This window comes from Pleuronectes platessa, chromosome 2 (assembly GCF_947347685.1).
Source record: "Pleuronectes platessa chromosome 2, fPlePla1.1, whole genome shotgun sequence".
In the NCBI taxonomy this organism is placed as follows: Eukaryota; Metazoa; Chordata; class Actinopteri; order Pleuronectiformes; family Pleuronectidae; genus Pleuronectes; species Pleuronectes platessa.
The window spans coordinates 3,249,502-3,307,248 of record NC_070627.1 but is presented as its reverse complement, the minus strand read 5'-3'; the positions used below and the strand labels follow the sequence as shown (position 1 = coordinate 3,307,248).

The following is a 57,747-nucleotide window of genomic DNA, read 5'->3' as shown; positions in this document are numbered from 1 at the left end:
CTTTGCTGGGCAGACTGGAGCAGATCACAGAAGACGCACACATCACCGCCACAGGTGACTCACACAACACAGTCAAACACTGTAAACCTATAAAGGGAAACATGCTGAGAAATATGAACTGTGAGAATCGTTTGAGCAATAACTGTCACTCTCATCCGACACGCCCCTTTAGTCTTGTGGGCCCTTTAGATTCACTGGGGGGGGGGGAATAAATCATTTTCACATCAAGAGAAACAAGCAGGAAATAACTTAAATGATTTCACTTCCTTTGGATTTGTCTGCAGCCTTAACTGGATTCTTTTTGTTGTTGTAATGAAATAGTTACTGAGGGATATCTTAATTTGAATAATAAATCAGGTCCCATGCATGATGAAATACCTGCTACCAATAATATCTACCTATAGAAGAATGCTAAAATCCTAAAGTATTCGTTTCATGCAGGATTAGTTATTAAGTGTTCTCCATCATCATTGTATAGCTAACTTGTTAAATCCCTGAATTAAGCAGTAGTGGGGACGTTTAAAAAACCTGCACATGGATAAGCATTTTGTGTTTTGAACATTTGAACATAAATCACTGGACTGAACAGAGATGTGATTCACAGATTATTTACCTGGAAGTGTATCATATAATACAATACCATAGAATCCAATTCAATTCCATAGAATTCGATTCAATTCAATTCAAACAGCAACAATCCAAAGTTTAAAAGTTTGCTCTGAAATCAATTAATGTCCACTTAATATCATCTTCTTTAATTGTCTGTGGTGCGTGTTAATACAAAATGTAAATATAAAAAGCCTGAAAGAAGTGAATTAATTAAAAATGACATCTTCTGGGGTTTTCACGTTGTCTCCTCGTCCTCCAGCTGTAAACTCTCTCTCCAGCCGGTGAGGTTCTGATCCCATCAGCCAGCGTCAGGTTCAGTGCCTTGACAAGCTGCTGCTGCTGCTGCTGCCTACAGATGTGCTACCAGTCCCCAGTTTGCTGCTTTAGTGGAAGTTAAACAGTTTTCGTAGGAATGTAAATACACAATATAAATTCATGGCACACCGGAGACCCAGTACTGCTCATGTGGGAGTCTCACAGCGAGCTGCCCAGTTGCCAGATGATATAATGAGGTTCTCATGGTTCTCTGCACATTAGATTCACCGACTGATCCCATAAGCCCTGGCATTGTTTTATGAGTGCAATGCACACACAGCGCGGTGAAGCGGTGCCGCATACAATCCGACAGTAAGGGAAGTCAGCAGCTTTAGCGACGGGTTATTAAACTTTATTCTGTGAGACGACTGCATTCGAACAGCATTTGTTTTAAAGTGCTGGAGGCAGATTTGGCTTCGTGAAGGTTTGAGGAAATAAAAGGATATGAATGAGGAATAAAGTTTATTTCAGAATTCCAGGAGTTTCACCGATGGACGTTGTGGTCCAGAGGTGAAAGGACGAGGCTGATCCAAAAATATAAGAACATCGAATCTCTGGCCGAGTTAATAAGCTGGTAGTTAGAGCTTAGACCAAAGTGACTGAGACAGTGATACAGATTCTGCAGGAGAACGTTCAGAATGAAGACAAGAGACAGAAGCTTCTGGTTTCTGTTTCTAGTTTTGGTCGCCAGCAGGTAAACAGTCCGTGTGAGGAGCCAAAGATCTGGAGCACAGTGTCTTAAACACATCAGATATCTGCTTTCATACATGGTCTTAGAAATCAGCTGCAATATTAAACTTGACAAAAACTACCACTAGTTGAATTGTGAAATGTATGATGTTTGGAAGATGGAGGTTTGGTCCAGATTTCCCAAAACATTTGCCCCTTGCACCCAGAAGCTAATTCGTTATCAGGTGATGAGTCTGTACGACAATAAATCACATTAAAACATATCACATCACCTTATTACACCACTGGGCAAAATCTTAATTATGGTTATATTTGTTCATTTATTTGTCAAACAATATTTATATCGTGAAAGGTTTATATTTAATACATATTCTGCATCTTTTATTTCATGTATTAAATTCATACTTATGTCTTTTGATATTGTCATACTCTCGTCTGTCTCACTCTGACTCTGCTGCTGTAACAAGTGAACGTCCCTGGTGTGTGGATCAAGTCTGATCTTTTGTGGTTTTGTGTTTCCGTCTGTTCATTCTGATCCAGAACTGAGGAAGGCAGACGAGTGTAAACATGAGGAGGCGTGGCAGGAAGGGGAGGAGTCGAGCTCAGAGCTGGATGACGAGGAGGAGGAGCAAAGACAGAACAGCGAAGCTGATGAGGAGGAGGAGGAGGAAGAAGATGAGGAAGAGGAGGAGGGAGAGCACACACAAGATGACGCCCAAGACCACATGGTGCGTATTACACCTGTACCGGTCTGAGTGCGAGTTCAGATCAGTGTCACTGAGTGTCCTCACATTGATCCAACAGAGGACTTAAGGCTTAATGCTCATTTATATTTCCCTTTTATTTCCACTTAATTAGTCAATTTTGAACTGAGGCCTTTCTATATTTGATTGTATGAACTGGGTTCATGAAGGAAGTAGTCATAGCATGTATGGCAGCACAAAATCCCTTTAATCCCTTTTTTTTATTAATGTTAGTTCAATTTTTTTCTCATATCAGCTTTGAGTAGATTTCTGTCGTGTAATTGCTGACTATGCAATTGATTATTAATTATTGAATGATGTGATTTCTTCCCTTTTGTTCTTCACAGCCTGTAACTGCTGCACATTGTAAAGATAAATCATGTGTGTACGTTATATTATTAAATGTTGTACTGACGGTGTGTGGTGAGTCCACCACTCGTTTCATAAAACGAGATCAGAATAGTTTATCAAATCATCATGGGGATTTCCGAGGGATGGCTCCCTTGTGTAATTTTCAGATCACCAAATTTCCCAGCGTAATCGGTTGGAAGATATTTTATTTACGTTTATGGAAAATCAAATATTGTTTTGTCTTCTGTCTTATTCTATCTGGGAGGTTAAGCAGGAGTGTGTTGTTCAGAACAGGTCAGAAAGTCACTGGCGATAATCGACTTGATGAATTCTCTCTGATGCTAAGAAATATAATGCTTTTTAAATTCAAGGCTTAATTTCTTATGCAACCTTCCCATCGTAATACCCAGTGATGCTCCCGTGTATTTAATTCTGAGTTCTTCAGTGTGTGTATGAAAAGGGTTTCAATGAGCTCAGCTGCTTTAATTCCACAGAGGTGGGGGGGGGGGGGGGGGGTGAATACTGATCCCCTCAAAAAGACGATGAGCAGAGGAGTCGTCCTCAAGTGAGAGAGAGAGAGAACAGACCCGGGTGTACACAGACTTTATCTTATTGGTGTTCACTGGATTGGTTAAACAGGGTTTCTTCATTATATAAAACCTTAAAATTCAAATAATTGAGATTCTTTATATCAAATCCTGAGTCGCATAACTAATACCTTTCGTAATATACAAACTATACAATTTTGATAAAGGTGAGTGTGGAAATATTTTAATTCAATGAGAATAAGATGTTATTTCAATGAATTATTCCTTTTTAACTGCTCTTTTTAAAATATTAACTGTAAAAACATTTTTAAAAAAGGTTCTTCTTCTAAACCTGTATGAAAACATTATGAATTCCAGCCTCCTGTTGAATGATGGTGTGTCGGAAGTGGACGTGATCCTGATCTGAGGACAGTTTCACTGACGCTGTGTTGTTTTGTTCAGGAAAACAGTCGCCTATCATCAGAGATGGAATCCCTTCACCCGTGAGACGTGAGTGTTTCTCTGTGGACTCAGTTCAGTCCGGGTCTATCACATGTATTTACATTCACAGGTTTCAAAGGACCAGTGGACTTAAATCAGCCTCCACTTCTTATTCTGACCCACTTTTTAGATGTTGTGTGTTTGAAAAGCAGCAAAGTAAAGACACATACTGTTGAACCAGGGATCTATTGCTGCTGCACCTTCACACTCACACATTCAAACCTTCACCTGTGACCAAGTGGCTGCGATGAGGAAGGGACACATGGTGCTGTCACTTTTAACACTAATAGTTATCCTGCTCATCAAGGAATTGAACCAACAACCTAACACCAGCCTGTGTGATTCTTCATTTCCAGTTAGTTGTTCTCTTGTTGTTTTACAGTAAATATTCTTGCAACAGGTTTGAATTCTCCCCGTGTCTCTGTTGGATTTCTGCAGCTTCCTGTAGATTCCCTCCAAAGTAAAAACAACAGGCAGGTTATGTGACTTGTAGAATCTAAACCTCCTGTAAGTGTGAGTGAAAATGGCTGTTTGCCTTTATACATCAGTTATCTGATTGTGATCCCGTCCAGGATGTTCTCCTCCTGTTCCCCAGTGTCAGCTGGGATTGACTGTAGCCTCCCAGTGACCCTCAGAGGATCAGCAGCAAAGCTAATGAATCAATGAATATCCTGAAACAAATTATCTTCATGTGATGTCTGAAAATAATCAAATAAAAAGCTAAATAACTGAACTATGTCACGGCCCAAGTGTGTAAACAACGTCAGAATCCATCGAAAATTGGTGGAACATTTGACCAGCGTGGAAGTGTTTTTTAAAAGACAGGAGGAAATTGGCAATTTGTGCAGGCCCGGGGCAGAAGGTTATAGAAATAACACACACACACACACAGAGACACACACTCACACATATATATATATATATAAATATCTACGTATATATCCAAACATGCCAGAATTACACACTGTCCCCTGCATGCCTCAGTGTGTTATAAGCCGATGGCTGGAAAAACAAACGCAGCTTCATCATAAAGTGATCCGTCTGGTTTTGATTGAATTCAGATCTTTATGATTTTAGGGCAGGAACTCGCCGTGTGCTCTCCACACTGTGCGAGTCTGTGCTCACAACCACGTCTTCTTAACTTTCCATTCACTCTCAGAACTTTGAGCGTCTTCATTTATACTTTAAACCGTTCTAATCACTGATATTGAGTTTGGCAGATGCGTGTTTCTTCTCTGGATTGAATGAATTCTGTGGCAACGACCACAGAGAAAGTTAAATTTAATTCCTGGTTCTGCACCAAAATGACATTAAGACTTTCTCGAACCCGTCCAGCAAGTTTTGTGGAAATCTGTTCATTTAGTTTTGCATTGATTCTGAAAACCAACAGACAGACAAAGGGAGAGTCTCCATGGGGGGGTAAATATCATTAGATCGGCTGTAGTACATATACTGTGAATGTGTTTGTCTGATGACACACAAAACACACTGTATGAACTATATTAATATTTCCCATGACATCAAATGTGCTGTTGCTACTCTGGAGAACATCCTTCTGTCTTTAAACATCTTTGACATTCTTACATCTGGATCTGACTCCGACTAATTCCATGAAATTGGCAGGAAACCTGTCGACCAAACAAACCCTGATAAATATTGAAACTCAGGCACAGATACAATTTTTTTTGTAATTGATGCCGCCCACTTGTGCTGATTGTGTACACAGATATCAGCAAGGGGAGGGGGGGGGGGGGGGACAGTGCAATATCCAAGACGTTATCGTAGAATCTCAGAGTCCGACCGTCTTAGGTTCGTCTTGGGTAAACAAAGAGGCAAATTGCTTTGGCAGGAGTTGAGGACGAGAGAGAAGAGAGAACATCTCGACCTTTGAGTGGCTGCACAACATCCCAACACCATTATGCTCGTGAGCTCGGTCGCTCCACAAAATTAGAACAGATTAGAATAAAATCGTTCTAATTACGTAGTCGTCCTGCTGCTTTCACTGACCCGGGCGTCCCAGCGTCCACAGAACATGACTAATGGCTTATTAACCTTATTCATGTGTAACACAGAGTCTGGGTGTTTGCCAGGTATTTACAACGATCGTCTTTTATGACACTTGTTAGCTCACTTCTTAGTAATCTTTAAACTGTGGTTCTGGTTTCAGTGACGTAATGTGGTCTAAATGAAGCTTGTACAGTACGTGACGGAGCAGAAGAATGAGATGTGACCAACAACAGATGAATCGGATCGTCGTTGTTTCATTTCCATTTTTTTTCAATTCACCACATTGTAATAGATTGTGTCAGATGGAGTCCTCCATGGAGGGATGGATGGAAATAACGAGGAACTGGATGTCCCATTATGTAGTATGTTATTATATTCTATATTTAATGTTGACATCATACCGACTTGAGGCTTTTGGAGGAGAACACAACCTCGTGTCACAGCTTCGTAGCATGTGCAGAGTCGTACTACGATATTATGTCTAATATTAAAAAGCTCTACTCTTAGATAATACTTGAATAACACAGAGATCAAGTCGGAGCCTCATGTCCGACACCTTTAGTCCCTCCCTCAGTCCTCACCTTCCTTCTCTTGGTGACTCGTCGGCCCTGAACACTGGACTCGATGATCAAATCCCCGCTGAGCCGACCGGCTGCTTTTGATTCGAGGTCTTTCCAGAAAAATAAAACGGGCCCTGCGGCAGTTTGTGAATTGAGAGATTATGTGCAGGGAACAAATATAACGTGAAGGCTCGATTCGATGTCACGGCTGGATTTTCAGATAATACCAAGAACTGCACAAAACAGTTTAACTTTTTTTTTTTGTCAAAGAATGTTTGAAAACTGAACCTTTATAGAAATATAACATGTTTTTGTTCAGGTCTCGATTTTTGGTTTATTTTATTTACATGAAATCAAACGTGTTTTTACAACTGAAGCCAGTTTGGTTTGTGTCCAAATAGACTTTAGTGTCTGGTTGCAACTGGATTAAATGGGTTGAAATAGTGATCAAGCAACTCTTGCCCTTCCTTCAACATCACCACTGTGGTGCCCTTGAGCAAGGCGTTAGATGCAAATGCTAGTTCAGACCAGGGCAGCCTTCAGTGATCAAGGCATTCCTGTAAAAGAGAAGCTGCCACACAAGGAATTTACACAAAATAGATCAAATATAAAATATATTTTTACTGTACTGCATAGGGTCGCCTTCAAAGACTTACACAACACATACATGTCTGTGGTTTGAATCCCGGTTCCTCCTGGAGCTTCCTGCTTGAAACATCACTAAGGCAAATAAATCCTTTAATAAGTTTACACCATGACTTTATCGAGTTATAATTGTAAGTGAAGATACTTTAAAAGGACCCCCACCAGTGGTTTATCTTTTTACAGAAGCACTAACGGGTGTTACAGAAATAATAAACCTTACTATAGCATTTATCTGTTGGCCGTAAAGTCTGCACTATGTGTTACAGATAGCACGAGTCAGGGTCAAAGGTTAAAGGCCCGTTTGAATGTCTGCTGAATTGAGAGAAACCGGAGCTTTACGAGGGTTAAACCAAAAGGGAAGAGACGGGGCACGCCTTAATGAAAAGCAGATGGCGATGGTTTAGTCCAAAGTGCTGTGTGTAATATCAACGTACAGCTTTAGCTTGAGTGCAGTTCAACCCGTCCCACTGGCGCTAAGCTCATCAGGCCGATGACAAATTGAAATCTGTGTGAAAACGCAGCTGGAGGGTGAAATTGATATGTTATGGTGGCCCTGAGGGTCAAATCACGTCAACGCAAACATTTCAGAAAAACATTTAAAACTCATTCATAGCTCTTATTGACACCACTGTGTGTAGAGGTGAAGTTACTGAACAACATTCCTATGATTTCTACATCTTTATTTCATTTTTGATGCTGAAATGTGTGAAAACTTAAAGGAATAGTTCACCCAATAAATTAAACTATCCCTTCAATGTCGTTTCTGTTTCAGGTAGTGAGGCCTGTGGGGGAAGAGTCAGACAGAAGGAGAGAGAGAGAGGGAGAGAGAGAGAGAGATGGATGACAACACAGGAACGCCATCAAACAGCAGGGAGCTCGACCGACACACTCACCCTCACTCACTTTGTCCTACACACATACTTGTCTTACGCCAGTTGTGAGGACTGTCACTGACAAATCACATTCCCAGCCCCTTTACCCTCAAACACGCCTTTGATGTTTGTGAGGACCTGCCAACATGTCCTCACAATGTCCACCATCGTGAACACACAAACAGCCACACACACGCACACACACACACACACACACACACACACACACACACACACACACGTTAAAACTCCAGCAGAGACAGACTTCACACTTTAACAGAGCAACAGGAAGATACTAAAACAGCAGGGTATTGACAGAACACGTCGTAAAGTGATGAGATACACGTACTAACACCCGCGTGCGCACACACAGACACACACAAGGAAAAACAGAAAGTGAAGGAGACACTCGGAGCCACGGGGAGACAGTAAAACAGCAGGCTGCTGCCAACACACATCTTAATCTGAGCAGGTTTAAGCCACAAACACGGGATCATCATCTGCTGCTTCAACGTAGAGCAACACAACTGAACACACAACGTGCTGAGGCAGAGCTGGTTCTCCATCACAAAACCTGGTTGTGGCAGATTAAAATCTAGAACAAATTTCCTCATCTGTGTAAAACAAAATATATATAAAACGTTCAGCTCCAAAGTTTAACCACAAACCCAATATGTGATAATATTGAATTAGTTTCAAGCTCTAACGCAGCTTATTAAACCTCAAATAGATGTAAATTATGAATTATCTGATATATTTATCAAACAATAATCACATTGTAAGATCTTCAACACTATTATAAATTATTTCTCAAAATTGGAGTCAGGGCCCCAAAATGGGTTCAGTTAGAACTATGGCTAATTGCTTTGACATGTGTGGTTTAGATCTGATAAATCAAAGTTTGATGTGATGATGTAATAACAACGTCACAAAGTGCCGAACAAGAAGAAGTTAAACCAACAGAATTAAAAACCAACAGGACACTGGCCCCATTAGAGATGAAGCAGTAAAACATGACACAACAAAAGACGAGATTGATGAGTTAAGTTTTTTGACCTGTGCCTTAGCCATGCACCAGGGGGCGACCAGGGTTATTGTGGCTTCACTTTAGAGAGATGAGATTTTTACTGATTCATAAACAGCCTGTTTAATAGTTGAATCAAGTTTGTGTCCTGATAGATTTTGCTATTTTAAAAACTCATTACGTCCCGGACCAAATTTGAGGAAATATGGATTTGGTCTTTTCCCCGTCATAATAATATCCAGTTTGCAGATGAGCAGCCACGTTCCCTCAACCCACAACATGCAAACACACATTATAATGTAAATATAGAATTATTAGCAGTGGAGGTAAATATGGATCACGGGATTCCTCAGTGTGTCGACACCTTGATTCAAAGAGGAGATGAAATCGTTCTGTTGCTGCTGATGAAGTGAATCTGTCTCTGAACCTTTTGTCCCCCCCCCCTCTCTCTCTTTCATCCTTCCTTTATTCACCTGCTTCCTTCTCTTTCTGACACCTTTTCTTTATTCCTAACATCTGTTCATCTTGTCCTCGTCTTTCCGCCTGTTTCCCTCTCACTTTATTTATCTCTCACTCCATTGTTCAACTTTCCTTTCTCACTTCACGTTAGACTTTTATTACATCTGTCACTTTCCTCTCTGGCTTTTCTTGGTCGTCTTTAGTTTCTTCTTTCGGCCAAACACTGTTATTTTCTCTTTCTGGGTTTGTTCTTCAACTCTCTACTCGTTTTCATACAGATCTTGATTCTGTTAGTTTTCTCTTTCTATTCTTTTCTTTGTGAGAGATTGGGAAGCACCTTGATTTAAAGGGATAATATGTAAGTTCTCTGAATTAAACCACTGGACGTATGATATAAATCGTGCTGAATTCTATTTTTACATTGTTCCCAACATTTTTACTTTCTAGTTTAGAGTCAAATGTTGCTGACACACTTTATTAGATCTTGGTCATATTCCAACAGGATTCAGGATTTCAGTCATCAACTATTTTAAGTTATGAGAATTACAATCGGAGTAAATGTTCAACTCCTTTAAGACGTCTTGTATCCACCAGACAATGTTGAAGAATCACTGATTGTTAACACAAATTGTCTTTGTCCAGTGATTTAATTAAAGAATTTAATCGATTTATTTGAAATCAGGAAAACCTCTGTGAATAATTCGACTCTCCATTAAAAACAGATAATGACTAATTTCGGATTTAGGTTTGATCTGAAAACATAAATGTTCTCACCTCAAGTCTTACGAACATTTTCTCAAAACAAATAAATTTAATAAATGCGACATTGAAAACAAACTTGAACCCAAAGTCTGAGCTGATTCTCCCACTGCCTTGTTTTGCCTCCTCTTTAGTTTAACTCGTCATTGTCAGCGGGTTTGTTTATGAAGTTCACCTTCACACAGGCTACACTGTCATTTCTACTCTTGCTTGTATATACTTGTTATGATCTCCTGAATCATCGGCCAGTACAGCATCATTTTATGTAAAAAGCGATTTACAGCCTGGAACTTTGGGTTTGAGCACGACATGATCAGATCTCCAGCTTTGACTTTTCAACCACTCTTTTGTTTTCAATCAGTGACTCTTGATATATAAAATAATGAATGTTCAGGGTGAAATGTTGTGTCTCTCTCTCTCTCTCTCTCTCTCTCCTCTCTTCCTCCTGTTTCTCGCCACCTTTTCCACTTCTTCTACCCATTTCCTCCTCTTGTTCCCGTCCACTTGCTACATGCTGATGTTCTGAAAAGGCTCTGCTGTTATTTCGTCGACCTCCTGTATGATGAAGGTGATGAAGGTGATGATGCCGACTCCTCTGTCTGCACCGAGGCCTTTACAACACATGTAAATAATCCAAATAAAAAGAGGTGGAAGCTGTGACCGTTGTCCGAGGACTTTTGTGATCACAGATCAAACTGAGAACGTTTATATTTACATCTTTCATGAATAAAAAATCTAGAGGTTTGTCTGAATACGTGAATTATTTCATTATTTTTCATTTACTACTTAAGACAAACCTCAGTCCTCGATGTGCTCACTGAAAAGCTATATCAGAGGCCGATCAATGTGGATTTATTGGGGCCAATGAAATGAAAGAAATTCACATACCAATATCTCAGGTTGTTCAAATAATCCAATAATCATATCTATTATTATTGTTGTTGTTAATAATAATATAATAAAGTGGTTCTAGTCCTTATAAAAGTCACATTTCCTTGGCTTTACCTTTTCCAAAAATAATTAAAAAGCAGATCATTGCTTACTAAGGAGCACTGCAGTCAGAAAACTGGATTCAGACCCAAGTGAACGTGACATATTGTTATTCTAAGCAAAGATCTTTCGACTGAACATCAAATCGTGGATAGAGCGTGAGTGATTCCAAGAGGGCCGGGCAGAGGCCTCTCAAACACTTTGCAGGAACTGGGTCCAAAGCACGATCAGTTCAGAACCAAGTGGCCATGATCAATATGAGTTCACATCCCTGAGAGACAGAAAAGCTCCATCCTCACATACACACTTCACTTAATTCTGCCCAGACATGGGAGTAAGTCACTCATGTGCAAGTCACAAGCAAGTCTCAAGTCATAACCTTCAAGTCTCAAGCAAGTCCAAGTCACTGTGGTTAGAATCAAGCAAGTCACAAGTCAAGTCATTGCTCAGGTCAAGCAAGTCACAAGTCAAGTCATACAAAAATCATATTATCTAACCCAGTTTCTACATTTAAAAATCAGTCAAGAGAGTGGTTCACAATCACAAGTTGTTTTATTTCAACATTAACAATCATAATGTCTACACATTAACAATAACTCAAACTATTGAGCAGCCTGCTTACAATTGCCCAACTTACTGAACTGCTTGCGTCCACCTTCAGGAGGGTCACGCAATTTCTCAATGGCCTGTTAAGGCATCTGTCTAAGGTGCTTCTCATTAACATTTCTGTGAACAAAAAAGTATTGTATCATCAACTAAATGGAACATAAAATTAAAATAAATATATCAAAATAAATAAATAAATATTGCCTGAAATGTAAACATTACTGAAATGAAAAAACATTACATCAAACCATGAAAACGTATTCACCATTCCTCCCAGGTGTCAGGCTCCAAATAACAGGGACAGCAGTGGTTGTGTAAGTGGCGTTGCATAAATAAGGTTATTTCATTTTTTTGCACACTTAATAATCAATATTTTAATAATAAATCTTAGGTTAAAATGTAGATAGTGTAAATATGAACAGGACGAAATAACAAGAATAGCATGTGGCATACCAAAGCCATTATGTGAATAGTTTGAAAATGTTTTTTTTGATCATTACCTCCAACCTATGAACAGAATCAATTAGAACCTCTAGGTGGCTCGCTGTATACGAGAACAGATCAAGTCATCAGTCAATCTCCCTACATGTTGTAGAATATTATTTGCAATACATCGACTTACAATGCATTGCATTTGCAAAAAATTAAATTTGAGAGTACTTTGTCACTCAGTTGTGAACGATGGGGTCGCATTATCACCCCACCATGGCTGAACACACGTTCAACAGGTGCACTTGATGCAGGGACTGCCATGACCCTTACCGCCACCTTGAACAAAGAGGGGAGGGTGCGCCTGTTCATGGCCCAAAACTGAAGGCAGCTCTGTCCATCACAAATGTCGAGGTAGTGGTTCAACTGAATTTGGGGAGTGGAATTTGAACTCATCTTCATATTTTTGCGGTATGCTGAGAACAGCCCAGTCTGACGCTCTGGCTCTGACGGTGTAATTGGCTCATCGGTGATTGGACTGGTCGTGGTCATGGTCATGCCAGCATCTCTGAGAATCAAGCCTGATAAACAAGCAAAAACAATAGTCACAAAATATTTCTATAACAATTTCAATTTTGTCCACTTCATTAACATAAATGTGGGAGGGAAAATATTAGGAACACTTTTCAATATATTATTCTCTCCAGTATACCACTATCACCCACTACAACCTCAATAATAACTATAAAGTAGAATTATCACCTTTCTGACAATGTAAACAAAAACTGAAGTGCTCAGTGTGTATATATCAACATACTAAACATTCCTTTTACAGACTATTTCTTCTTAGGTCTGACATTTAAATTGGATTAATACGGAAAAAATAACATACTTTTTATCATCACAGACACATCCTCCTTGACGTTTTCAGGGGCCAAAACATCATGGGCCAACCACATGGTGCCGAATGAAGGATCCAGCAAAGCAGCTTTTAGGTATAGAGGGTCAGAGAACGGCAAGGTTGCTCCATCACTCTGGTCATCTGCCATCCTCACATGTACAAAGATCCCTCTGAATCTTCTTTGGAGTGATTCTTGCAGGCTACGGATCAAACCACCCATGTAGTGCACTCTCTCTTTTTGATTTTCCAAGTGATGATTAAGAGAAAGGATGCAGGGTACCACAGCACTTATAGTGACAATTTTTTCTCCTTGTGTGAGATCCGTGGCTTCTCCAAAGGGTTGAAGAACATCCACCAGTTCCCTTATCTGACTCCACTCTCTAGCTGTGAATACTGTCTCTTTGTGTCCCGCATCTTCAAGAACTGCAGACAGTTTCAGTTGGTCACAGTTAAGCACTGATTTCAGTTGCCTAAGTGTGGAATTCCAGCGTGTGGTTACAGAGGCAGGGATTCCACGCTGTCCAAACTCCATCTCAAATTTGTCTTTGAAAGTGGTGCTCGTGTGGAGCAAAGAGCTCAACCTTGAAGCTTTGGAGAGAGCTGCACTGATTATTTTAGTGTCTTTAAGGCCATCACCTATAGTCAATTGAAGGGTATGTGCAAAACATTGAAGTCTTGTCTGGGACTTTGCACTCAATACATTCTCAAACCTCTCCTGCTCTTCCACTGTCAGGTTGTTCCAAATGTTGAAATCATCATGGTCGTCATCTTCATCTTCCTGTCCAGGAAAACATGTACTGAACGCCTTTTTCATGTTTGCAGCGTTGTCACAGATGATGTGGTCGACCTTTTTCTTCATTTGATATTCTTCACATATTTGCTCAAATTCTTCACAAATTCTTTCCCCTGTATGGGAACCTCTGAAGCGGTTGCATGCGAGCAACTGAGATTTTAACTGAAGACTGTCGTCTTCGATGTTGATCCAATGTCCTGTGACTCCAAGAAAGCCTCTCATCCTGCGGTCTGACCATATGTCTACAGTCACTGACACATTATCTGCCTTTGCTAGTTCATTTTTTAGCTTACTTTGTCTATCTCCCACCAGACTGTCAATCTTTGAAGTAATTGTTCTTCGACTGACTGGAGAGTACTTGTTGTCCACTATTGACAAAAACTGATGAAAGCTTTGATGTTCAACGATGGACAATGGCATGTTGCAATTTATTATGAGGTCCGACAGTATTGAGTGTGTAATGGCTTTCTGCTGGGGATGGTTGCAGTTGTATAGTGGCACACTCCTTGATTCGATGAATTGGTTGATTGAAGGCTGTTTAAGATCCAAAGTATCTTTGGTATGGATGTACTCTTCATATCTGTAGACAGTAAAAAGAAAAGAGGAATATATTTACACATTATGATTCATATATTATTCATTGCATAGTAAATCATTAGTTTAGTTCTATGAATGCAAGAATCGAATAAGATTACTTGTTATCCTGGAACTGCTGACCATATAGCTAGGACTCAATCAGTCTGTTCAATTTCTGTGAATTGGCTCTTTTAAAATGCACTGAAATGTTCATACATTTAAACAAAATCTGTTAATATGCAATGTGGGATGCAGTTTTTATAGGGCTTATGACAAGTCAAATTAAAATGTGAGTTAAATTTCCCGAGAGAAATATTGACTTTAGGATAAATGTATAATATTCATATATATATATATTCTCCACTCCTCTTTCTTTCTTTACACTGTAAGGTAATAATGTGTTAATAACTTCATCTGCTTGTATTACATATTAAAAAATAAATAAATGTAAGAGTGAAAAGGCTTTAAATAAGCCTCAAATCTATCAAACCAAATTCCCTTAAATTCCCTGGCATACAGGATTTTCAATATCAGTGTTACACAACCATCAATCAAACACATAGAAATACACTCTCTTCACTCATAGTTTTTCTCAAACTCTCGCTCTCACACACACACGCGCACACACACACACTCACTCACTCACTCACTCACTCACTCACTCACTCACTCACTCTCACACACACACACACACACACACACACACACACACACACACACACACTCGCTCTCTCTCTCTCTCTCAAAAACTTGAAGTGACACGTTAATCTGCAGTGGCAATCCGCGAGTCGCGGCCGTTAATCAGCGTGCATAAATATGCACTGACTTGCTCGTAATGTTAGCTTAATAAACTACTGTGTTGGAATTCATGTTAGCAACCGTTACCTTTCTAGTTAACGTCTGACCCATTTGACCAGCCAATAAGTTAGCTAGACACTTTTACTGCGCATTTTATTGAGAAGACATTAGGTTATAGATAGCCTTCTAGCCACGGTCAATTTAAGATATGTAGGCCTAAGTGTTAGCAAACGTTAGCTTTGTAACAGCCGTACAGCTAGCTAAAAGACACAGTCACGTAGCTTACCTTTTTTTGTGGGTTTTGTAGTGACGGATGAAGTTGGATGTGGTGGCGATCGTGTCACTGATTTTTGAGCTGCAGACCTTGCATACCGCTGTCCTCTTTTTCTTATTCTCATCGACAATGTAATCTTTGAACCCAAATTTAATTATTTTTGGTCTTGCCGCCTCCATGACTGCTGCTCCTGTGTTGACCTGCTCACGCAGCTGCAGTTTGTCCGTGCAGCGCGCGATCACCCGAGATGCGTACATTCATTGCACTGTAAAATCACCCGATCATTTTTCAAAATAAAATAATAAATATATAGGCTAAATATATAAATAAAACATAATTTCTAACTTAATCTAACTTTCAAAAAGTCGAGTCATTTCGAGTCATCTGTCTCAAGTCTAAGTCAAGTCTCAAGTCATGAAGACCAAGTCTAAGTCAAGTCGAGTCTTTTATCAGTGTAATTCAAGCAAGTCTCAAGTCCTCAAATTTGCGACTCGAGTCTGACTCGAGTCAAGTCATGTGACTCGAGTCCCCCATGTCTGATTCTGCCAAATTCAGATGTATTCCATGTATTGGTCCGAGAGGACGAGTAGCAGTTCTCCTTCTCCGGAGTGGGAAGCGTTGCCTGCTCCTTGCTGATGAATCCAAGTTGTGAGATTTATGAGAGCGACGGGTGAATGTAACGGGAAAGATTGATCCTGCAGTGTATCAAGCAGACGGTGAAACACGGTGGTGGGAAGATTCAAGTCTGAGGCTGTTTTTCCTTCTCTGGAGTCGGACACCTGCACCACATTGACCGCACCTCCACCCTGAGGAGTACAACATTTTTCATATACATGCTGTACGCTCTGGTTTGCATCTTCGAGGAGAATGATTCATACGGCAGCGAGATAATGATCCTAAACTCACCTCAAAGCTTTGCGATAACTGTTTGAAGACCAAAGAGGACTGAGGAGGTCTGACCACGGACTCTCCTCCACGCTGACCTGACCTCAGCCCCATTAAACATCAATGAGGCACTTGGAGACCGAGGACGCAAAATACTTGGAACACTGTCAGAAAATGCTGATATAACTCAGGTCGTTTGGTTTTCAGCAAACTTCTGGAGACCACCCTGTGTTCAAGGGCCAATTATTCAGAAACTCGTCTTTTATACCAGATCAAATAATGTCGGATTGTATTTGTGCAGCTCACATTCACAAATCAAAGTTTAGCAAGGACCAACCAGATAAAATTTGTTTACTGAAAACATCTTCTCCCTTTTAACGACTGTCCTGTAAACGCTGACCTGAATGGTCACAGTGGCAAACAGCTAATCACGACCTACAGTTAGATTGTATTACCTAGTGACCTCTAGAGGCCGTGTGAGACAGCGTCAGGCTTTAGCACCAACAGCGTGTTTACTTTTATGGTGCAAAGCTCCAAAGAGTCATAATAATAATGAGCAGAGCAGAAGTTTCATATAAGAACCAAATCCAAGCAAACAATGAACCTTAAAATGTGTCTAAATGATATATATATATATATATGAGCCTAAAAAGTAATCGATTTAATTCAATAATAATATATAGATAAATGTTGCAAAATGGCAAGAAAGTTTGTGAGCAAATTGAACAAAATAATTTTGAGTGAAATTTTCCCCAAAATAACGAAGCGTCAGTCTGTCCAACACAAAAGTAGAAGTATACATAATATGTGTATAAATGTATGTGTGTGTGTGTGTATATATATTTGGCACAGTAATTCTTTTGAACTTGCGAACATCTGTGGTACGCTCAGCCGCTAACTGTTTGCACCTGCCGCTCCTCGCTGCGAACGTGTGACTCATTCCAACTTCCACCAGCGCTCACATCAGATAAACCTGAAATACAACAAAGATGTCAAGGTCGTGGTCGGATCGAGTGCAAGCGATGTTGTACATTTAGTTCAGAATGTTGGTACAAATTCAGGCACCACACAGATCAAAGGGGGACAAATCATGGGCTGGAGACATGATGGGACAATGGGAAAGACAGGCAGAACAGGAAAATGAAAAGATAAATAAAATTCCAGGTGTTGACGAGAATTTATGTCTATGTCCTAGACATAGATGTTGTTCCCTCAGATTTGATATCTTCTCCTATTTGTTGCTGATTGTGCAGAGCATGAAATTAAGGCTTTATGCAGAAACGTTAACACTTAACACCTTCACTAAGTTATTTTTATTATTTCACCCACTTCAGGCTATCAAGATATCTCTGCATCTCCTGGGACAGAGGAACCATCTCAGTGTGTTTTCTCCTCCACAGGTTTCAAGCGCTCTCATACCTTGGATATTCAACGTCTGTTTTCACGTTCATGAAACTGCTAATACTTTATTGGCTACTATTTGTATATTTAAAATGTAATTCAACACAAATTCCCAGCTTTTCAAAATAAAAGCTCTGTACTTCAGCTCCAGACGAAGCATTGCATCAAGAAAACAAATGTTGTGCTTTTACTTGAAGACAAATTGCCAAACCGAAAGTGATTCTGTGAATGTTGCTGTACCCTTCATACCGTGATTAAGTCAAATAAAAAAACGTAATATTTTCAAAATGTTTAATGTTCAATGTCACAGACAGTTGTCCATTGTAAATAGTAGATTTTGATCTTATTGGGTGACGATAGTTTATCAACTTATCTGCTTTCAGACGCCATTTAAAATCGAGGCCGAGTCCGAACTCGTAACCTCGACACATGTGCACAGTTAACAATCGATCTGCTGAGTGTTAGTCCTCCTGACACTATTCTCCAAGAGATTTCTTTTATCTCTCATCTGCATGTGATCTTTGCAAATGTACTTGAAACTGGCAAACACATGGATTTCATATCTTGAACACATTTCGGGGATTCATTTTTCATTTCTCTTTACCTCTGGCTGCTGGATCCCTTGTCAAGCTGAAAGTCAAAACTCAGCTTCAAAGTCGTGCGCTGTAACATTTTGGGAGTGTGATGCTTCATCCGGCATAAATCTACCGTTTGGATGAGCGGGCGTTGATCATACGTCGCTGTGTTCAGAGCAGGTTCAGTGATCGACATGTTTTCCCACTTATCTCTACAGGTTTCTACCCACATGTGACTCCGGAGTGGAGTGGTGTTTTGGAATCTATGTATGTGTCTGTAGAAGTTCAGAACTGGACAAAAAACAGCTTCAAAACGTCTCCTCGTTGGAATCCTGACCCATAAGTGCTCTGTCCTTACTACAGTGTATTTAATACTAATGGCTTCAGACCACATTCGACTTTAAACTGAGCTTTAGTTTGGCTTTAACACAGATTTCATTCTCAAAGTGCTCCACAGAAAAACAAGCACCTGACACACTGATAACATTGTGTATGAAATACGTTATAAAGTCTTTGCAGCATCACTACAATTAGTTCTGTGATCTTTTTTATCAAATTTTTCATCTGACTTGAGATAAAAAACTCACAAAATGATCCTGAAGGACAGTTGGACAACCTGAGTATATCAGAACAACGTCTGTAATCATGACCATGGTTCGGTTTGTCTTCAGCCGCAAAACACTTTTTGTTCGTAGATCCAACTTTTGGACCAATCACAGGAAGTTATTAAACAATAAAAGAAAAAGCAGATGAAGTGGCTCGTGGATTGCTGCAGCCCTCGTACGATATAATGTTTGAACTACGAGGAAGTTCATATGGTCCTCGTCAAACCAGTATGGGGAACTGCGGCTGAAGTTTAGCGATGCTGGTGGCTGTGCTGACACTATAAAGATATTAGAGTGGCAACGGAATTAACCAAATGAAGCGGTTCAGTCATTTTCTCCATTCAAACAGGAAGACGACAAGAAACCCAACTGACAACACAAACAACACAGACTGAGTCAGTATCAAGTACAGACACTGCCCATGTTAATGACGACAGGACGTACACATGTTCTGAAAGTGGAAACAATGGAACAAAGACTTCGTTCAGACTTTCAGGTGCAACGAGAAAAGTGAAAATTAAGATTTCCTAATTTAAAAGCTCATTCGGTAACTTCCATAAAAATGTGTTAGTTTCATATTTGCTAGTACAAGAGACAGAAAATCTCATGATTGCATAATAACAGCATCATTTACATTTGTAAAGGCTGCATTAAATAATATGAATAACAGTGTTCATGGTATATTGTGCAGAAATCTTACTATTTATATCATATATATATATATATAACACCGCTTCCAATCAAACCCCTGTGATTTCCATGAAGAGGTGGAGATCAGGCTCACCTGCAGCCGACACGGTGCTTTGGTACGACGGCTCTGACGTGGACCAGGGGTCCCCTGTGGACCAGGGGTCCCAGGTTCTCCTGTAACAAACTGTCCGTCTGCTGCATGACGAAACCGTCCATTGTCTTCTTCCTCTGCATCTGGACATTCAACATCCCATAAGTCAGTGCAGATCCCTCTTTCCAGACACAGGACTCCCGCTCCGTGCTGAGTGTATGTTCCCACCCGAGTACTAACATGACACATTTGATGAAGTGATTTTTTCTTTTTTGCCTTTTCATGCTGAGGGTCACAACACCAGCAGTCAGAAATAAACGGGCAGCAATTACTTTAATGACAAGGGGGACGGATTGTTATCGAAACAATTCTTTTCCTTACGATGTCGTCCTAAGTTGTCGGGCTGAAACGTCCTTTGATCTGTCTTCAGCAGCATCAGCCCCTTGCAGCTCTTCTGTGGCTACTGTCGTCTGACGGGGCCCCGGCTGCTCGTAGAAACAGCTGTTGGGGGTAAATTCCTCTACTTGTCCGTCTGGAAACTTTAACCACATGACAAGTATAAATTAAAGTGTCAATCATCTACAGCAAGACTACAAAAGCAGACTAAATTAGCTCCTGTCCGGGCTGACCATCCATCTGACTGTAGCAGCTAACGTGCTTGACAAAGACACCATAGTAAACAGGCAATACGATGCTAACCTCACGGTAACAATGCGGAAAGAAACTAAATCTTAATCAGGGAGTTGAGCTGTGGTATCGAGGAAGAACCCATCTGACCAATCCCAACGTCTGTCTCAGCCGTCAATCATGACGTCTCACTTACTAGCTAACCTGAACAAACATTGTTAAGATAAGATCTGAACCTAAAATGTTAGAAATAACTTTTGAGGGAATAATAACTTGATGTGCACTTTGATTGTATTTTAATTTGGTCCGTGTCCTATTTGTTAACATGGAAGAGGCAGGGGATTATGAGCTATACTGCACCTAGCCACCAGGGGCTGATCAGGATGTTATGGCTTTGTTTTAGTACCCTTTTATATATAGTCGCTGTTCTGTATGTTCAGCAAATCAAGCTTCACCGGGTGTTTTCCCACCGGTTTGGGTATTTTATATACCTGTCCCTTTGGCTGCCATGGTTGCTAGCGTGCACGTGCATAACTTCTAAGTGTTTAAGAAGTTCGGAATCCACAACCGAAGAACCCGTCAAGGGGAAGGAATCTGGAAGTTGTGGTCTTTCAAAAGAATCCACTTACCAGCGATACCTTTCCTCAAACTGAATCGATCATATTCAGCCTTCGTCAGTGGAGTCAGCTGCACCTGAATCACACTCCTTCCATCAGGCCGACACCATTAGCATCAACACTCTGTCTACACCCGGGCTGAGAGGATGGACGCTCAGTATCCTCCTCATTCATCACAGCCAACGTTCCTCAACGAACGTGTTGTAACTGTGAGAGGGTGGAAAATGGAGGTTATACTTATTCTAACCCCCCCCCCCCCCCCCCCCCCTCACAGACAGGTACTAAGCCATCACGTCTTTATGGTAACTTATCTCTCAAGATGTTAAATTATACATTCCCAACATTTATGGCGCTTTAACATATACCTTGGTGGGTGTGGAACTTCAGCCTTTTCAGTTTAGTCCAAACCAACGCACCAGAACTTAGTCCCAGGAGGTCTCAGATCAAACTGAACCCAGGTTTGGTTTCATTGCAGAGTGACAACACTTTATTAGATAGTTTGCACTTCAAGGCCAATCACAGGAGGATGAGTCAGCATTAAACAACAGAAGAAGAACAAGAAGTGGAAGAAGGATTGCTTTTGTAGTAGTAAAACAATAACAAAGGAAGTGAAGTGGTTGATTCATTTTATCCGATCACAAAGAAGCACAACTTTTTTCTTATATATGCATTCGATTAAAAAAAATTGCTAATAAAGTAAGTAGTCTACAAACCAATCAGTGTCGAGTATCAGTGGATGCAGCCCACGTAGGTGATGACGACAGGAAGCACGTAAGTCGAACCAGAAAGAACCAGATCAAATGGAAACAGTGGAACAAACACATAAAGTCTGGTTCAGACTCTGCTGATGATCATGTTATTCAGTTTTCAGGGAAACAACTTACTCTGTGATGCTCTCAGATCCTTCACTGCTCCAAACAGCCTCTCGGCCTGAGTTCAGAATATCCATTAAAACCCCCTGATGCTTTCCTCACCCGGACATGTCTGGTCCTGCTGGTGTCCTGCTGCCAGGACTCATCACCGCCAGCTCCTGTTTTCTCTCAGAGAGAACAAGAATTGAAAACATCAGTATTTTCTCACACATCCATTACAGAGAAATGTATTCAGACCTCAGACGGGATGAAGAGCTCAGCCTCTCATGAAACCAACTTATATTAAGGTTCAAAACAATCAGATCTAGTATGATGGGATGGCATCTCACTGGGCATCGTGTCACTGGGCTTCTTTTATTGAGCGGAGCAGGTGTTGAACACCCAGAGGGGGTTAGTGTCCACTCTCGGATTTCTGTTGATTCTCTCACTGAGAACTCCAGAATGCAGATGTGTGAAGGCTGTCACACAGTTTATTGTTGGCGACAATAAACATGTCAAACATCTTTCAAATCTGAAATCACCGACCCATTTTCTTAATCTCTTACTTTCTAGGGTTTTTCCGTCAGACTTGAAAAGCCACGACTGTGAAAGAACATCCTGTGAGTCTCCTGCATCAGCTCTGTGGATTATGCATCAGGGCCGAGTATCAGTGGATGCAGCACACGTAGGTGATGACGACAGGAAGCACGTAAGTCGAACCAGAACGAACCAGATCAAATGGAAACAGTGGAACAAACACATAAAGTTTAGTTCAGACTCTGCTGATAATCATGTTATTCAGTTTTCAGGGAAACAACTTGCATCAGGGCAACCCACTGTGACTTGTCATGACACTCCCATTATTATGAAGGCTTACAGAGAACAACAGCAGCAGGGGGTTGACACATGTCAAACGCAACAACTGCTTTAGTCTGCACGATAGTGGCACGTCTTTCATCGTGACCCATGTGGTTTGATTCCCACAACAAAGCTGAGTCTGGAGAGCTGCTCTTTTTCAGAGGAGGATAAATTAACCAAATGTGCGGCAAAAAAACAAACAGTTACTTCATCCTTGACGTCGTTTTTGCAATGAAATTAAAAGTTTTAGGGAAAAGTACAACTGAGCACTTTGCCAGACTTCCTGTCCCTTGGCCAAAGAAGTTTTCTACTTCTGCTTCTTCTTTCTTTTTCAGCGGCGTGCCGAAGATTGCTACTCATTACTGCCCCCTAAAGCTGCAGGGATGAAAGGTCCTGGTATTGGCCCAGAGACAGCAGTTCATCAAACTGGCCACTAGTTGGCCCCAGGGAGCAGTCGGTAGTCTCTCTCCTTGAACATGGTGTAGAATTAATTTTGCTTTTCGCATGAAACAGCTTTCCATCTTATCAGGACGCAGTTATGTAATTTCATCAGGCGGCCTCTAGTGGCTAGAGTTGTTTATGACAGGAGCAAATAAGGAAGTTGAGGAAGTAGGTAGCATTGGATGGACGTTCAGATGGTTTCGTTCTCTGTCTATAAACCATCATCTGTGTCTTTTATCAATGAATTTTCTGTAACCTGCTCTTAACAGGATGATTGTGGGTTGAGTAGAGGTTTTATTGGCTGGAGGTCTCTGCTGTGTGTCAAATTGAAAAGGAAACAGTTGCCGAGCGTACACCATCTTATTTTTATTGAAGAGTAAGAGTAACAGATATGAATAAAAGTATCTACAAAATGGCAGACCCAGAGGTGACGTGGTGAGATCTGCTTACTGTCAGTGCTTCAGCATCTCATCCTCACATCTGTCTGTCGTCCAGCTGTCGGTAGTAATCCTTCTTCCTCCGTCCCACCTCCGACCATAGCAGGGGCCTCATTCAGAAAACAACGTGCATCCATACCCAAATGTATTCGTGCACGAAAAGCCAAACCATGCCATGCACTGAGAAAGAGTCAATTTTTCCAACTGTGCATGTTGCCACCTGCAGGCAATGTTCCCCTTATAAATCCTTCTACCTGGGAATGTGTGCATGTGGGTCAGCCTCGTATCCTGCACCCGCATAAGACCACAAGAGGTCAATGCAAAGAAGTTTATTAATGTCGATGCAAAGAAATGAGCCTGTTGATCAACAGGTGCTGTTTATGGTAGATAGTGACCAATAACGAAAGGGTGACCAACAAAAGTAAGATGTGATTTCTGATTGTGCGAGAGTTGTCATTGGTTTTATCACCATGAATTGTCCATTTAAACAATCCATATATGTATATGTGTGTGTGTGTGTGTGTGTGTGTGTGTGTGTGTGTGTGTGTGTGTGTGTGTGTGTGTGTGTGTGTGTGTGTGTGTGTGTGTGTACACATGTCTCCAGCTTTCTGTCTTTTGAAAAATGTCAAATTTACCGAAAATAAAGTTCGACTTTCGATCAAAGACGGACGGGAAAAATTCCTCTGACAAATTTATGTGTACAAATGTGAAACCTCTGCCCAAGGGTGAACGGAACCAAGGAGCAGAAACTCCAGGACAGACCTGAACCAAGCAAGATGATGTTGAGCAGGAGCCGTCATAAATAATGACCTGGCTCCCTGTAGTTGTTCTTTGGAACTCAGCTCATGGGAATTGGATTTTATCATCGTTATTTATGGCAAACAGCACTTGTTTTCATTTGATGTGACAGATGTTGGACAAATATGTTCTGGCCCACCCTGCTTTCACTTGTACGCGCTCTTAATGTGCTGTAACATCATTTTAAGCTTTTAAAATGTTGAATTTAAAACATTAAAATCAAACACGAAGTTGACACCGGGGTAAAATTACTGTTAATGAAGAACAAAAATTAACTTTTCCCTCCGGTTTGGCCCCCACCACCTAAACACTGTTATCTACTGTGTTCCTCTTTCTAAACCAGCTCATCTCTGATGGTGCAGATAATATCTGCCATGAAAATCACCTACACAGTCGATATATAGTAAAATCAACAATGAGCTTAACAGTTTTAAATTTGTGTTAATTGTTGATGGATCATTTTACATCAACGACAAGTTCAGTAAGGTCCAGAAGACATTTAATGTTATTCCACAATAATGTAACTAGATTTTACCAATGAAAGATGAATTTACCCTGATTGATAAAAGAATATAATTTCTAACCCAAAAATATTGAATAGCAGCATCTTACCTTTAACTTATATATATATCAAAAGTTTAATCAAAATCCGATGCAACAGTTTCCACCACAAAACATTTGACTTTGTGAAATCACCTTTTTGCACTTTGACAGACTTCACAAAGTTTTACCGGCTCCTACAAGCAGAAAAATGACTTGATCATTTTACTTTTAAGACATAAATGATGGAGACGTTGAACACAATGTTTTTTTTTCGATATCAATATCCTTGTTATTCTCAGTCAATCGGATTTGTCTTATCCCCCATTACGGGCACCAGTTAAAAACCTAAACCAGGCCTGAGTCAATGGGCGTCCTGACTGCTGATATAAACTGTCTGTTTTCAGAGATGCATCTGGTGATGAAGGTCTACAGAGTATCACTGGGGAAAGGTACAAGGACAGTACAGGATGAAGATTCCCTTCTCCCAGATCATTTGAGTAAATTCTGTTCCAGATAAGATTGGAGGTCGGATGAAGCACTGAGAGAAGCAGGCTGCTCTCTGGCCTCCGGGCTAAAGCTCTGCAGACAAAACAACAGGAAGGCTGCAGGACCATGTGTCTGAGTTCTCTTCCTGGTGCTGAGCCAACCAGCTCTGCTCTGTGTTCAGATGTGGTTCTCTTAGGCGATGCGAGGGTCCTGCATGTTTTAAATCTGCTGCTCTTTTTCCTGAGTTGATCTGACTTCTGTTGTGAAAGATATTTGAGCGACTTCTCCGTGACCGTTAATCCAACGTTGAGATGGACATGTTCAGTTTGCCTGTTGTTGTGCCTGCTCAGTCTCCGGCAGCACCGACAGACCCACACGACTTCATCAGCTCCAAACTTCAGGCTCAGGGCTTTAATCACTCTCTACCCTAACCCCCACCAGGATTTAACACTCGCTGGAATCAATTAAGAGAAGAGACATTCTTTGTGGCCATTGGATCGTCAACACCGAGTTAGGGTTCGGGTTGACCCTAACACTCAGGGCTGTGCAGTATTCACTACAAACCGAGGACTTAACCTCCGTAGATAATTGATATCTTCATCAGTGAAAGAGGTGAAGGCTGTGATCTTCCCTCCGTGCTTCAGACACAAGCTGCAGATGAGGATTGCTCTCCGAGGCCCACTCTTCTAACTCTAATGCACAAGCACTCAAACAGCAGGCACATTGTGTAGCTGCATGTAGAAAGTAACACTTTAATTCAAACAATATCAGCGCTAACAAGTGTATTAGCTCTTTAGACGTATTAGAGTACATATCTCTATATAATGAAAACAAGCTATTTTCTAGGTATATTCAACTATTTATATGATTAGTTTTGTCCGTGACAAAAATGTGGTCTTTACTATGTGCCTCCACTCTTTCCCCAAAACGGAGCATTTAATACATTTACACTGGATCAAATGTTCTGTTTTTACACAGTGCAATTTATTTTGATTGATAACCACATACACTGTGCAGCCACTTGAAATACTAAGGCAACACTTGTGTGTTAATCCACCTCTGAAAATAATCCCCAACAAATACACAATTTTCCTCTTGCTTGAGAAGCAAATAATTACAGTGCCCAACAAGTTTGGGAATTCAACTATAAAGGAAACTTTATATGTTCGATTTGTTTTCAAAGAGTTCTGTCTGAAGTCACGACCCACAGCCGATTCGAGGGAAGTCAGACACATGAGTCGAGCTCTGTTGAAATAAATATCCATTATTATTTTTGCCACGTGGGCTAAAAAAGACAAAAAACACTGTCATTGAAAACATAGCAGAGGACTTTATTCTTACAAAGGTTTATAAAATGTCTGATACTCACAAAAGAAAAAAGTTATCATACGTTCATGTATTTCTGTGTAAAAAATAAAGCAATATACAAAATGGTTTGAGCATAAACTCTATCTATGCATGCTGAAAGCTGAAAGCAACATAAAGACTTGTTTAAAAACATTTTATTGAGGAGTTTCATTGCAGTGCTACAGAAGTCACACCCTGTCGGAGTCTTCGGGAACGTTCACTGTGCTGCAGTCCTCTGTGATAAAGTGCTCTCATGCAGTGGACTTCAGGCAGAGTTACACATCCTGGACCAAACCCAGAAGTGACTCCCCTCACTTCACGTAGCCTGCTGCAGCATGAAGCTCTGCTCTGTGAGCCCGGAGCCGGTCGGCTGCATGTGGCCCCTCAGCAGCGAGGGTTCCCCATTCGACAGACACACACAGTTCTGAAGAGCCGACACTGGCAGAAGGCACAGAAATCACAGCACACGTTGCCGGAGGATTTGCAGCTTCCCCACAAGGGAACGCAGTCCGCCGGGGGACGCGGCCGCCGCGCCATTTTTTTCTGACGGAAAGGAGGAGAAACAATACATGTGGTGAAACTTTGGAAGCGGCTGGTGTTCGTGCTACATCATCAAACTACAGATGTAGATATTTCAAATGAGGTTCAATGTTGTCAGATTCTACCAAGTTTAACTCGGTCCTCATTAAACTTTCTTAGGAAGTGAAATGACCTGAAAGTATCTTGTACCTCTTCTACACCTAAATATATGTGTAAACCTGGGTTTCACAAAATTAAAAACACTAACTTGACTTAACAAATGTATTTAAATCCAGAATGGCCCAACAATCCCCTTAAATCCAATCAAGATGCACCAAGAAAAAAAGGTAAAGAGCCGAAATTGCTCAGGCCAGGAAACTCTAGGTTCACCATTTTAATTTCTTTTTGGTTTTATACAATATCTACTTCACTTTTCCTCCGGCTGAGTAGCTGATGGTTAACTGTGGCCTGTGTGTAACTGAAAACATGTTTTCGAGGGATCTTTGATTCTTTTCGGACGGGACAGGAAGCCTCACATGAATTGTAGATCCACACACCGTTGAGTTTGTCATTGTACTTCATCCTCCACGTGTCGTAAATTAAAAATAGTTTTTTACCATCAAGGTCACAGAGGAGAGGACTTAAGTATTTTCGGTTCTTTTAACTTTTCGACCCAGCTCCTTCTTATTCTCCTCATTTCTCTCCAGACCTTCCTCCCGAATCTAAGCTGGATTTTTCACACCCGTTCCCACTTCATCAGTCACATTAACCTCCTCTCCCCTCGCCTGCACATCGTTCAATGATCAACTTTGGACTTTACGCTTCCTCTTCAGTTTGTGTTTCGTTTCCTGAACTTATTCCTAAGTTCTTCCATGTGTTTTGTTGCCTGACGCTTAATTTCCTGCTTGAATTTCAGTTCTTTTTTTTTTACATCCCTCTGCACGGAAGCCAGTTTTTGTTCTTTGCATCAATCTGCTTTTCTCTCTCTGCCCCTTCTCCCTGTGTCCCTGTCTTCATCACACGTACAAAACAAAATTCACATTATGAAAACAGAAGATTGTGAAAGAACAAGAAATAAGTTTTGACCATGCTATTTATTTTTTCCTCGACTTTGGAAACAGTATGTGTGGTAAAATCATCTCAACTCAACAGGTGGACTTTCATCTGGATCTCTGTTGAACAGACCTTTTGAATTGTGGTCATTTTGTTACACATGTGGATTTACTTTATAAATGATAAAATATTGTTTACATCATTTTTACAACAAACACAATCACATGCTGTCAAGGTTTATTGTGTGCTCACCTTCTTTTGCTTCTGTTTCTTTGCTCTCTTGCTCTTGACGGATTTGGGTAACTCTGAAAGAGAACATTAGAAAATGTTTATACTGAGCACTATATATATATATATATAAAGTTATAAAGATGGACGACTCCTCTACACCTCCCCCCACTGTCGAGAAATAAAGCCAAAGTATTTCTGTCACGAAAGCTACCGTCTTTGACATTTGGTGCCAGATTCTGTGCAGTAGCATTTAGTGGGGGGGGGGGGGTGTCAGTAAGTCAGTAATTAAAACTAATCTTTCTGGAAAGGTGATCAAACATCTGTGTGATAAGAACGATCCAGAAACTATCCTAGACAAAAATCAGTTTGATGTGTAAAGTGACTTTGAGTTGTGTCCATGTCCCACCGGCTAACATGGAGGAGGCGGGGTTTCTGACTTGTTCTGCAATTCAAAATGATTCGGCTTCATTTCTGCGGATTTGTCTTCAGGTTTTTCCATCTTTATTTACAGTTAAATTAAAAGACTTTTGCAGAAAATAAAATGAAACTTACCAATGATTACGACAGGGGGTGAGGCGATGTCGAGGCTTTGAGACACGATGTTCGACACATCCACCTTATTGGTGGAGAGCCTCTCGTCAGGGATCATGTGGGCAGAGCCCAGGAAGGACTCTGTTGTGGCGAGAACAAAACAGCCGAGCAGCAGGAAGGAGTGCATCTTTCCCTGGAGCAGAAAAAGGGACAATACAAACTTTCATTTTAGCAAATAGGAGGCTCAATTGATTCTGGTACAGAGATGTGTCGTGAACGTCTTGTGTCAGGACCGTGTGAGACGAGTCTCTGCTCGCTCGCCCTCACCATCGCCTCAACTGTTTGTGTGCTCTGACTTTTGGAAGCCGGCTTACAGAAACAGTTTAGAGTAACAGACTTCTGTTGCTTTTTCAATCGTTCCAATATGTGTTGCCATCCGCGAAATCCCACATAATAAATACCAGGCGGTCCTTTGTTAAGAGAAATAACCGGTCCCCGATGTTTCTTTGCGAATGTAACACAACGCTTCTCGATTGTCATTGCAAATAACCACGTTCTCCTGTTCCCTGACAGTTGTGCGATGCTGCTGCCTCGCCTCAGGCTTCATCAGAGGTTCTTCCTCCTCAGCTCGTGCTGGTGTCGGCCGGTCTCAGCGAGAATTGAAATAAACTCAGATGTTGGACGCAGCTGCTGAGAATTGGCAGCGAAAAGGTAGAACAAAATATTTTCTGCTTTGGCTTTCTCCTACTGGCAATAAATGATACGTTCAATCCACTCATCATGTCACAGGTTTATTCCATTACAACTGTAACATCCAATCTGATTTCACACTTTTCCGGCACCACACAGCAGCAGGAACCTTTCATTGCCTTTGTTGTATTTTTAGAAACCAAAGCGGGAGGTGGGCAGACGTTGAGCTCACAGATCAGCTGATGGTATGATCATGTGTTCAATAACAAAAGAAAAACAAGTTACGATAACTACCTCTTTAAAAGTGCTTCAGTAAATTACTTTTAATTGCTCCCAGATGGTCCTTTGATCCACCACAGTGGATTCTCTTAAACAAGAGATTTAAGGCCTAAATACTTTATTTATCAAACAGCCCTTTTCATCCCCTGATGGAGCTCTGCTGGTTCCAGTGATGAAGCTTCTGCTGTTGGACCCACACACACGATGGAAGTCTTAAGCTTCTGTTAAAGGTCCAGTGTGTACGATTTAAGGGGACATATGGTGTTTTCATCTGTCTGTAATTACCTGAAACTAGGAACTACTGTTTTCATTTTCTCATAATAAGTCCTCATCTACTGTACATAGGGAGCAGGTCCTCTCCAACTAAAGCAGCCATGTGTACCACCGGACCAACAATGGACCAATCACACATTGGTAAATAAAGATGGACGACGAAAGCACCTGCCGAAAAGTAAAGCCACATATCTTGATTGTCCCCTGGTGGCTAGTATAGGTCATTAAGCCATCCTCCATAAAATCCATATGATGAATGGTTTGCCTGGATTAGCTCCGTCCCCTGATCGCTACGAGCAGATTGTCTCCAAATGACGTCTTTGAAGAAAGACGGCTGTTTTTCTATCGGTTATATTTTGGCTTCTCTTCTGGACAGTGGGAGGATGTGGAGGAGCGTCGTCCATCTTTACAGACAGTCTGGTTCTCCTAAATACCTAAAAGGGGAAGGTTGAGGTGATGGGTATTCATGTTAGTTGCAGGTTCACCACTAGATATCACTAAACCCTCACACTGAACCTTAGAACTTCATAAAAGTTCTGTGGAAATATCTGACATATCCTGTTTTAATCCTGAAAATGTGTTCTTGTTGAATTGTTACTCTTGTTTGTATTTGCATCGACTGGTTGTGTTTCTTTGTGTGAGGCAGTTTTCAGGATAATATCGGTCAGAAAAATGCTATAAAATACCAACATAATCCCTTCAATGCACTTTGGCCTTGATTCCACACGTCTGTGGAACTCGACTGGAGAGATGAACACAGTTCCTCCCAGAGATAATCCATCATCTTGTGTTTTGATGCTTGTGATGGAGAGAGCTGTCTAAAATCTCCTGCAGGTGTTGGGTCGAGTTGTGGTGACTGCAAAGGGCAAAGCACATGATACACATCAAATACTCAAACCAGCTTTCTTCCTGAATATATATATATATTCATATATATATATTTTTTCAATCCAAATTACTATTGAGTTATACACATTTATTTTTCAAATCGAGAGAAATGTGTTTAATTTTCAGCATCTCTATAAAAAAGTTATTTTCATGTGATCTTTATTTTTATTATTATCTGTATAATTATTGTTGTTTGTGACTTTTATATTGTTCATTGTGAAGCACTTTGTTAGTTGTATAGAAAAGGTCTCGACAAATAAAGTTAGACCTACGCACACCAGCACAATTACACAATAAGATAAAGGTTTGACAAAACGTTAGCTTGGAAAACATCGAACTAAACAAACAGAAAAACTAAATACCAGATAAATGTTCGTAAACCAAACTTAATCCAAAACCAGGCTGAGGAGGTTTACGTATAAAGTTTGACAAACTGCTCTCAGCTCCTCAGGGAGACTCTTCAATAAAAGCTGCCTCATCACATCTGAAATCTAACACAATAAAGCAACTTGTCCTGGTTCAAACTCTGAGAAAGTCGACTTTAAGTACAAGTCATTATAGAAACTGGCGGCCGATGGTGAGGGCTTTAAACTCGGTGCAGTGTGTTCTCTCTTTCTGCCGCCGCAGACTTCTGGATCGTCTGCAGCTCACTTTTGGATCGACTGGGAGTTTTTCATTAGCAGAGTCTGCTCAATGTAAAAGCATGACTCCTTTTTTCCTTTACTCAAATGTCAGTGTGTTTTTTAAAGTGACAAAAAGCAGATTTGGAAACAACCGTGTGACCAATTTTCTCCCTGGGCTTTAGACCCTATGTAAAAACCTCTGAGATCTGAGATAAAGTTGTGTGTCATCAGCATAACGTCATTTTGGTTTGATGTGTACAGGAGTTCAGAACGATGAGGAAGCTCACAGGTTATTCTGGAGGCGACATTATCACCAATTTTAACTCAACTCTCTGCCAGACAGAAAAGAAAGAAAAACCAGATTCCCGACAGCCCAATGCAATTCCTCTTATGCCGTTTAAAAAAACATTTTAAAAGCTGTTTTGGCATCTGCATGGATCAGTGAGCACTTTGACAATATCTGCCTTGGTGCTATGATTAGCATGAGACCCAAGATGAAACGTGTCCAACTTATTGTTTGAGTTGTGGTTTCACAAGTGAAGTCTTAAACGTTGTGGGGAAACATGCCTCGCTGCATCCAATGATTAACTCCCAACTCCCGGCTGGCCGGGTCATTTACTGCATGTCAACCGCCAACCCCCCCCCCCCCCCCCCCCCGTCTCCCGTCTCCTTCAGCGAGCTCCATTGAATAAAGGCTTCTGATATATAGTCAAAGCTGCATCTAGATGGTTTCAGTTTTTTGCTACTTGAGCGTTTCAGCGTCAACATGCAGGAGAAGTGAGACGGCTGCTCTGGTGTGGGACGGAGTTAATGAGGTGATGGATGCTGGTAAAAGGCCCCCTGGGGTTTTTATGTTAGACTTCATGATGAATTTTATTTACAAGGAAGAATCATTGGAACGTGAGCAGATCAGCACATCCGTGTCCAAAGGGACGCAGGTGTTTCGAGCCATCCGTCAAATGTGTGAAGAAAATGAGACACTGTGGAAAATTTAACATCCATGAATCCGGGCGAATCGGGTGTAGTCCATCTTTTCTACAAACAGGAGGAACACTCCCAACAGGGATCAGAACCGCCCGTGTGCGGGGGGGGGGGGGGGGGGGGGGGGGGGGTGAGTGGAGCCATGTGTGCGAGCTGAGAAAGTCCAAGAGACGCTGCTCATCTCATGACCCAGTGTGCTCACAGATGGGCGAGCAGCAGAGGTCAAATTTCCAGAGTGTGTAAACATACTTCGACAATAAAGGATTCTGCCTCTTCCCTCCCCACCCCACCGCCCCGCCTCCTCCTGAACAACCCAGCATGTCTGAATCAATGTCTCTAAAAACCATGACGAGACATCAGTGCCCAATTTAAAACCTGGACGGAGTTGCAGGTTTCAGGAAAATTTAGAAAAGGCAACCTCTCGATCTGATTGAGATCTGAGGAATTTGGCAGTTTCTTGAACCCGTTGTCGTGTTGCTCAAACCATTCCTGAATAAATTTAGAAGTAGCCCAGAGCTTTTGATCCGTCTCCGAGAGGCTACTGCCACGGGGGGATATTGTTGCCTTACTCGGTCTGTGTAGGTTGGAGGTTTATCTGTCCAAGTAGCATCCACATGGACGCCCAAGGTTTCTGGATCGCCCAGAACATCCCACACCACTGCTGCCAACCCCGCTGGAACCCCTCCCAGTAGACATTGGGCCAGACGCCCTGGACAGGTGCTGATATCTAGACAAACAACCATTCTGCCAACCAGCAGATCGACTCTTTCATTCGAGGTTCGGACCAAATTTCTGCTTTTGTCGGTCAAATGAATTTCTGACTTATCTGAATTTTTGGTCAAACAAATCAAACACATCTTCAAAGCCACTTGGAATGACCTCAGGATGCGGTGACCTGCCGTTATGGTGAAGATCTGACCCAACATTCTCACCATCACAATTCGGCCTTCGTCAAAGATGCTTGGACACATTTTTTGATAAAGATCCGTAAATTATTTCCTGGGAAATTGGTGAAAACTTTGTAAAAATGCCAAATCTTGCAATTTTACAAATCCAGCATCTTCCCCATGATCCAAATCGACACAAACATTTAATCGTTTCTTCCTTGTCATTACACCACATCCATCAAGTTTCATTGTTTGTTGTATTGTTTGTTTGAAAAAACACACAAACCAAACGACAAAGGAATGGACGGAGGTGAAATCTAAACTTTCTGGGCGGAGGTTGTTTTTCTCACAGTTTCAGCCCAAAGACAGACGGTCATATCCCGCCTCTAGGTCCAGCCCCCCCACCCAACCCCAACCCCCCCACCCAACCCCAACCCCCCCGTCGACCCTCAAAGGATAAATGTTATCGCTAACGGGTGAATGTTTAAATATATCAGACGCAGTTTGAGAGCTAAGCCAGTGTGTGCATGTCTTCTCTAATGAACACTTGTTGTTGCTGACTCTATTGGAAATTGGTGAAATTCCACAGCGATGCATCAACGTTTCCACTAATAAAATCATCGTCGTTATTTGAAAATTGAGGATCATTAGCCCCAATTACTCGCAGCAGGTTTAAAGGCGGTAAGGGATCGCAGCTGCGTCGGAGCACATCGTACTTCTATCGGATTAGAGGAACTGTTATTAGATTAAAGTGAAGAAAGTAGGTGAACACAGATCCTGGAAGCAGAACATGGACGAACACATGGTTCCGCTTTTCAACTCGAGCGGTAGTTCTGAGGATCCAACTGCTGGTTTTCCTCATCGTCCCACTAACAACAAGAATCAAAGGAAAAAAAACGTTTATATGCTCGTGAGTCGCTAAACCTCAGATAATTCAAACTTAATTCACGATATATATATTGTAACGTCGTAAATTCCACGTGTGACGGCTGCAGTTAAAACACCCGAGGCTCGTCTGTTGGCCGATCTGACCGAACAACGTTTCATGTTCACGTCCTTTCCCACAACATCGTTTCCCTACTGACTCGCCCCCCCGACTCTCTGCGCACCTGAACGCTAACATCGACCAGAACGCCCGGTGTGTGGTAACGCCGATAGAACGCAAAACCCAGGTTTAACGCTCAGCTGTGCTTCGTCTGTTTGAAACTCTGGACCCACGCGAAGAGGAGGACCGACATCCCAGCGCCCCCCCGGTGGCCCGCTTCTCATTTGGAAACAGTTTTGAGTCGCTGCCATCACCGCGGATAAATCGGCAAGGGAACCCATGAGGTTTTGTTTTTACTGAATCTGGCTCCACGCTCACATACAGGCCTGTGTTAGTACCCAGCGTGACGGGTCTGGTTTTCACCTTGTGTGTCCTTTGTGAGGACCAGTTTGGCTGCTGGACCTTTCGAAGTGAGGACATTTAGCTCGGTCCTTAATTCAGGACACACCAAGGTCACTCAAGGTCACTCAAGGTCACTCAAGGGCTGTTTTAAGGGTTTGTTTTTTGGGTCGGGGGCTCGGAGACGTCCTGGACCGACCTGCAGTAGTGGGAGCTATCACAAAGGAGGGGGGGGGGGACTGTGGACAGATTTCCGTATTTTTACCCTGTTAAAAGGGTTTTTAGTAGTTTTTCCTTACTCTTGCTGAGGGTTAAGGACAGAGGATGTCACACCCTGTTAAAGCCCTATGAGATGAATTGTAATTTGTGAATACGGGCTATACAGATAAAATTTGATTGATTGATTGATTGATTGATTGATTACCGTGTCACGATGGCGCAAAATCACAAAGTTTCACAGGTTTATATTTGAGATAAGAATGAAGGTTAATTTATGAAAACTTGTCAAATGTGCTTTTACTACTTTTAACTGATGCAAAAGGGTTTTTAATTTCTTTTTTTGTATTTTCAAACTGTTAATAACTTTATTGAAATAACGTTTTCTTTAAAAACAGACCCTACAGCTATTTCCTTAACCATTAATATTAGCATCATCATATTTTACATCTTATTTTATTGTAGAATACTGACCTCAAAATACACTGGGACTTAACCAGGCTGTTTTCAGGTTCACATATATTTGAGTGAACTCTGAGAACCTGAGGTCGAGCTGTTGGAAAACAATCAGCACAAAGGAACAACTGCTCAAAACCAAATGGCTGAACAATGACATCATGAGACATCGCAGTCTCTTCCCGGAGAGATAAGAAGACACAAACGTCACGTTCCCTTTTCAAAACCTTTCTTTTATTCGTCACACTTCTTTATTTAGTCTGATTCAATCGATTCAATCTTCCTCCTCAGTGACTACACGACTGTACAGCTTCCAGAATCCAGAGATTAGATTAGCTTCACTCAAAATGGTGATAAATTCATCTGAGTTGAATTATCACAGCTCTTTGTTTTTCCTGCCCTGCTTTTTGTCTCTCAGGCTACACAGAGATTAAGGTTGTTGGCGCTGAGGCAGCCTGAGACTCGACTTCAACAAAAAACTCTAACTCCTCTGCATGTTTCTAGGTTCATAATAAATCCTTAAATGTTAACTAATTAACAGGGTCCAAAAATTACACTTTGGATCTTACTTTTATCGACATATTCATAGATGTATATTTAATAGTAAACTACAGTTTATGGAACATTTAAACACCACTTGTATCCTACAGTTTTTCACTTAGAGAACAAAGATGTTTATGTCTGACACCTGTTTTCTTGAAGGTTAAATTAAGTCTGTGTATTTCTACCTCATGTCAGATGAACCGACCGTGTTTTATGAGCGGAAAAACCATTAGAGGTACTTTAGAAATGAGACCTGGAGCAAAGTAGATATTTTCCGGCGACTGTTGTTATTTTCAGCTCGTTCAAAAGCACGTTCACCGAAAACATGGCTGAGGACGAGTCCTCCATTTGTCCCCGGGACAGAGGATATTTAGTGTTTGGTGAAAACAGCTGCCTCCTCCCGCTGCTGCCGGAAAAATGTTAATGTGAGAACAATTCAGTCTCAAGAGAAACAGTGAATGTGTCCCGGGGCAAAAGCTGGTTTAAAAATGGAGTTGGTTGTAATTCTGCGTGTTTAAAAATATATATATAATCTGTTTAATAATAATAATGTTTAATATTAGTGTATTAAATAATATTTGACAGTGTGACTGCATCAGAAACGAAGCTGTGGGACACGTCCCCCTGTCCCTGTCCAAGCTCAGGACGAGTCTGGCTCAGTTATTCAGGGCAGCTCTCAGGAGGACGGCTCAGAGACTCATTCACATATTCAGCTGCTTTCTGGCTCTGAAGCTCCTCTGCTCACTTTACATGAAGTCAGACAAAAGCTGAAAGTTGGCTCATTTCTTATTGTTGTTACAGTTCCAGCTTTTTGGATTTATTGTGAAACTAAGGTGCAGTTTAAAGTGCGTTGTGGAATGTGTGTTTACTTTCCCTCTCACAGTTTAGTTTGATATCCAGACTACGATAAAACAAGCGTATCTTTGCAAAGATGCAGTTAAGACAGTTTGTGTCTGTAAGATATTAATATAGGTTTTTCATGAATGGCATAATAATTGTAATACACATTTTCTAGAAGTAGATAATTGGTGGAAATGTGTAAAAACTTAGTTAACACAAAACGTGATGAAAGGAGGTTTGTATGAATCAGGGGAAACTAAACTAAATGTTTATGTAGATCTGGATTTGAGGGCAGATCCAGGATAAAAAAAAATATTTATGTTTTTGTCATTTTCATTGATGTTTCACAGAAAAATTCATTGTTAATTGTGGATTCATAAGGATCCTGATACTCGGTGGAGGTCTGCGTGTCAAAATTCATATTTATATATTTTATAAAGCGGTCATTTATTCGTAGCCATATACAACTGTGCACAGCTTATTTGTCCAGAGCAGATAAAGTTAAAAGACGTTTTTATAGCCAATTATTCTTTAAGTATTTCAGATTTGATCTTGTTTATTTCTATTCTCTATTATTTAATTACATATTTAATATTTTTCAGACTGTTTCTGCGTATGATTGTTTGGCCTCGGTAAATTAGTTTAACTTGTAGTTTAATTAGTTAATTAGTTCACTTAAATATTGTAATTACTCTTCATGTAAAATGTTCTATATAAAAACAATCTAGGCCCTAACATGAACAATTAGGTCAAAATAACACGAGTGTTTATAAAGAAACAGAGGTCAGAGGTCAAAGCCTGAATAACACGTCTGTGGGACTCCTGCTCTTAAGATCAACTCTGGACAAATAGCAGATCAATCAACCTGTCAGTGGTTTTCACGTCAGTGTCACGTCTGTCGTCAGCTCCACGTCGCTCCACTTTTATCTCTTAAATTATCACATTCCACGCTTGAGTTTTAAATAGTAGTTTAACAGGCAGGAAACTCAGTAAAATATTTAACACCACAGGTCGGTTTCCTGTCGTCCATCATCTGCGTTTGTCAGGTCCGGATTCCAAGCAGCCTCGTCGGGCGGTCTTTAAAAAATATAACAAATAAAAGAGTTAAATTTCACCGTGTGTTGTGATAGAATCCATGTCCCCTTCCTCTCAAGCCATGACCCCCCCCCCCCCCCCCCCCCCCCCACACACACACACAGGACTATCACCATCCGCTCATTAAACTGTGACACAGACAACTTTACAATAATAAAGTTGTGATTTAACAAGACAAAATTTCAGGGTAAATAAGGAACAATGAGAATCCGAGTTTAGTTTCTCTCCTTGGATCCAGATCTTGAACCAAACCGATCGATTTCTGGAGAAACTATGAAACCTGAACATGATCCAGATGTGACTCACGACAAACTCACAATCCAACGCACAAACATTTTCTCCTCCTCACGTCTCTTTGGTTCTTTCTTCTCAACAAGCTTAGTTTCTTACACAATCTTTTAACGTGGAGCTGATTTACACAAGATGAAATATATTATATTATTTGTGAATTATATCAAAACATAGGCTAGGCTACAAACTGATGTTCCCATATTTTCCTTCTAAAATGACACACAACTTCATTTTTCTGTCATGATATCATTATTTAAATTTCGTAGTATTATGACTATATTTAAATATTATTATAACTTTGTTTTTGTAAATTTGCAACTTTATCTTCATATTACCAAGACCATGACAAGTGATATAAGTAAACGTACCCGATCACAACACCTGTAAATGCTTTATGCTGATAAAGTCTTAAAATGAAGTGAATGCAGGAAATAGTTCATTTGAACTTGTTTCAGTTTTCAGTTCTGATTAATCCACGTTGGTGAGTTTGTCCAGCTGCACAGTTATCAAGCTTTGTTCATTTCTTGTGTAACTTTAGTAAATATAGTTATTCATTTATCATGTTTACAATTAATTTTAGCGTTAGCTCGACTGATCAAACCAGCTGCTCCGACAGAAAACCGCCCCGGAGCTGGAAGTCCGAGGTTTCTCTGTGAAAACAAGTTTACAGATGCTCATCATCAACGACTGAGACATAATTAAAACTTAATTAAAACACTGAAAATCTCTGGAAATCACCAGTAAGGTCGTCAGAGTCGTGACCTTACAGAGCGACTCGTCCAAGTGAGCGACTCTCATCTGGACGTGATCAGTGGAAGGTCAGGGAAACTTCTTAATGAGCTGCGACCTCCTGGAGCCTCGTCATCAGGACGCCAACGTGGAACAAGCTTCAGACGCACAAACGTTTGTGCGTCGGAATCCACGAGGACCACGAGCACCTGGATGATGCTGCTCCCCGGCAGGAAGTGAGCCCGGGGGGGGGGGGGATTAACTCAAGTGATCAACAAGATGGCAGCCGCTGTGTGTGAAGTGCGCTCATTAACACATCAGACCCTGAACCTTCTCACCACCGTGATAATCCAGAGCAGCTTCAATAAAATTTCACTGGTTCGGCAGCACATCATCTTTTATTGACTCTTTAATTGACTTTCTGTTAAAAGATTTATCCGACTGCAGTTTTATAGTTTATAGTTGAAAAAAATAACTATTTTGTTCGTTAATTGTTTTAAAAGATTAATACGGGATTATTTATACAGTTAAAAGACTTATATAGAAGTAGACGTAGATATACAAAAGTTTTTAAAATAACTACTTTTGTTCAATTGTTAAAGTAGAGCGCGCACAAACATCAAAGTTTAGTAAAACACTGCTGATGGAATATTAAGCTCATCCCAAAACCAGCTTCATGGGGAGCAAGCCTCACACACACACAAACACACACACACACACACACACACACACACACACACACACACACAAACACACCCTATCTCTTCTCAGAAACCTGATACACTATAACAACCTGTTATAACTCACTTATTACCACTTGTCTCTCTGAATCCAGAACAACACACAGGCGTCTCCTCACTGCCCATGTTGCTGTGAACCTGTGTTAAGACGTGAGGACGTGTATTCACAGCAGATCTGAACAATAAGCCGTCTCGGTGATGCAGACTTTTTACTACCTGCTGGCCTGGGGTCTGTTTTCTCTGGGACTAAACACAGAGACGTCTCAACGATCCAAACAGATCAGACTCACGCAGATTCTTTTTTATCACGGGGCCCAGATTTTTTATGTATCTGTGTATTAGCACTTTACAGGCCACAGCTGGGGGATGGGGGGGGGGGGGGGTCCTTTAAAAAGCAGCTGGCAGGATGGAAAGTATTTTTTTAACAAAACTCAGTAAGGATGTTTTTCTCTGTCTGTGACGTCCAGGATCAAAGCTCGAGGATCTCAGTCAGTGGAATGTTTATAATTTCTTTAAGCGTCTCTCTCACGTCTCCTGGATTGTTTGAAGAAGACGAAGTCAGAAAGTGTCTTACCTGAGCTCCGTCTGCAGCTCGTCTCCGTCCTCTGTCTTTTCTGTCTCTCTTTGCTGCAACGTCTTTCTGTCTCTGCCTCTTTGATCCACAAGTCCCCACGTTCCTCTCCTCCCTTCACCTCTGATCTTGTCTTTTATTTTCCTCCTCTTCTCTTCCCCCCCCCTCTCTCTCTGTCCTGCCTCAGTTTCCCTCCCTCTGCTTCCGTCTTTCCTTCTTTCTGCGAACCCCCTTTGTACCCCCCCCCCCGTCCTGCATTGCCTGAGTAGAGGTACCTTGCCCTGCTGCTGATAATGAAGACACACTGCGAGCTGTGCTCCGGAGGCGGGACCAGTGCTGCAGAGGGTCGGCGGGGTTGGGGGGGGGGGGGGGGTCAGATTGTGCAGAGGATGGACAGATGAATGATGAATGTGAACCAGACCCTCTGTGTGTGAAGTGTTGTTTCCTGTTGGTGTTTCTCACCTCGCCTGCTGATGTGCGACCTCCACTTCTTCTGTGAACTGTTGTGTGTTTGAAAGTTCAGTTTGTGACTTTGTGCGTTTTGCAGAACTTCCTACTGGACACACAACGTCACAAGTCTGCTCTATAAACAATATGTCTATACTCACATATTAGATTAGATTATTTCACAATGTACTGTCGGAATCTCCTCTGAAATGTGTCTTTGTCCCCAGACGTCCACTGTCTCACATAAAGACAAACATATAACTACACAACAGAAGAAAACATTCTACACAAACAGATCAAATTGCGTAGAACTTTTAAAAACAAGGTTTTGTGTAATTCCTTTAACTTTCAGTGTCTCCACCTCAAACTATGATTTAATGATTTGACAAAAATAATTGTTGCTGCTCCTTTCATCTCTGCCATTTTATTTTATGTTTTAATACTTTAAACATTAACACACCTTTCCATCTGATCATCAGACTCCTACAACAACACCAGAGGCTTTAACTCATGTTTCTTATTTTATTTTTGTGCTTTTCTTTTAGCCATAACTTTTAATGAAATAAAATTATATAATTTGCTGTCTTTGATTTTAAATGACATTGTTTTGATTCGCTTCTTCTCTCTGATGTTTTGTGTGTTCGTGTTTTTGTTTGTCCTCATTGTGAGGCGCTTAGTAACGGCTGTTTTAAAAATACTTGATATCTGTTCTACGATTGTAGCACATATTTTTATATTTGTGGATTATTACTTATATTATTATTATTATACTGTATATTTGTTTGGTAATAGGACGTCCTTGAGAAAGAGAGATTGCTCTCGGTGGCTTTTCCTGGTACAAATAAAGGTTTGAACGATTGAATGAAGACACTCATTTCAATTCATTACATCCAGAGGTTTTTTTACATCTGAACTTAATTGCCCCCGATCATAAATATCAGTCTCTTAAAATATGCTTCATTTTGATCAAAATCAATGAATCAACGAAAATGCTGAAAAAACTTCTGATTTTTAAATTATAAAGACATTACTGAATCCACACTAAAATGTAAGAGTTGAAAACATAACTCTGAATGCTTATTGGCATTAAACACACAAAATCTGACACATTTATCTGCACGTGTGTAATTTGCTGCAGATTGATTGAATTTAGACAAACATCAAAAACTCTGCAACGTGCAATTTTTACTTCAGGTCCATTGTTTTCTCACTGAAACTAAATAAGAGTCTAATTTCTGCTGTTTCTGTCTTTAAAGGAAAAAGACACTTGGCTCCTTCAAAACAGGAACCTTCCCTCCTCCGTCGTGCTAAGAGAAGAAAGAAAGTCTCACGACAGATGAAATGGAACCAGACCTTCCTGCTCTGTCTCCACTTACTTCACCTCACACGTTTAACACTTCAACAAATTGAGGAAGCTCAGGATCAGCGGCGCGGCTCAGGACAACGTGTCCCAGCTGCAGCCAGCAGGAGGACGCCCTGGACACGTTCTGCAGAAAGGCTCCATCAGATTCTACCTGCAGAGAGAGAGACACCAGGCCGCAGCTCTTTCTGCTGTTTAGACGTTATCTTTATATGTAAATAACAGAGTATAGAGGACAGAGGGGGGGGCACGGGGGGGCACTGGCTCTGGCTCCCGACTCATGGTGAGAGACGCTTCTCAAATAACATAGTGGACTCGAGGAGACGTAAATGAAATTCTGAAAATACACTAAGACTGGAGTTGATAAGAAAACGTCTGGTTTCTAAAGCTCGGTGCCACGGAGGAAGTCCCTGCCAAGATTTTAGACTTTAACAGAATTTTAATTTACCGAAACTAAAAAGCAGCACAAATGAACAATGAGGAGTGGAGGTCAGCAGTGTTAATGAAATCAGGGCATGCATGACGGAGACGTCAAGTCAGATTCATTGACTGTCTATGAGAGTTGAGCCAAAGTCACAGCAGAGTAAAAAAAAACGTGCGAGAGATAAAACGCAGTAAACGACACAGATAAGATAAAAGTTAACAAGATAAAGGATTTCACTCGTCAAGGCCAAACAGCCTCCTCATTAAGTTACACTTGAATTCTCCAGATGTGGATTGCACGCACGCTAACACTCGAAATGGGCCTCATCAAGATCGTGAATTCTTCTCAAATCATAAAAATGTTGAGCAACGCCTTATATCAAACATTTTTAAGAAAATTAGGAAAACAAAATTCTGGATCTGCAGCAAATTTCACTGAGTCCCTCCCTGATCCAAACCACAGCCTCCCACCAGGGTCCAGGGAATCGGTCCAGTAGTTTTTACACAATCCTGCAAACTAACAAACAAACTAACAAACTAACTAACAAACAAACTAACAAACAAACTAACAAACTAACTAACAAACAAATGTAGATAATAACAGAACTTCCTCAGATGTAATAATGTAATAATAACAGAATCAGGCTGAGTTAAAAAAAAAGAGGAAAAATGTGACATTAAAAACCACTTGAATTAAATCAAGCTGCTCCAGATTTCTTAAATATCATACCTCTAAATAAGCCTTTTTTTTATCGAGACTCGTTAATTATTCTCTGGGAAATTGGTGAACATTTTAAACAAGGTTAGAACAAATTCCCGGAGCTGCACCGAGATCAAAGAGTTCGTTCTTTTCCCGTGTCTCACTTGTTTTTGCACGATCGTGCTGACAAACACACATAAACATAAACTCCAGCCTGGAGGTAATTATGGATAATGTGGCTGGTCCGGGTCGTAGAGGCAGTGACAGAGACAGCCCACTCCTGTGTGGTGTGAAGACGAGACCGAGCGATGAAGGACCTGGAGGCTGAATACAGGAGCTCAGTGAGAGGCTGCCACATTTAGAGCTTTGTAAACAAAAAGTCCAATTTGGAAATCGATTCTGTACTTAACTGGAAGCCATTGCAGAGTTAGAAGTCGAGCAGCCACATTTTGGATCCTTAGCGACAGGGTGAGGGTGCGTTAGATTGTCTCATGTGCAGAGAGTTGAAGGTGATCAAGCCGGGAGGAGATAAAAACACAGATGACCAACATGACTTGAATTAAGTTCGTTGTATTTGTGCCGAGGCAGCGATTGCATGCGGGGAATAACAGCAGCCAGGAGAGAGAGAGAGAGAGAGAGAGAGAGAGAGAGAGAGAGAGAGAGAGGATTCACGGTCCAGCATTTTTCATCTGGGAAGTGAAGCTCATCAGCAGACGGTTCCCTGCAGCGAGAGGCGGTGAACAAATACACACACACACACACACACACACACACACACACACACACACACACACACACACACACACACACACAGATCAGTCCGGTCTGGCTGAGCTGTTCTCCAAACATCCAAATGATAGGTTAACAGGTCTGGAGTCAGCCACATCAAACCTGTTCGACCTGTTATTGTTTCCAGTGCTTCGGGGCCTCAGAGGCTTTTAATGAATCATTTACTGAAGGCTCTTAACAAACAAAAAAGGCTCTTATAAATGTTCTTAAACACTGAAGGTACTTCTACCTTTAATACTTGAGGTAGAAAAGATAACATGAGTGCAAGTTCAGGCAGAGAACGTGGTACCTTTATTCTTAGTTGAGAAGTTTTTCCTCGGACGGACGAACGGATGTGTTGCGGGTGGAAATCAAAGGAGAGGAGTCGTCGTTCTCAAGTTGAAGTTAAGCAAGTTTATTCAGAGTTCACAGGTCAGGAAAACGCGGTGTCCAGCAATTGAACATGCATGGGTCTCTAGTTCTACGCAGGAGGCTGCACAGGAAGAAAGACGCTTAAACAGAGTGCGCACATAGATTATATCCTCTTGGAATATCGGGTGATGACGATGTCGTACGTGCACTCCGTTGTCGTGGTTACCAGAGGTGATAATGTTGCTGTATCAGTGCAGCTGCGTTAGTGTGCTGTCTGGGGGAGAGATTGTGGGCCAAGGTCTACTCACTGTCTCTGTGTGAACTGAATCAGGGAGCTGGGATGTGTGATATAAAGTGTTGACTATGAGTATGGTTTAAGGAATATATGTGGTGTATCAATGTGAGTATGTATTATGTGTTTGGTGTATGTCAATATGTGTATGTGTTATGTGTTTGGAGTTTGGTGTATGTCAATAAATCCCCCTTTCCACACCTGATAGGTGTGGACATCACAGGGAAGGCAAAGGGCAGGAAAAGGGGAATTATACAAAAATGAAACGTCAACTTATAGCTGTGATATAAGAATCACAGCTACTAAAACCAAAAACGAGTAAACTAACAATTGCATTTATAAAATTGTCAAAACCTAGCTGTGATTAAAAGAATCACAACAATCAATCAAAAATTCAAAACTGACAATTATAGATAAAGAATTGTCTAAACATAGCTGTGATTAAAAGAATCACAGCAATCATATCTTTATTTAATTAAAACACATGCATGATACTGTGGGTTTAGAGAGAAAATGTAACACAAAAAGCAAAATCAACCTCTGACACTGTGGACTCTGTTAAATGCTCAAAAATGAATAGGAAAATATATAACATAAGGAAAAAGTTAAAACTCCGGCGTCGGTTCACAGGTCCCGCCGAGAGGATCTTTATCAGTGTGTGAGAGGGGGTGTGGTGTAGCTCTGAGAGGTTGCTAGCACTTCAGGCTGTATCAGTTATAGTGTGCCCCAAGTTCTGTGTGCTTGCTTGGGGAACTGGAGCGCTTAATGCCAAAACATAGCTGTGATTAAAAGAATCACAGCCAGCAAAACAAAATTAATAAAAGTCAATAAAACAGCTTTTCAACAACCAAAGAGAAGAGCTGGATTTCCCTTCTCATCAAACCTGAGCATTGCAGTACAGATCAGCTGTTATTGAACTTTCACTGGGCTCATTTCATCGGAGCAGCAACTTCACCAGACTAAAAACAAAAAACATTGTTATCTCATTCTCACAAGGCCACAGTCGCGGATGAAACTTTTGTATGGGTGTAAGTGGCTTAAATATAATACAAACAGAGAAAGAGAAGGAAAAACTTTGCACATAAACTATACTTAGAGATGGGCTTTAAAAGGACACCTTAATTTAATGTAGTGAATCACTCATCCTTGAATTTATATTACGAATCCAATTAGTAACTTGTGGAGTATTAAAATGGTCTTTACTATTAGCCCTGTTGTGTCAGGTTAAAATAAAATAAGATATTAAATGATCTGATTTTATGTAGAAATTTGGAGGCCTAAACCGTTTCTCCTTTCCTCTAATGGATTGGATATATTTGAAAAATCTGAAACAACAAATTGCTACCAAACAGTGTAATTTTAACAATTTCTTTGGGAATTCTTTACTTCTGAATGAAGCAAATAAAAACAAACAGACATACAATCATACAACCACGTCTCTTTGTGATGTTTAACGCCAGTGGTAAGCTGTAAGGCTTCTGGCCCTCCCCCTTTTCATCCTGTGCTGTGCACGTCTTAATATTGGGAGTAATTTTACGACCAGAAGACGCACAGGACTCCATGGCAGTCCAGGAGTAACACAGGCACAACTTATACCCTCTCCATTTTTCAAATTAGTTCTTATTTCAGCCAATGGGCGGGAAGTTGAAGGTGCTGGGGTACAATGTGTCAGGTGGTGCCAAGGAGCGCCTGATTTACCTTTGACCTGGGCCGAGTGTGAAGTAATTTCCTTCACCTCGTACGGTCCAGTCCACCTGGGTTCTGGCCACTTACTTTTGTGAACCTTAACTCTTACCCAGTCACCAACTTTTACCTTTGGTCCTGCAGCTTCCTCCGGATCAGTCGCCAGGGCCCTGGAGACCTGATTGGAGAGAGCTACAGTAACAGCAGTTAAAACCTTCATATAACTTGACATTTCAATGTACATCCAGGGGTGGCACGTGACCTCCATCCCTGGGTGGACCAGGCATAACTCTGCCTGTCAACAGTTCATGTGGCGACAGGTGTGTCTTACCGCCTGGGGACGACCTCATTGTCATCAACACCAATGGCAGGGCTTCAACCCATGTCATTTTAGTGTCTGCACAAACCTTCGCAATTTTGGCTTTCAACGTTTGATTGGCTCTTTCTACAAGGCCTTGTGACTGTGGATGATACACTGAGCCAAACTTGTGGTGAATGCCCAAGGCAGCCTCTACCTCTCTTAGGTGTGTGTTGTTAAAGTGTGTGCCATTGTCTGAGCGGATGAACCGTGGAACCCCCGTAACGGGGGATCAAGTCCTTCTGCTGCCACTTGATCACTGACTTTGCATCCTCCCGTCTGGGGGGGATGGCTTCAACCCATCTAGAAAACCTACATACCATTACCAACATGTATCTCATTCCCTGCACTCTCCCGTCTGCACCCATGTCTGTATAGTCTATACTGATGTCTTGGAAACAGGCGGCAGGAACGGGATATGAACCTATGGGTGTTTGGAAAGGTCTTCTAGGATTGGGGTTCCCACAAATGGAACATTCGTCACAATATAACTTGGAGATGCTCTCGAGATGTGGATGCCGCCATAGGGCTGAAATTCTCTGGAAGGTTCTGAGTTTTCCTTCATGGGTGAGGCCATGTGCTTCCTTGAGCAACATGGCACAAAGTTCTGCCGAGGCAACGATGCGTCCATTATGGGACCTCCAGAGGCCTTCTTTAGACTTCAAGGCCCCCTTTTGTCTCCATGTGGACCATTCATACGGTCCAGCTTTTTCCTGAATTTGGATGAGCGTGTCTTCAGTGAGTTCCGTGAACTGAGCTGGGCTGGGGGATGCCATGACCATCTGAGGCGGCGTGTAACCTCCTGCCTCCTTGGCAGCTTGGTCAGCTGCATTATTTCCAGCACTGATTCTGGTTTGGTTGGTGTCGTGTCCTTTGCACTTCATGACAGCCAGGCATCTGGGCAACAGAACTGCACTCAGGAGGCGTCTCATTGGAACTTGATGTCTGATCGGTTGATCACCGGTAGTCAGGAAGCCTCGTCTCATCCAGGACGGGCCATCAAGCTGAACGGCACCATGTGCGTATGCAGAGTCAGTGTAGACATTTACAATTTGCCCTTGCCCCAACTCTAGGGCTCTTGTGAGGGCTGTGACTTCAGCTAACTGAGCTGAAGCTGGCTGGGGAATGATTCCAGCTTCCAAGGTGGTGTGACTTCCATCTGGGTGTTGCTGCACTACAGCATAGGCAGCCACATTGCCATCTTCTCCTTTGTAGCAGCAACCGTCCGTGTACAGCCAGGCATCAGCATTCAGAATGGGATCTGCACTCAGTTCTGGTCTGAGCTTGTTTTCCTTGATCGCAAGTTCTCCACACACATGGGGTGTTCCACTTGTAATGTTGGTCGCCATGTTGTTGATGCTTGGAACAAAGGTTATGTGTGACTGAGTGCACTGGACCTGAAGTTTGGTCTTCCGGGCTGCACTGAAGTAGAACTCTTTGCTCTGGAGGAAAGCGGCAACTCCATGCTGGGTGTGAATCTGAGTTGGATGTCCCATGACGACATGGCTGGTTTTGTCAATGGCTTTCGCTACAGCTGCAACGTATCGGGCACACGAACTTTGTCCTGTCTCGACCGTGTCGAGTTTGGAGGAATGGTAGATGAGGACACATCGGTCTGTTGAACGCCTTTGGAATAATACTGCATTCACAACACCACCCATCTCTGCAACATCAAGATGAAATGGCTTGGTGTAGTCTGGTGTGGCCAGTGCAGGACAAACCGTGATGCCTTGGTATGGGCAAGTGTTCTGGGAGTGTGGTTTCCGTGGTGGCAGGGATGTTGAACTTCCACATGTCTTCAGTGGCGGCCTTGAGAACTTCTGGGTCTGTAGTGGCAATCCAGGTCAAACCTTGTGCTCTCCTCATCATGGGGCCTAGACTGCGAGCTTCATGGCCAAATCCCACAGTTAGTGTTACATGTGGAGCAGACTCTGTGAGCTGGCACCATTCTTCAGCAAAGTCATCCAGTTTAACCTCTGCAGCCACTCCTTCTTTGCCACACACTATACTTGAACATGTGATCTTGGGTTGTAGATGAGCCATGTTCTCGTCCCAGTCTTCCTCATATTGTTCATCAGGGTTCGAGGTGACATTAAGAGTGCAGTGTATGTGTGAGAGGGGAGTTTTGTATGGGTGTAAGGCATAGATTTTAGGTTTGTATGTATTGAACAGGAACTGGATGCGTGGTGTTGAGGGGCCAGTGGGCATCAATCTGAGCCAAAACACTTCGTGATCCGGTGGTTGGGGTATTTCTCCAGTGAATAGGATACGAATTGGATGCTGTCTTGTGGTTTCTGGGACTTCAGAGGAGATTTGGACCCCCTTTTCATCGAGATAAATCTTCAACTTGAGTTTGCACATCAAGTCACGTCCTAATAAGTTGGCCGGGCATGTTGGGGCAGAGAGGAATGCATGAGAAACTGTGTGGCTTCCCAGCGTCACACGGAGGGGTTGGGTGAAGGACTGTCTAATTGGGGACCCCGTAACTCCCACCACCATAGTGGAGTTTTCTGAAAGTGGCTGTGTGGTCCGCAGACAGGAGTATGTTGCTCCAGTGTCTGCCAGCATGAGATGAGGGACACCATCGATGTCACACGACACAAGTGGTTCGGTGTTGAGTCCAAAGTGTCGCATCAGTCCCCCTTCTGGTGGCGGGCATCCTCATTCGTTCCTCCACTCCCTCAGGGGGGTCTGGGTGGCTGGGTCCACATCATATGGGACTGGGTAAGGCATGTTGGCTTGTCTCTGAGGGGGTGGTTGGTAAGGTGGTTGGTAAGGTGGTTCTCTGGGTTGGTCACAGCCTTGACCACGTGGGGGCCCCATTTGCTGGGGTTCCAGCCTGCAGTTTCTGGCTATATGCCCTGGTCCTCCACAGTTATAGCAGAAATACGTGGTGTTTCCTGTGCCATGTCCTCTGCCTCTTGGTGCCCAACCTCCTCTTCCTCCTGGTGCCCAACCTCCTCTTCCTCCTTGGGGTTGGTGCTGATACGGGCCTTGTGGTTGCTGATACTGGCCATACTGCTGCTGTTGTTGTGGGCCATAGTAGAGGGGAGGAACCTGCATCAGGGGCTGAGGCGTAGGGAGAGGCTGTTGTGGTGAGCCATAATGTAGAGGAGGAGTCTGCAACTGTGGCTGAGGCGTAGGGAGAGGCTGTATCGCTGTCATCTGCTTAACCACCAGGTCCGCTACTTCTTCAGCCGTGGGAGGTTTCACTATTTTGGCAGCTGCTGCTGTTTTCCTCTCAGCCTTGGTGCCTTCATGTTCGGAGACCTGAGCCACCATGAGCCTTCTCTGCAGCACTTTCATCTCATCATCATATTTGTCTTGGGCTTCAGTGTGCTTGTTCATGTGGTGAGTGACTTGAGCCTGCCACTCAGTTCCAACCATTTCGTCCAGGCCCACGCAATCCTCCAGCTTAGTCTGAACTGATGGTGGAAGTCCTTGAATGGTAGCTGTTCTCCACATGGAGATGGTAAGGTCGGAAGAGTCATGGGGTCCAAGGTAGGCCTTCCTCCAGGCCGCCTGTGTTTGTCTAATGAACTCTGCAGGGGACATCTTCCCATCCCACTTACAGGCCTTCAGAGCACCTTTGTTTAGTGGGGTTGGGTACTTGCGCCTCAGGGCGGTCCACAGGGGGTTCCGGTAGGGGTTGAAGGACGCATGGTTGGGGACCAATGCAGTGATTCCTCCTTCCTGAAGCAGCTTAGCCGCACGATGTGGATCTGTGCAGCGAGCTAACACCGGGCGGAGGTCCCCAGCGGCCAGGTTGTTCCCCATGGTGAGGGTTTCAAACGCCTCAATCCAGGGAGTGGCTCCTGACGTGAGAGGGGGCAATCCTTCAATTAGGCCAGTCATATCAGCAAATCCCCATGGGTGGAAGTCACACATGCCGGGTGACTGTCCAGGTGCCTGTCTCAAGGGGAGCGAGTATGCAGGCCTCTCCTCCTGTCTTGCTTCTTCCCTCTTCTGGGCCTCCCTCATCCTTTCATGATGCCCTCTCGTCCTCATAGGTGTGGCACTGCCATGTAAGATGCCGTTAATTACGTGGACTCCCTCTTTTTCCTCCCCCTTTTCGCCTTCCTCTTCTGAGTGGCCCGACCTATACTGGTGCTTGTCCCAATCTTGTGTTTCTTTCTCCCACTCGTCATCTGAGTGATGGAAAACCGGCGCCCAACGTGGGGCTAGACAGGTCCCATCGTTCTGAGGGCAGCAGGGTGCGTGTCATGGAGGGATGTTGTTTTGACCTTGTCCAGGTGTACCCCTTTCCCCATGGAGTGTGGTCTCCAAGGCTGGACCTCCTCTCTCTGATCCTCCCTTCAAATGCGTGGGCAGAGGCCGGCCCTCCTTTTGCCCCATCTGGTGACGGTGAGCGATGCATTTTCACCGATCCACTGGCGGAGCACGATGGTGTCTCTCTTCTGCTTCTGTGACCCTCGTGCCCTCCATCTTGGTCTCCTTCAGTTGTCCCCGCAGCAGTCATTGCAGCCATTTCCTCTCTCAGCAGTCTGATTTCACTTTGGACTGTTTCCACTGTTCCTGTAAGGATCTGTGTTGCCTCCGAAAGTGAATCATCTTTCACCGTAAGTTGTCCTCCTGTCAATTGCATGACTCCATGAAGCACTCCTCCCTCTACTACGCGCACTGGCGCCATCGTGTAGGCACTTGGTGGAAGTTCAGTTGGAGCCCTCTTTGTCTCCCTCTTCTGGGGAGACAGAGGTATTACACCTGTGTTGACACCGTAAGGAGGGGGCATTTGGGGATATAGGGATGGCACAGCGGCCGGGGTTGGCACTGCAAGGGCGTTGGCTGTTTCCTGCAGTTGCTTCTTGTCCCCACTGGGAGTTTTGACATTCACTCCCAAGCCATCAGTCCCTTCTCCGAATTTCGGCATACCGAACACAACCCGCAAGCAAACATCCAGAGCCTGTGAGCCTATCTCCAATTCCAATTTAGCCATTTTAGTTTTAACATGGTGGTTGGTGAACAGAGTGCATTTAGCTGCTTTCTCTGCTGATTCCGCCTCGTCCACTGCTAAGAGCAGTGCGGCTCTCATACTTCCAATCACCTTCCGGGTTGGGGCTATGTTCCCTGGCAATATCCACCCTTTATTCCGCCACCCGATCAAAATCTTGCTCCACACTTCCTCCCTACTCTTCCACTCCTTAGGAGCGGTCATATTTCTCACTTGTGCGGTCACATATTCCCCAAAATCCTCCATTTTTTTTTTTTTTTCCAGTCAGTCTATGAAATTGTGTGTGTGTTGCTCCGTCAGTGAGAGGGGATGTGTGTGCGCTTTGCAATCAGTGTGTAGGAATGCTAACACACGGGCAGAGACCGCAAAAGGGCTGCTCCTCAGAAGTCTCCCCCACAGTCACTTTTTCTAATTATAATATTTGATAGTCCAATTGTTAGGCCCTTCCATTCCCTTTTTTGCGAGATTTGGAGGGCCTGTGAGTTAAATCCGTAGCGACATGCCCACACACAAACCCGTTAAGGTGCTCTGTTTTACAGTGTGTGTCGTCACGCCAACCCCCACATCAACCACCGTCGTGGAGCTATTTTACAACATGGGTCTGGCTGAATTTTAACTCCTTTTTTTTTTTCTCTCAGCTACTCTTACACCAACTCATTTAGTCATATTTTACAGTGTAAGCTGCCGGTATCTCTTTCTCTCAGCTACTCTTACACCAACTCATTTAGTCATATTTTACAGTGTAAGCTGCCGGTATCTCTTTATTAAATATAAAACCACAATTGCTAAATACACAGCGTTTTCAGACCTTTGCAATTACTATTCTAAATTTAGCATAGGCAACTTGTACTCACCCTCAGTACTACTGATCAAAAATTTAGTTTTATTTCCTATCACGACAATATGCAGATTTCAATTAAATAGGCTCTGCTTACCTTTTAATAGTACAGCGCTGTTTTGATCAGGTTCCCGAGGAGAGACAAGCCACGCAGGGCGGTTCTTTCCCGTCCGAGAGACGACCTCTTCCCCGACTGGTTGTTTTTCCACTCCGCTCTTTTCAATCGTCTGAAACCATCCTCTGCTACCATTTGTTGCGGGTGGAAATCAAAGGAGAGGAGTCGTCGTTCTCAAGTTGAAATTAAGCAAGTTTATTCAGAGGTCACAGGTCAGGAAAACGCAGTGTCCAGCAATTGAACATGCATGGGTCTCTAGTTCTACGCAGGAGGCTGCACAGGAAGAAAGACGCTTAAACAGAGTGCGCACATAGATTATATCCTCTTGGAATATCGCGTGATGAAGATGTCGTACGTGCACTCCGTTGTCGTGGTTACCAGAGGTGATAATGTTGCTGTATCAGTGCAGCTGCGTTAGTGTGCTGTCTGGGGGAGAGATTGTGGGCCAAGGTCTACTCACTGTCTCTGTGTGAACTGAATCAGGGAGCTGGGATGTGTGATATAAAGTGTTGACTATGAGTATGGTTTAAGGAATATATGTGGTGTATCAATGTGAGTATGTGTTATGTGTTTGGTGTTTGGTGTATGTCAATAGATGGATGGATGACAGATGGATGAATGGATGAATGGATGAATGGATGAATGGATGGATTGATGGATTGATCCAGCCCCTGATGGATCACAAATCACAAACAGTAGGCATCCAGAACAAGAACAAAACCATTAATTGTTCCAGCAGAGAACTTGAGCAGTGAACCGAGCAAACAAAGCCTGAAGCTGCTGGAGAAAAACCAAAAATGATTCATCTGAACTTTCAAAGGAAAACAGGCGAAGCAGCTTTGACAGAAGGAGGCTCGGCTCTCGGTGGCTCTCTGCCAGTCGCTGCTCTGCGGGTGAGAGGCTGCTTTCAGCTGCAGAGCACCTGAGGCCGTCCAGTCCAAACCATTACAGCACTGGGGCCGCATGTGGAGCCCCTGGCCGAGTCCCTGCTCAGATATGTGGGCCTGGTCCTCACACCGGGTCTCCACAGGACCGCGTCCGGCCGACGTGGCTTCACCTCGTGGACGAGAACATGTAGCAGGTCCATGAAGTGAATCTCCAAGTCAACCCTAACCGTCCTCACATGGTCGCTGTGGACGAGGGCGTGGACACCGATGAGACCCCAGAACGCCTGCAGGGGGAGGGGGGGGGGGGGGGGGGGGGGGGGGGGAGCCCACTAATTGTTCAGTGCAGAGTTGAAGATGAGACGATTTTCAACTTTTCAGCAACTACAGGCCTATAACACACTGATGTAAATTAAAAAATGATCACAAAATGACTGCAATTCATTTCTTGGGGGGGGGGCAGTCTTTTAAAACGTAGGCATGCTTTCATGTTGCATTTATAAATGGCACAAGTGCTTTTAATAGATTATTCTACGTCAAGCTCGTGTCAGATCCTCCTGAAGAATGTTCCAGCTACGTCAGCAGCGTCAACAAGTGTTTTGGTTTTGGAGAGAAGAGCCCGAGGATCTGAGGAGCTGTTCTGCTTCATCTACATGAAAGTATCTCTGACCCGCTGCCTTGTGGAAACTCAGTTTGGAAAACTCACAGGTCACCAGAGTGAAGCTTTTTAAAAAAGAGGTGTAATAAGCTCTTTGTTGCGTCTCAATCACTTTTAGATTAGTTGAAGCTGATTCATTGTGTTTTGTTTTGACCAGAGACAAAAGCAGGTTCGAGAGAATCAGAACATTTCAGTCAAACATCACTTGGCTTAAAGTAAAAAAAATATACATTTCTGCAGCATCATAAATCGGAGATGGAGAATCCTGCTCCAACCAGACTCTGCTTATCCCTGCTGAGTCTCTTCATCTTTGTTTGGAAGGTGAGGAATCCCCCCCTGCCTCTTCATACACGCTGAACTAATTATTTGTTAATTTAACCATGTAGAACCTCTCCTGTTTTTAAGAGCAGAATAATTTATGTCCACTTGTGGAACCGAGATTAGAGTCACGCAGGGTAGAGCGGCCCCAGATGTCCGATGTGAGACGTGACACAGACGTAAAAACTTCTGTCCGGCTGATTTATTCTTCTGCAGTGGATTTAAACAAATCTGTGAGAAGGAGACTCGGCCGTGAGCGTTATCCAGACACGACCTCTGACCTCTTCACAAGTGGACCGTTGGATCCCTAGGTGGGTATTATGGAGGAGCAGGTGACCTCTCTTAACATGTGACATCACGGGAAGCACTGCCACTAAACATTTTGACTTTTACAGTTTTGTTAGGAAACACAATGCTGGTTCTACAGGTTTTACAGCTGCACTAAAGGGTGATTCTGCCCCGGGAGCAGCTCAGCTCGTCGTTGGTGGTTTGACTCACTGACGACTCGGCTCTCATCAGCCTGACTGGCTTTCAGGAGAAGGTGGTGGAGACCAAAACCGGAGCTACAGGGAGAATTAGATTTAGAATCATGACCCAGACACTGTGAGGGCTGATCACACCTGGGAGGTCTGCTCCTGTTTGGATGTCACACTTTAAGACCTATGAGACAAATCGTGGTTGTGAACCGGGGCTATACACGTTCAGTTTGATCGACTGAGTTATTGATTGATTTTCCAAATGTTGGCCTAAAATAAGCCGTTTAGAAATACTGCTTGTCAACCAAAGGAATCCAAATTCTAAACTGATGACGAGAAGCTCTGTTAGTGTGCAGCACAACCTGCTGTTTGTATGTTGTTGTATGTTTTTGTCAATTGTCTGCTGATGTTGTTGCTTGTTTATTGGTGAGGCCACAGGAGGGGGATAATAAAGTTTATGTTCTATTCTAATACTAATACAGATGTTGCTGAATATCTGCTTAATGTAAATAAAGGAAACTTAAAATGTGAAAAGAAAGAAATGTGGTTTTAATGTGTTTTCTTTGAAGATGTGTGTGGATGACAGAGGCTGGTTGGTGGGGGGGGGGGTTCAGGACTTGAGTCTGGAGGAGCAGAGTGGAGCAGGGCCGGCGAGCGGAGGAGCTGGTGGAGTCCTGGACTGCTTAACCTGAGGAGACATAAAGTAAATAGGTGTAAAATAGGTGATAAAGCAACTAAAACATATGTATGCAGGTGATGATTAAAGCATGTAAAGACCCACTTGTTTACGATGAGAATGAGCTACGTCCACGTGTGGCACCAGGGTCAGTGGCCGGCAGAGTGTATCCACCCCAGATGTCCGTGACAGGAATAAGAGCTTCTGTCGGGCTGATTCATTCTCCTGCAGTCGACCCGTAAATCTACCAAACGGCTCCGGTCGTTTAAATCTCTCTCTCTCTCTCTCTCTCTCTCTCTCTCTCTCTCTCTCTCTCTCGGATTATTCTCATGGTTTTTCAACGTGCTAAAAAAGTTTTAAAAGTTTGCAGTAAATTAAAAAGTGGTGAAAATTGACGTATTCTGGAGTATTTGGAAATGGGCGTGGCAAAATGGCTAAACAGCGCCACCTACGCAAAAGCCCCTCATTTAGCATTCACTGATCCTCACGAAAATGAGTGTGATGGCCGCACAGCAACCACACACTGACACTCCGAAACATGGTGGTAACTTCTTGATTTCTAATTTGCTTAGTTGTTTGTTTTTGCACACGCACCCACTTCATATATAAAATAACTGGACACATTTTGATTTCATACAACATACTTTTATTTGTTAAATATTTTCTTTCTGTGATAATTAATTACGTTTTCTTTGAGTTACCAGTTCCTGGGGGGTTGTCCAGGCCAGGCCCAGCTGCAGCAGACCACCTTAAATGGCTTTGAGTCCTAATTGGACTGCACCATGTCTGTTGCCATCATGGGGAAGGACCTTGTTGCCTTATCTCTATTTGTAATTGTTAAATCTTTAATTATTGCTTGATATTTATATTTAATTAATTTTCCTTAGTTAATATTATATGGTCTAATACGGGGATGTTATGTTGTGGCGGTAGTTTGTTTTCAACGTTAGCATGTCTATGTGTATCCCCCTCTTTGTTTTGAGTGGCTTGACCAGCCACCATATATGTTCCCATCTCTCAGTTGAGGGGGGCCTTTTTGTTGTGATGCTGTCAACTGGTCGCCAGCTGCTGCTTGAGGATAATTTGCCTTTTTACCGGTTGTGAGATTTTCTTCTTACTTCTTGTTAATGGAAACTGAATTAAAAAACAAGTTTTCGTTCAAAGAAACTCTGTGGCTCTCTGGTCTTCCTGCCCGGTCCCTCACAATGAGGATAGTTGTGTATCATGACTAGATGCACAAAAAAGCCTCAAGGAGCATTATGAAAAACGCAACAGGAAGCTCGCCATTTTAGATTTAGTGGCCATTTTGGCCATGTTCCTTATTTTTACCTTGATGTACTTGTCGTAGAGCTTTCATCAGATCAACTTAAAATTTAGTTCAGTGTCATCACAACAAGATTTTGTCACACCATGTGTCCTTTGGCTAATCCTTCGCCAAAGGACACGATGTTGTCATAACTCCACTGTGCATTGTCCTATCACTACCAAACTTCAGTCACCTGATCAGAGTCCAAGCCTGAACAGCTCTATGTGTCAATATTTCCTCAGTGTCATAGCGCCACCTACTGATTCGCCATGAAACAGGAAGTACTTTTTTAATCCACTTTGCATTATCTAACCAGCTCCGAACTAACAACCTATGATCACAATCCTGATCTGAACAGCTCCATATATTAATATTAGTTCAGGGTCATAGTGCCACCTACTGATCAGTGTGAAAATGAAGTTGTGGAAACATTGTTCAATTGACACAAAATTGCTCACGCTACATCAGAGCGGCTACTTGAACAGATCTATATGTCTGTGTGTAATAATAGTGATGGCGCCACCAGGTCGGTAATCAATTCATGTTCATTTCAACAATCACTAAAAAGTTATGAATAAATAAACAGAGATATCGGATCAA

General features: G+C 42.4%; 3 protein-coding genes across 3 annotated transcripts in view; 1 reads left to right on the top strand and 2 right to left on the bottom strand.

The window, feature by feature from the left end:
* Window positions 1-3,742, top strand: part of raly (RALY heterogeneous nuclear ribonucleoprotein) — a 12,992-nt gene extending 9,250 nt beyond the window's left edge. The window contains exons 2-4 of the mRNA XM_053443934.1: window positions 1-54; window positions 2,155-2,342; window positions 3,698-3,742. The exon at window positions 1-54 is cut by the window's left edge and continues 90 nt beyond it. Of these exons, the coding sequence (XP_053299909.1) occupies window positions 1-54; window positions 2,155-2,342; window positions 3,698-3,742 (287 nt within the window). The remainder of the gene's footprint in view (window positions 55-2,154; window positions 2,343-3,697) is intronic.
* Window positions 3,743-12,050: 8,308 nt separating this feature from the next.
* Window positions 12,051-13,930, bottom strand: LOC128458977 (uncharacterized). The gene is made up of 2 exons (XM_053444056.1): window positions 12,980-13,930; window positions 12,051-12,668 (listed from the first exon to the last, which is right to left on the bottom strand). The coding sequence occupies exons 1-2, from the start codon at window positions 13,845-13,847 to the stop codon at window positions 12,277-12,279; spliced, it is 1,260 nt and encodes a 419-aa protein (XP_053300031.1). The 5' UTR covers window positions 13,848-13,930; the 3' UTR covers window positions 12,051-12,276.
* Window positions 13,931-26,527: 12,597 nt separating this feature from the next.
* On the bottom strand, window positions 26,528-40,657 carry asip1 (agouti signaling protein 1). Its single transcript, XM_053444222.1, has 4 exons — window positions 40,505-40,657; window positions 29,037-29,208; window positions 28,506-28,558; window positions 26,528-27,224 (listed from the first exon to the last, which is right to left on the bottom strand). The coding sequence occupies exons 2-4, from the start codon at window positions 29,200-29,202 to the stop codon at window positions 27,066-27,068; spliced, it is 378 nt and encodes a 125-aa protein (XP_053300197.1). The 5' UTR covers window positions 29,203-29,208; window positions 40,505-40,657; the 3' UTR covers window positions 26,528-27,065.
* Between the last annotated feature and the right edge of the window lie 17,090 nt (window positions 40,658-57,747).

Bases quoted from the DNA above. Each gene is read 5' to 3' on its own strand.
- LOC128458977 (XM_053444056.1), bottom strand. From the start codon at position 13,847: ATGAAGAAAAAGGTCGACCACATCATCTGTGACAACGCTGCAAACATG. The intron at 12,669-12,979 runs GTATGTTATTTT...CTTGTTTATCAG, and splicing joins TGTGTCTGTGATGATAAAAA to GCTTGATTCTCAGAGATGCT.
- asip1 (XM_053444222.1), bottom strand. From the start codon at position 29,202: ATGCACTCCTTCCTGCTGCTCGGCTGTTTTGTTCTCGCCACAACAGAG. The intron at 28,559-29,036 runs GTAAGTTTCATT...GTTCTCTTTCAG, and splicing joins ACCCCCTGTCGTAATCATTG to AGTTACCCAAATCCGTCAAG. The intron at 27,225-28,505 runs GTGAGCACACAA...CCTTTCCGTCAG, and splicing joins AGAAACAGAAGCAAAAGAAG to AAAAAAATGGCGCGGCGGCC.